Raw genomic sequence first — 72089 nt, forward strand, 5'->3', positions numbered from 1 at the left:
CAGTGAGGGCAAGGGGGCTGAGGCAGCACCTGGTGAGACTGGAGCACTGCTGACGGTCTGAAGAAAGCATTCAGAAGAGGTATTTGGGATGATTTTTGAGCTCACCCTTTAGTTGATGGAGTTTGCCAACCAAGGGTACAGTTCAGCAGCCTAGATGGTGCCAGCAGGAGGTCTGAGCCCCTTCGCTGAGTGAACATGTGAAATAACGAGGTTAGGTACTGCAGGGCTCTCTAGTTTATGCCTAGCCTCTCCAGAAAGAGTTTAATTGTTTCTTCAGTCACATTTGTCAATTTTGGTTATGTATCACAAGGTTTCCAATGCTCAACTTACCTTCTTTAACACTATTTCTTCTATTCCTCTTCCCACATCCCGATACTAGGAAGAATTTCTGTTTTATCTGCATTGTTGGGAAGTTAGCAGTTTTGCTATGTGGTGATAGACACCTCTGTTTATTTAGGCATGTGTTGATAAAAGATATGGGCATGACTGCAGTGCAATACAAGGCCAGCTACATGACAGGAGCTGTTTTCTAGAAAAGCCAGCCCCCATTTGTACCTATAGTTCATAGGGATCCTTCAAGGAGGTCTCAAGACAGAAGTTATTAGTAGATAAAAGGCTTCTCTACAGATCTCGCTGCGGTTAAGAAAGCATGGGTAAATGAGTATTCTATTGCAATACACACCCCAGTCGATATCTAGGAGAGAGACCTCCAGCAGGAAATGTCGGAACAACATGAAGAATGGTGCAACACCTGTTTTGCTCTACCAGAAGAACCACTGACAGCTGGCCAAACAGAGGAAAAAATCAAAAAGAAAAGCAAAAAACCAGCGTGGCCAAGAAGTTGAGTTAAAGAGAGGAGACAAGCCTATAGAACTATGAATCACAAGAAGGCAGCATAAGTAATGTACCACTAACATCCACTTTCTAGAGCAGGCAGGATGGTGTAGGGTTGTGCACGAAGCACTGACAGTAACTGTGAGAACTACTGTTAAACCTCTGTAATCTGTTCCTGGCTGTGTGGGGAATGCTGCTGCAAGCATTTAGACAGGCGGAAATTGGTCTATCCTGCGGTTTACACTAGAATGATTTTCGTTTTCACATGAATCTCAGCCACGAGGTGTAATCGGGAGTCCTCTTCCTGCATATGATAGGACAGCTGTGAACCCAAATTGCTTCCAAGTAAAACAGAGCAGGTCCTAGAAAAAGGGAACTCGAGTGTCATTCAACTGGAAAGTGGGGCACAGAGGGATTACAGGGGTTCCAAACACTGCTCTGGAAGCTGAGTTGGCTTCTGATGAGCCTTGAAGCAGTATCTGTGAGCCTTCCCTCAGAGCATCAGGTGGTATTCGCCAGTGAACTGTGACATTCACTTTAATGCAGAGACCAAATTTTAGTTTCCCAGCAATTGCTGCAGAGAGAATGGGGGGTTTTTTTGCCTCTTTCTTGCTGTTACTCTTATGCGATAACTTCACTTCAACTCTGATTTTTCCTTGGACAGATTTTCACAGAATCACAGAATCACAGAATAACCAGGTTGGAAGAGACCCACCGGATCATCGAGTCCAACCATTCCTATCAAACTCTAAACCATATCCCTCAGCACCTCATCCACCCGTGCCTTAAACACCTCCAGGGAAGGTGAATCAACCACCTCCCTGGGCAGCCTGTTCCAGTGCCCAATGACCCTTTCTGTAAAGAATTTTTCCCTAACGTCTAGCCTAAACCTCCCCTGGCGGAGCTTGAGGCCATTCCCTCTTGTCCTGTCCCCTGTCACTTGGGAGAAGAGGCCAGCACCCTCCTCTCTACAACCTCCTTTCAGGTAGTTGTAGAGAGCAATGAGGTCTCCCCTCAGCCTCCTCTTCTCAAGGCTAAACAACCCCAGCTCTCTCAGCCGCTCCTCATGAGACCTGTTCTCCAGCCCCTTCACCAGCTTTGTTGCTCTTCTCTGGACTCGCTCCAGAGCCTCAACATCCTTCTTATGGTGAGGGGCCCAGAACTGAACACAGGATTCGAGGATCGGTCTCACCAGTGCTGAGTACAGAGGGAGGATAACCTCCCTGGACCTGCTGGTCACACCATTTCTGATACAAGCCAAGATGCCATTGGCCTTCTTGGCCACCTGGGCACACTGCTGGCTCATATTCAGTCGGTTGTCAACTAACACCCCCAGGTCCCTCTCCTCCAGGCGAGGAGGCTACAGGCTGGTTGACCCAAAAGCCCTCAACAAGCAGAAGAAAAATGTTCATGCCAAGAGTTCTGTGACAGCCTGCAGCAGCTCAGCAGTGCACTGAGCAGCCAGAGCATCTGAGCTCCAGTTTGGGAGCCCATTGCTGCTCATCTCCACTGCCTAATTGGCAGGGAACTCTGTAATTGCTACAAGTCAATGATACCAAGAGTTCATCAGAGAAATGAAACAGAAGGGTAAATGAAATGACTGTGCATGGCAGGTAGACACCTCTAGCAAGAGAGCCAAAGGCTCTGCATCTCTCAGCAAGTGAACGATAAAGCAAGTTCCTTAGCGCATGCGCGTAACATTCAGCATGTAAATGTACTGAGCTCAATGGAAATACTGCTGAGTGGGGAGTTCAGCATGGATTTAACTCATGGCATGGAAAGGAAGCTTCACATATTAAGTTTAGGAAATGAGAAGAACTTGCCTTCCCATGTAAAAAATTCTGAGGCACATCCAGGCTGTGAGTGCAGGTAGTTCCCCACTGCTCAAGAGAGAGGAAAGCAGGTTTCCAGCTCTGCTGTATTCCCATTTGCAGGGACCAGAAGTTTTCTTCTAACTAACCTCCTCTAAACCTTGAGAAACACCTCTCAGTGAAGTGCACAAGGAACACCCAAGGTTTATTTCTTTTGATTCATGTAACCCATCTAAATGGCCTTCTGCTTAGGTCCTCACTTATTCCCTCTGCTGCATCATCTTGTCTCCCAGTTCTCTGCAGACTCACAGAAGAGCAGCCAAAACATGAAAGCAGAGTGATTTCAAAGCAGTAGTGCCAGCCTGCCCTATAAATAATGCGTAGAGAACATTTGTAGTGGTGAATTTTGCTTCTGAATCGTCAACAGTGTTGTCTTCCCCATTTCTGCCTTCTGCTGCAGCCTTCCTGTAACCTGCCTAGAATTAAAGTTATATAAACAGCTTTGTCTGTGGGTTCAGCAACCCACTGCATAGCTCCTACTACTCACTGACTTCATAGATGAGCAGATCTCCTTTTCCAAGGAACAGGCAGCTGTGGAGCTGGTGCTCAAAGACAGCAGTAGAGAAGAGACTTTGAATTGTAATTGTTCTGTGTGTGTGATTCTGTGTAAGAGTTCTGCAGTGCTCAGTGAGAAAGGACACTAAATACAGCTTTAGTAAGTAAACAGGACTGCATCCAAGAAAAGCTTGACCTTGACCATCTATTTTTCTGCTCTGGGGGGAGAAAAACCCAAAGGCTTCAAATACTGGCAAGTCAGAAGTAGAAATTCAAAGATCAAATCAGACGTTTTCCTATAAACCAAAATCTAATTATCTCTTATTGCTGACTTAGAGATAGCACACTATACCAGTACAGTGGGTTGTGAATAATTGGCTGAGATACATGTTTGTGCAGTACTTTTCCTTAAAACAAACACAAACGTGTGAGATTTGTAAAGTTAGGAGCTATTGGCCCATTAATTTATTTGCTTAGCTCACAGAGACAGGGAGTCTGCTGAAAGTGTCATTCCTGCTAGGAAAAAGTGATTACTTCAGGAGTTCAAATGTGAGGCTGAATATTGGACTTTCATGTCTGAAAGGTCCCCAGAGTGAAAGAAATAAACAGCTCATCATAAAGTCTGAATTGCGGCTCAGCACATTTATAATTGTATCAAGCATGCTAATGGCCCTGAAGCAGAGAATAAGCGCACGACAAAGCACCCATGTCTTCTGCAGAAAAACATAAACAGATACTAAAAGCAAAGGAGAGAGTAGGTTTAAAAATAACACCCTGTGAATCTCCACCAGCTGAGTGATATTTATATAAAGATGCTTGCCAGATCCAAAAGCACCTGGAGGAGTACTTACTGTCAATGTCCTCCTACCCACCAGCTTGTTCTTGCTGGCTCTCTGAGGATGACCATAGAGACAATCCGATGCACTTGGCTTCTCAAAAGTGCACAAAGGTCATTGTTGATGAAAGGGATCTGATTTTTTTGCTCTTCCCATCTTATGTTCTTCTGTGAGAGTCTGAGATTGATTGTTGGCAACTGATGCCTCAGGGGGACTGAGATGCCAAGATCTGAACTGAGCCTTGCAATTGTGCCCTAGGGGTCTGTAAGGCCCCATATTTTTGGATGCCAGTGTCATAGAAATAGTTAAATTCTCAGACAGCAACAGATAGAGCAATTCTTAAATGATGTGTGTTTTCTGCAATGGTAATGAACAGCAGGGAAGCACTGTAATAACTCAGCCTTTCTGACTAAATAAGCATCTTATTTCCCAATGGGGAAGATGTACTAGCACACGAGATACAGTCCCTCCTCCTCATCAACAGGGACAGCTCCCTCTCCTAGAACCGTGGAAGATGGTCCCTTCTCTTTCTCAGGTTGTTGCAAAGCAACAGCTCAAGGTAGAGATGCTCCAGATTGCTGAGCTCTTCCTTTTCATTCCTTCTGTTTATGTAGGAACAGTGTTGGCCAAGGAGCAGGCAGGAGGGAGTGTTCAGAGTAGCACTGGCTGGGTGCCGTACACTGGTGGCAGCCCCACAACTCTTCCAGTGGCGCTTTGCCTCCCCAGCTTCCCAGTGCTGGGAGCACTGGCAGCTCCCAGTGATCTCTGTATCCTTTCTTTTCCACCTCTCTGCCCCTCAATTTTTACATGTTCCAGGCTGGCACTGCAGTGCCAGTGGGTATCCTAGGTTAGCTGAAGCCTTTAAACCAGCATGGTTGTATATACAAATGATGTGGTTCATAAACCATGCCTGTTTAATGTCTTGAAGGACAGAACCTCATTAGCCCCATTGCTGCTGTTCCGTTCCCCAGCAACAGCACACATTCTTAGTAATTTCTAGCACTTTCACCACCTCCCAGTCATTAGTGAACTGAACACTGGGTTCTCCCCACCCATCCCATGAACAGATTGGCACTTAGGTCACTTGCATGTAATTGCTTGCAGCACATCCCTCCACTGACATTTCTATTCCCACTCAACCACATTGAATCATTAATAAGAATGTTGCTTTAATCATTGACTATTATTTATGCAAAACTTCAATAGAACATTGTCAACTTGAAAAATCGTGTTCCTAGATGAAAACATAAATTGTTGCTAAAGCTGAAAGCATTGACCAACTTTCTGTTTCAGGTTCTTGATGCACCTGCCAGTAAGCTGAGCAGACCCATGCCGCTTCCATTTGTGCTCTCCAGCTCAGCCCTTACCACACCGTTAGACTCCACTTAGGAAGAAGCATCAAAACCCATTAAAACCTAATTATTAGAATTGTGGAAAAAACCTATTTAAGATCAGCTTCCCTTTCTAATGACACAAACCTTCATTATCACATGTAGCTGTGTTTCCTCAGGCATTTTCTAGCAGTGACTTTCAGCCACAAAAGAATAAAGCTCCAAAGCACTGTGATTGAACGTGTGCCAAGCTTTACTGACAAGGAAGCACCAAGGCTTTGGAGAACTATGAAACAGAAAACTGTGGAGAAAGAGATACATTATGTAGAAGAACATACTCTAGAAAATACCCTAAGGAAAAAATCTAGCTAGTCTTCAAAACTGTGATGGAGACTTCCAGCCTCAGTGTTTACATTTCTGTTGAAAACTCATGAGAAAAACTGATCAAAAAGCTGAAATCAATGAAAGACAACAATTCACAGGCTTCACACAGTGATGAGCTTCTGCAAATCAGTTGGATGGATGAGAAAAGGAAAGACAGGTGAAAGGTTGGGCTGCTTATTTTCTGTTAGAAATTAGTTAGAACTGGAGTTTCAGACTCCCTAAGAGAGAAGCAAATTCTAACTATATTGTCAGAAAATCTCACAGGGAAATGTGGAACTGCATGAAGTTAACAGATGCACAGAAACAAAAGAATTGTCAGCAAATGTGAAATTTCAGCCTGGGTATCTGCACATATGTGGTAGGCAAAGAGGCAGCAGGTACCAGAAAGACTTGGAGGTCCAAATGTACTCAAGAAATTGGCAAAACAAATCATTGCAAAACAAAGTAAAAGCAGTCTGTGACTAGCAATGTAATTCATACATTCACAGCCTCAAGCTCTTCTCACACGGTTCAAATTCTTGAATGATCTTACATGTGCTTTAATTTGGGGCAGTCACATATACCTGTGCTTTTGCTAGAAGCTCCTAATGTTTTGGGCACCTGGCTCCACTGAGGAGTTTAATCCCTTACAATTATTTTAAAAGCAAGGTGAAGGTGTTGATTTACAGTGCAGTTTAATATATCCCAGAAGACTGCTCCCAGCATCCTAAAATTTCTCCAAGTTAGAGATCCAACCCTGCTTTTCTAAATATTTGTTCAAATAATTATCCCTGTGGAATGGGCTGGAGCTTTTCTGTTTCCTTCACGCTTTCCTAGCCAAAACGTTATCTCTTTCTTTACAGAGAGGGTCATTGGGCACTGGAACAGGCTGCCCAGGGAGGTGGTTGATGCACCTTCCCTGGAGGTGTTTAAGGCACGGGTGGACGAGGTGCTGAGGGATACGGTTTAGTGTTTGATAGGAACGGTTGGACTCGATGATCCGGTGGGTCTCTTCCAACTGGTTATTCTGTGATTCTGTGATTCTGTGATTCTTTTTGTGGCAGGGTCTGGAGGATACCTACAGCAGCGTATCCATACAAGTCCCTCTGACTCCAAGTGGGGATTCCTAAAACAGTCCTTCTAGCATTCTCAGCTCGCTACACAGGAGGGCTGAGCTAACCTTTATGTTTTTCTGCCCTGCGGGACACCTCACAAAACTGGACATGATGGAGCTCTTCTGTGATTTAGCTGGTCTGACTGTGCAGCAGCCCTGGGAGCATAAAACAAAGTGTCCAACAACAGTCTTTAAGTGGGAAAAAGCTGTTGGAAGTCACATTCAAATCTCCTTCTCTGTTCTTCTTAATGCTCCTATTGTAAAGTCCCATACAATTGGTCTTGAAATGCTGTTTGCAAAAATAGCATTTGGATAATTTCCACACTACATTTCCGTCTGGAGTGGATCTTTTCTTCACTAGTTCCAAGCACATAGATACATAATGGAAAAAACTGTCATGGCTTGAATAATGGCACCATTGAACAGAGAACAAAACTCACTGAGCGATGAATCCGAAGAGCATCAAGCCCTTGAGGTCCAATTTTGCAAAGATGTTAAGCGTGGATGTATGTTGTTTTAAGCAAGCTGGTATTGTAGCACCTTGCAAGATTTATTGTTTGTACTCCGTATTGATTCCTGGAATGTACAGAACTGAAAGATTTGCTACAGAATGTATATCTAGAGCATTCGATACGGAGAATTGTACTTTGGCTCACTGCTCCATCCAGTTCATCTATCCAATCCCTCTGCCTATGTTCATTAGTATCCTATGTTCAGCTCTCCTGTCTTGCTTTTCAAGCAAAACTTCTTAAAGCATCTCAAAATTTAATTGATTATAAGATCACACCTAGGTCCCTTGAGCTCCACAATCATTTCCTCAGGAAATATTAGAGAAGCCATCTGTGTTTACAAGCCCAGTGTCTCATTTTGCTTTATGAGGAACAACAAAAGACAATTCAACAAACTGCATCAAAGTCTACATCAAAATGATGTACACAAAGGCAACCTTCATCTGCCTCACCAGACTAAATTCATCAGTAGCTGAACTCTGAGAAAGGCAATGGAGTTTTTGACTACCAGCTGTGGGGGTATTTGTCGTAGCATAGGACTCTTCACGCTATATCTACTCTAGCAGCCAAAGACAACACATTAAAAATCTCCTATCTTTGGAGTTATCAGCTTTTCAGATTTAATACAATTTCTGCACTATTTCCTGCTGTAATTTCCAGCTAGTGTGACTTAAAGTTTGAAAACTGGCAAAAGGCTAAGAGAACTAAAATGGATGTATTAATTCAATCTTGTGCTTTTTATAAAAATCTCATGGTTTCTGCTGCAGTGCTTCTTATTCTGTACTCCTGAATCTGGCAGTGCAAATAGCCTGGCACATTCTGTAACTGACAGTGAGGTTGTAATATGATGCTTCCCACGTAATTTAATCACAGTCCTGCTATTGAGATAATGTAGCAGCAAACTACATTTTAAGTCTGCTCTTCCTTGCGAAGAAACAATATATGAGCATTACACTGGAATCATCCCAAATTCTACAATAAGTCTGTCTCAAGATGAAGGGGCAGCTTTGAGCAATGACTGTCAAATATTATAGGCTGGGGTTTTATTAAAGCCTGCCTGGAAGCCAGCTCAGGCCAGGGGAATGCCCTTCCTAAGGGGCCAAACCCAAGTGTCTCTGTGGGCAAGTGCTCCAGAATGAGCCTTTCCATGCCCAGAGGAAGAAATGGAGGCTTTGACCATGCCAGCAAGCTTATTTTCTGAGGCAGAAAGTCAGGTCCTCAATGTGGTGACAGCAGGGCTCTCCTCAGCCCTGTGATTCTTCCCACTGGTGGCTGTTTTGTCTGCCCCTCTCACAGGTGGCATCCTAAGGGCACACAAAAAGGCACTGTAAGTTCTGCATTTCCAAATACAGCATCATGGAAGGCTGGTTTTCTTCAGCGGGCATCCCTTTCCATCCTGTGCTTTAGGAAACTTCTGGGGAGTGCCATATCTTGGGCATGTTTATGTGCATCAAAAAAAAAAATGTGCAGAATACAGCTGGTATCAAATACAACATGGAGATTTTTGCTTTCTGGCTTTTTCTTAACTGATTTGTGTATACCTTGACGTGCTTCTGCTCACGACAGTGACTGCAGCTCACCTCCCTTCCATGCTCAGCACTCAGCCAAGCAATGCTGGCCAGCCTGCACATCTTCTCCCTGGCAAGGATGAGAAGCATCCATGCCACAAGAACACTGTGTCAGTGGGGCTATTCTCCACAGAACCAGGCACTCACTCAGGCAGAAGGCGCTGGATAATTTCTCCAGGTTGGCAGTGACTGGAAGGAGTACATGGGCATCCAAACAGCAAACTGTTTGCCAGTCCAGCCAGAAAACCTCACGTTTGCTAATTCCAGACTGTGAAGTCAATGATGAAGTCCTTGGCCTGACATACACGAGGTACCTTGTAGCCTTCTATGAATAAACTGCAGGTCCAAACAGCTACTAATCTTAAGGAGGCAATACAGAAAACTTGCTCACACGCCACGTACAAAGAAAATTTTAAATGGAAATGATAAAAATCAGGCCTCATGTCAAATGGAAAGTAGCTAAATGCATTTTTCCTAGATTATTGCATTTGTCTTCCCAACCTTTAGCTACTAGTTTGATTCTTTTTTCATGACTGTTGCATGTTTGCACTTGTTCCTAGAGAGCTGGCCAAGGTCCAGTGTTCAATAAATTGGACACTGAGAACCCTCATTTACTTCCAGGTCCAGATCCTATCAACAAAGTTTAAATGAGACTAACTCAAACACCATCACAATAAAATTATTTGCTGTGATATAACTGCATGTATGGGAAACAGCTAATTATTTGCAATGAAGAAGGTTTTAAATTTTGCAGCTTTTTCTTGGGGTTTCTTTTGCACAACAATGAAGGATTCTGGAGTCCCTACAGTGCAATATTGGACACGGGGCACTTTTCAGTTGCAGGCAATATAAAGCAGCCTGTTTAGATGCAGAAGGTCATATTGTAATGGATCTTGCAAGTCACATATTAAATCTAGTTTGTAGACAGAAATTTATAACGTTCTCCTTAGTCCTTCTTCGTGAATGTTTATAGAATAACCTTGGTGTTTTCTTGCTGTTGCCTATCTCCATCTTGGTATTAAAATTTACTCATGTGGGTGGCTGGGGAAAGGAAATATAAGAAGCAAAGTTCAGGAAGAGGCATTAGAAATGTAGATCAGAACTTGAAGGAAATTTCTTCATTGGTTTCCAAGTACAAAAATCAGTGATTTTATAAGATTACTTAAATGTGTAACACTCACTTCTTTAATTCCTGTATAAATTATCCAAATGTCAGCTACACAAGCAATAGTTACACCAAATTATTTGTATCTTTGACACTAGAAGTCATAGAGAGCTACGATGTCTACAGATTTCACCTTGAAACTATTGTAACTGGAGGATTTGGCTATTTTCATATATAAATTACATATTTGCTTTTAAAATATTCACAGGTGAAATACAGCGGGCTCTGTTCTTATGAAAAGAATTTTCCTTCACTGATTGCTTTGGAGGACAGAGATGGCAAAGGAATCATGGCCTGCACCCTAAAGAACCTGAGTGGTAAAACTGTATCACAACTCAAAAAACTCCTGGTTTCCAAATTTTTTTTCAGGCTTATACTATACCTGACTGCTGCTGCTGACCTTTATATGATTTACAGTCTGCTATATGTTCTACTCCCATACACACCTGAGTAGTGAGTTACAGGCATGTTTTCTTAAGCAATTAAAAAGATAAGGATTAAGTATCAAAGAAGTTAGACTTGTTATAATACCATTATTGTGCCTCTGCAAAAAACAAGTATAGATCCATAATTTTACCTCACCTTTTTAATTTATTTATATGGAATGAAATCTGATATTAAGAGAATTTGTCTTCTTGAGAAGTGGCATTCTATCCCCATCTGTAATGTATATGCCAGTAAATGTAAACTGGTGTGTCAACAGTTAGAAAAAACAAATATATTCAATAATCAGTGCCGCAAACACCATCTATCTTTACTAAAGTAGCTTTTAAGATGATTAAATACTTTTTGCTCCACTCCCAAAAGGCTTGGTTTCTGTTTATTTTTTCACGTGGCCATTACTTAAACTATAGATAACATTTAATCTTGAAGCCAAATCGTAGTCTGCTTGAGAAACACGATTTAAATTTCTTTAGCCCTCTCTCCCGTGTTCTGTATTTCAGGGGACAGGACACAGGGGCTTTGCTCCTCCCAGGAAAACTTTTTACAGTACAGTAAGGGAACTGTAGGCAATCCAAAAGGCAGTTATTTTAGACACGTACAGTCTGAACAACACATTGTGTTAGTGCAAAACAGGCCTGAGTCATCTCTTGTGCTTTCCAGTGAGTTCATGGAGAATGCCATGTGGGCACATAAGGGTAGAATTTGGACCCCACTGTTGAGAAAATAGCTCTGATAATGATTTCAGCATGAACAGAAATGTACGGAGTTCAAAGAACGTGTTTAAGTCAGCCTGAACAAAAGGTCCATCACTTACTGGAGACTTTTCTGCAAAGAGCTATTGCACAGAAAACAGTGATGGATGTACTGAAACGAAGCATTAATGATGAACTAATGAACATCATCAATGTTAATTCTTTTTTTATCTGCTAAGAACAAGGCTACGCTTGCACACAGACAGTCCAAGCTGATACCTGGGCAGCTGCTCTGTGTCACAACTGCTTCTTTTGGTTTTGATTTTCCTTTCCACCATCTTCAAGCCCAGTGTCCAACTGGCATTACATGTTTCAGGGATTCAGTTGTCTCCCATTTGCCACCCAGCTCAGGGATGGAGCAGGTGAGACAGGCTCCTTGTGTCTCCCATTCCCCCCCTCTGGAGTTCAGGGAAGGAAGATAATAACTTCAATTTCTTTTCTAGCCATATACATAGAAAACATAACATCAGCCCATAAGCTCATCCACACTGGGTTAGACCAAAGGCCTTTCTAGTGTGGGATCCTTCTCCAACAGTCAATATATTACCATGAGCTTATGGTGGGGGGAAAAGATTCTTTCCTTCCTTTGCCTGTGTGGAGCTGCAGAGACGCCGAATACGTATTCTGAACAGAGCCCCAAGGCCTATTCAAGGCAGAACTAGGATCAGAAAATTGTAGTGTCTTTTTAGAAGTTTAGCAGACAGACCCATCCTGTTTCATCCATTGCTGTCAGAAATTATTTATTCAAAATGTTTACTGGAGCAAAAATGAGGCTAAATATTTTATACATATATGTATTATACATACATATATATATTTGCAATTTATATTAGTTTTCCACTTCTCTTCAACTTTTTCCACCAAGAACACACTTCAAGTGAGTGCTGCCTTTCTCCTTGGCTAGCAAAACCACCTGCAAATTAGTTTCCCCTTGATTTTTAAATCCACAAGTGCCAGTTTGCAAACGATGCTTACAGCTCTTCCGCTTTTTCTTTGGGAACAAGCACAGCACAAAGCCTCCCCGAGACTTCCCATGTTCTGCACAGTTCCAGCTGAGGAGCATGGTTTGTTTACAACCAGCTCTTCCATCTGCATTTCATTGCACAACTCTCAAAAGCAGGTTCTGGAAAGCTTGCAAAATTCACATGCCCTGCTTGATGAGAGTGGGGAAAATAATCCCTTCTTTTGCGTCAGTGCACACAACATCTCTGTGCTCCTCGTTTCAAATATTGTCCCTGTTCCCTCCGTGCTGGCTTTGCCTGCAGCACTGCTTCCATTCAAAATGATTGCAGGCTCCGCTTACCATGCCCAGCACATAAATCCTTAGGAGGCTGCAGCTCTTGTTTCTCAGTCAGGAACGCTAATCTGCCAGGCTGCAGAAGGCAGGTGTCTCTTTTCGCCTCCACACTTGGAGTTTTCCTTTCACTCACTGAGTCCTAGCCAGGAGAAGTCTAAGCAGAGCACGGCTTAAGGCAAGGGGGTCTTCTTTTCTCTCTTCCAAATGAGGCAAAGGCAAACTTTCTGCTTTATGTCAGTTCCAAATTAAAAACATCCTTTGTGCTTCTCTGCCTTGGGAAAAGCACAACAGCCTCAGAGCCTTTCTTCTTTTAAATTACCTTTGAACTAAAATGGAATTCCTGTTAGCTTCCATCAGCACAGCAAGCGCTTTCTCTCAGCAGGGTGAGATCTGTCTTCTGGCAGCCAACAAAGAGCCGGCATCAGCCCCCTCCACAAGTCCCACCTCTGCCGGAGGAGATCTTGTATCTGGGTACCAGCCTTGGAGCAGGTGAAGGAAGGGGTGCAGAAACCACATGGCTGCTCTGAAGGGAACTACCCACACATTTTGTAATGATTGCTTGAAAAATGGGAATGTATATGGGATGCTCAGATTACCCAGGAGTTACCTACAGATTAGCTCTGGGTACAAATGATGTAATTGATTGCTAAATAGATTTCCATCCAGAGAGGGTATTCCAATGGGGCTTTCAGAATATTCCACACAAAAATATGGGCAAAGAACACCAGCCCAGATTTAGCTAGCAAAAATACTACTTAGCTTTGATGTTATTTAATAGGAATTTCCATTACAAGCAAGATAAATTGTATCCCAGTGTCTTCAGAGAGTTGTCCTGAGGCTCAGCTCAAAATTACTGACTTAGAATACACACAGAATTAAACCCAAGGAAGGCATTAGCTCAGGTATGAGAAACTCTGGAGATGTGGAGATGTAGAGATAACTACCCTGATTTATCCATCACCTTGTCTACCCAGAGACAATGCTATACTAGTATGGTTATACTAGAAGACACAGCTTGGTTTCAAAGGATGAGAACATCCTTGGCTCTGCAGCAAAACAGTGCTGTAAGTGTTGTGTGGAAAAACAGAATTCCTACTTTAAGTCCTCCTGGAATTAAATCCTCGTGTAAAATATAATTCTTTTCTGCTAAGTGGAGACTCAAGGGGGTTCTGAATTTGAATTAATTTCATGAGCATTAAAACTATCTACCTTAATTTTTCTTCATGCCTTCACGACAATTATAAGGAGCTTTATCACAACCACCAAGCACAGAGAATGGGGTCCTTGAAAAAGCTCATAAAAGTCATTACAGTACTTTTAATTTCAAATAAGAGTGAGTTCAATTTTATACTTCACCAAATAAGAATATATTGATAAATGCAAGACTTATTTATTTTCATATGCACAGTAGCACTTTTTCTCTGTGGATTTTCCACGTAATTAAAGACCAAATATTTCTTAATGCATAAGCACTATCATTTTTCTAATCAATAACAAAGCACACCAAGTACTATAACATCTTGCCTTTTTATTGTATTGTGTTATAGACAAAAAGGAATACATACAGAATAATCACTGCTATCACAAAGTTGCAGTGTCACTCTGATCCCTTTGGGAGTCAGAGAACATCCACTTGTCATTCATTGCACCTTTTATCATAATAAGATGCATATATCAAAACTCAACTGTGAGCAACCATTTCTGTAAATAAGAACACAACCAAAAAACCCACTGTTTCCTAAGAGGAATTTGCAAGATTCTTTAAAGTACCAGCAGAATAATCATGCACAATAGCAATACAGAAACATAGACATGCTGACCCTGGAAAAGGTGACCTGTGCTGGAAAATTCACAGGCTCAGTGCTGGAGCTCCATCTCCTGCAAGAAGCCAACTCAAAATCTGTGTGTTACTTTGGTTCAAATCTCAGTGAGAGTAAGGTAACCAAAGGTTGGTATTTTGCAAAGGAGTTGTGTTAAACCTATTGTTTTATCTGTAAAAGAAACTACAGTCTACAATAGGAACCTCTATTTCTTCCCATCAGTTGCTTGCCAGTGCTACAGTAGAGCGTAATGCTACCAGAAACCTTGTGTTTCTGTGTCACGTTGCTTGTCTTTTATACAAACTAGGTCCTGTTGACCTAAAAGAGTTTTTCTAGAATACTACAAAGGACAAAGCAAATTTCCTACTTAAAATGCAGGTGCAAGGAAGCTTTTCCTTGCTGAGAACCACATGCCTTTCAAACAACTTTGGCAGAGTGTATGGTAACGCACTCCTTTGTGTTACTGGGTATGATTGCACACGAAAGAATAAGTTGGCAGAGGGTCACAGTTCCCTGTTTCCTTGTGCCTAGTGTAGTAGATAAAATGAGAAGGAAGTAGTTTGGAAACATATAGATAGCTACCAACCACCATAAGCTATGAGCAGCCTGACAGCAAAAGATCAACCACTTCTGGGAAGACAGACATAATAATAAGAACTTGTAAAATGACTTTGAAAGCCATTGCTGTTGATACTGGCCCCATATTGTTGTTTGTATAAAAGTTTCTAGCATGTTCAGAGATGCTCTAGCTGTTACATAGATGTCTATTAATTATATTCCGGGAATGATATTTGAAGACCTATAAAAAAAATCCATTATTATCTGCATATTCTACTGAGTTGATTTTCTTCTCTCCTTCCAACACAAAGGAAAAGAAGGAAAACAACGAGAAAGGATTTGCTATTCTTTTTCCAAGAGTAACAACATGCAATCTTGTCTACTATAATATTACTACTACACTGCCCAAATTGTTCTCTCTTGTCTCTCACTGACTGCATCAGGAATAATAGTATCAGCACTGTAACCCACTGCTATGGAGTGTGAAGTCCATGCAAGAGCTATGGCCCATTTTAGAAGAACTTAAATATTTCCCAAAATACAGTTTGTAGGAGACTCCTGGGCATGCAGGCATTTTGTAGGCGCTCTGCCAAAACTCGCTGTAGAGGCCGGTTTGAGTGGTTCAATCCAGTATGTGATTTGCTTAATGAAAGACACTTCTCCAGAAGATTTTGGCAGACGCAATCAGTTGAATTGCCAGGCAGTATTCATGTGATTACAAATGTTACTGATCACATTAGATGCTTAATAAATCTCTCCAAAAAGATCACAGCTACTGTGTGGCTCCGGAGACATTAAAATTGTGATACAGATTGCTGTGTTTGCCATGCACTGGACTATTGATAAAATTAGGAACAAATACCTTCCTCGGGCTGCCAAGCAGTGACAACTACCAATTTCTATATAAAGACATGACTGCTTGTTTGTAAATGTTTAGCTATGCACCACTGCAAAGTAGCTTCTTTTTTGTGTTAGGGATACATTCTAATATAAACACTTTAAAGTATTTGACTCCACTGATTTTCACAGATCTATGGCAATTCACATGTGCTGAGGGGCGGGCTTGAGAATCCAAGGGGAAGTTTTGGCTCGAAATACCCAAAAAGCGAGATGCTATCATTGCATAAAACCCAATGAGCAAGACTTTGGTGCTGTTTTTTCTGTTGACATTTCAGCAGATGCAGCATTGCATACAGTAATGATAAAACACGTCAAAGCAAAAATTATCTAACTGAGCTGTACCTGTTGGGATAAAAATGTTTTTCCTTGTGGTGTGACACAACTTGCACTCTGTATCTTCCTGTAATTTATTGAACGGCGTTTAAAAAGCGAATCAATGTCCATTGGCCAAATCTCACTGCTTATTTCAGTGTACTGCATGAAAGCAATCACACAGGCCTCTCTTTTCCACTCTCAGGAGGAGGGTGTCTGTCTGCAAAAAGAAAACCAACACGAAATCAAAGAACTGAATATATCACTTCAGAAGAGTATATAATTGATTAGACCTAATCCCTCTGCACAGCTGTAACCAAGGTGCTTTGCTGAGTGAAAAATCATAGTTATTAGTGCTGGTTTTCATCCAGAAAAAGTGACGAAATAAGTATATTCAGGATCAAGATGCACAAAGAGTATTTTTATAGTTTAAATGTTTCCATTTTCGCAGCTAACTGCTAGGGAGCAGGCTGTCAAAATTATTAAAGTGCCCTTTATAAATGCTGAGAAAAATTCCACTTTGAACAGCACTGCTTTTAATTCTTTTGCAGTGATTGATGGCATCCTGTTGATAATGTCTTCAGCACTGTATAATTTAATTGCAGCAGATAGCACGTGCTGAGGAGCCAGTTGTGCTCTCAGTTGCACTGCTGGGTCTTTGGAATAACTCTGAATGCAATCCAGCTGTCAGTCTAACCTTGTTGTCTGGAACTGATAATCTTTCAGGGCAGCTCTAGATTTGAGTTTGTGGCTCCTATTTTAACCTGAGTTAATTTATAGACAGTGGCCTTAAAAAACATTTTCTGCGTATCTAATTTAAAATTACCTGCTCTTGGTTTTTGAGAGTCTTAGTGGAAAAGCATTTCTAGGCTTTTTTCCCTCTGCATCCAGGAAAAAAAAAAACAAAAAACCAAACCCAAAAACTTCAGATCCTCAAAGATATTTAAGTATCATTTATTTACTCCCACCTGGAGTATTGTGTCCAGTTCTGGAATCCTCAACATAAGAAGCAAATGGAACTGTGGGAAGGGGTCCAGAGGAGGGCTATGAATATGATCAGAGGGCTGGAGCACCAATGCTATGAAGACAGGCTGAGAGAGTAGGGGTTGTTCAGCCTGGAGAAGAGAAGGCTGCAAGGACACCTTGTAACAGCCTTCCAGTACCTGAAGGGGACTACAAGAAAGCTATGGGGGGACTTTTTACAAGGGCATATAATGACAAGACCAGGGGGAATGGCTTTGGAGGGGGTAAGGTATAGATTAGGCATTAGGAAGAAATTCTTCACGATGATGGTGATGAAACACCAGAATAGGTTGCCCAGGGAAGCTGTGGCTGCCCCATCCCTGGAGGTGTTCGAGGCCGGGTTGGATGGGCCTTTAGCAGCCTGATCTAGTAAAAGGTGTCCCTGCCCATGGCAGGGGTGTTGGAACCAGATGATCTTTAAGGTTCCTTCCAACCTTAAATATTCCATGATTCTATGATTCTAACTGGATGATCTTTAAGGTTCCTTCCAACGAAAGCCATTCTATGATTTAATAGTGATCAAATAACTTAAATCTTTTGTAGGTCCCGATCTCACTCTTTGAGAAACAAAGGCTGAATTTCTCAAATGGCACCATCATTTCAGAAGTTGAGTCTCTTGCAAGACTTAAAATCATTGGTGCAACCAACTCATATTCGCAAGTCCAACTCTGACTGAAAATAAACTTCCTCCTGAGCATATCTTGTGGTTTTCACCCTGTGATCTGTGGTCCTGTAAGTAGTTTGTGGAGTGACTTTAAAGAGTTTCTTGAGGGTGACAAAAAAGTTACCAGGCTTAAATGCACCATGAATGTGTTTCCCATCTGCACTGGAAAAAAACATTAACAGATGAAAACCACTTGTTAACAAATTATCTAAAAGTTCTATGAAACAAGGAGATCTTCAGCCTGCTTATGTTCCTCTGTCATGATGCCTCCTGACAAATTAAAAACAGCAAAGGGCAAATAAGCAAAGATGCACAGTTTTCAAAGGAGTAGCTGAGTGCTTCCACCTGGGGATCTGCTCCACCAAGCTCTGCCTTGCTTGGCTAGCAGAACCTCTGTCTCCAAGCAATACCCACTCTCTACTACTTATTTCTTCTTCTCAAACTGCAAGCTTTTGCAGAGAAAGGCTGGTTCAGAACTACTTTTCTCTCCCTCCACAGCCCTCCATCCTTTACTACTCACACTTTTGACATCCACCGTTGCATTAAAGAGGACTTGTTCACTTCCCTTGTCTGCTTTCACTTATCAGCTTAGTGCAATGGCAGGCATTATGAAACGCTGCTCCTCACTTGTACAATGCAATCCTAGATGAGTGAATGCTCTCATTGTTGGGAGCCCAGCAGAAATCATAGAATCATCTTAACATCAAACAGGCTTATTGGATTTCACTGTACTGCCAACAAGCTGTCACGGTTACCACAAACCCTGCCTAGGCATCACTCATAACTATTTACAGGCTGGAAGACCAGCTCTGGGAGCACTCAATTCTAAACTGAAAGACTATGAAACAGGAGCACCGATTACAAAAATTTACTGTGGCCCTGTTGGCATTGGTTTAAGAGGCCCTTGATAGGTACAGTCTTGCATGGTGTTTGCCAATGTAACACGTAACATGGGCACGTAACATGTAGCATGTAACAACAACTTTCAAGACTCAGGAGTTGTTGAATGAAGTTATTTATGTGTAAAGCCTGAGAAATTATAGTTGGTCAGCATAAGCTAAGCACCAGCAGCTGAGTAAGTATATGGAGGCTGTACCTTTCAGAGAACAGAATTTCAGTTTACTATCTCTGCATCATCCAATAATTTGTATTTAACTAAAGCACCTCTTCCAGAAAGGCTTTTGGAGTCTCCATCCACAGGCTAGAAAAGCTGGACAGTAAAGCACTCCTCCATTTCTAGTAGTACAAACCCCTGACATTTCTCAGAGTGCGTAATATTTCAGATAACTGTCTAGGTTTGTTTTGGGGCACTGTTCCTATGCTCTGTAATACTGAGAGCTCTCTAAATAGGTGCCTTGGCATCTGAGGCTTCTCCAGGTCCTCACAGAAACAGAAGCTTATCTTGTGTTGCTCAGGAACCTGCATCTCCCCTTATGCTCTGCCTCACCTCTTACAACACAGCCTTTCTCTCTGATGGGTTGCATTCTCACTCCACCCTCCAAACAGAATAGGCAACACAGATATGCCTGAATATCTCTGTAAACGGGATTAAGGTGTAGTGCTGCCTCTATTGTATTCAAAACTATCTTCCCAGTGCAGTTTAGATAGGAATTCAGTTCCTCCTTTAACTTCCCATGTAAAGCCGGGTGACAGCATAAAGACCAACACAGCTGTGACTGCACATGGTCTTGTCACGTCACGTGTAGGTATAAAGCATTTCAGCTGAACTTAATCCAATCAGGTGAAACCCTGCTGTGCACTAGAACAGCCCAGCACAGCTGCTGGAGGTACAGCCCCTCTGTTCACACTCTACCACTTAACAGTTATTTAGGAAACCTACTATATGAAGTAAGGCTGAGAGACCTAGGTTTGTTCAGCCTTGAAAGGAGACAGCTTAGGGGAGACCTTATTACCATAACCAGTATATAAAGATTGTCTACCAAGAGAGTGGAGACTCCCTTTTTACAAGGAGTCTCATGGAAAAAACAAGAGGTAACAGGTATAAATTGCTCCAGGGGAGATTCTGATTGGATTCCAGAAGAAAATTTTTCACTGTGAGAACAGTTAAACATTGGAATAATCTCCCCAGGGAAGTGGTAGATTCCTCTGCACTGGATACTTTTAAGGCTCAGTTTGACAGGGTGCTGGCTTATCTCATTTAAACTATTTATCACCTAAAAATGTTGGACTGGATGATTCTTGAGGTCCCTTCCAACATGGCATTCTATGATTCTATGATATTTAGTATTATGCTAGTGCATGGGAAACTTTTGCAATGTAACCTGTAGTGTACTCAGAGTTCTGCTCTAATCAGTTTGCTATCCACATTTCAAGAAAGCTCAAGTCACTCCACTGTTATTGTCCAGGGTCACAAGAAACCAAAGGCAAAGCAACATAATTGCCCTTCTGTTTTTATAGTTGGGGGACACATAATTGATTTATAGCTCTTTGGTTGACTCTGCTGTGAATGACGATGTGACTTCAGAGGAACAAGGAGAGCTTCTCACCTACCAACAGAGATGGCAGGTGTCAAAGGCACTAGAGGAGCTGGGAGATGTGGCTGCACACTGTTTTCATTCACCACAAGTTGCTTTACTGTGATGTTGCCAGTGCTAATGGAGCTGTTAGGAAAGGAGAGGTAGGAGAAGACATACATGGTGTGTCTTTATTAGAGGTGAGAGACCTCCTGCCTCTTGCAAATTCAGACAGCATGGGAACCACTGCGGTAAGTCCTACCCCAGCCAAAGTTTCTGCACATTTATGAAAACACACATATGTATGCATTTCTAAAATCAGGGCATTTAACACACCTTTATTGTTTGTTCATTGCGACCTCTGCAGCACAAGAGCAGCACGTGAAGCCGCAAACTGCCCTTTGTGCTGTGATAGCTACCTAAGCAAATGTCCTTCCCTCATTTTCACAGAGTATCAATCCATGAGCAAGGAATATATGTGTTTCCCTTTCCTCACTGCCAGCCCTGCCTGCCACCTTCTTGTTCTACCATTCACTTTCTGCTCCTCCCCAGCAGCGAGTCCACTGCTCGGATGCAACGCTGTGAGGTAAAAAGTAAATAATCTTTCTTGTTCTTCTCTCCTTCATACGTCTTCTTTCCTTCTCTATCTGACGCAGGGACTGTCTAGGGTAATTCTTCAGCCTGTAATGCCAGAAATCAGACTTGATGATCTTTAATGAAACCCTCCAGCCTGTAAATATAATCTGCACTTGGTACAATCCTATTTGTTGAAATGAAAGTGAGTCAGCAGAGATGTCGTGTCTGCTGTACGCAGACAAGCAGACCTGGCCACTTGGAGATAAAGGCTAAGTAAAAGCATTTCTATAGAAACACATACCCGTGTGTCTAGATTATACGCCGTCTTCTTTAAATCCTGCAACGCCCTCTGCATGAACTCAAATGCATGGCAGTCAACACAGGGACGACCTGGAAAAAAGGTACAGAAGAAGGCATCACTGTCATAGTATGAAATTAGAAGTGCAGCAGCAGAGGGGGAATACACAGAGACCTTAATGCCACGAGAAAACACATTTTACCAGGCACCTGCATCTGCGTGTGTACAAAGTTAGGGCTGCCTGGGAGCAGGGCTGTATCTATCTTTGTGCAAATGTGTAAAGACCAGAAAAAACACAAGAGCATTTTGCTGTATGTGCTTTTCCAAACATAACTCACGCTTGAGTCTGCCCAGCGCTTTGTGTCTTCAGCCACCAGGCTCTCCCTTTTAAATGGAAAACCTTTAAACTTCTCAGATATGGGTTGATTCTCAGCTGATACACTGAAAATAGCAGTTTGCAGTGGTTCAGAAATCAGACAGGCAGGTCTGTTTTTACAGGAGCTCTTACAGAGTGGCTTGGCAAAGGATAGTGCCAGATCTGTATTTGCTTCCTTTCACCTGCTGCTGTATTTTTTCTCTGCCAAGAATTCAAAGCATCCCACTGGCTCTGCAGCTGGTGCCACTGTGTGTGCACAGAGGGGCAGGGCAGGGAAAAGGCAGAGAAGAAGAGGAGGACTTAAAAACAACTGAAATGGCTCACTTCTGGCCCTGGGCATTTCTGCTTTCCCAAGATTCACCCTCCACTAATCTCAGAGTTAATGATGTGTGGGTTTTCAGAAGAAGAAATTGCAGGATGCAGGAGATGCAGGGAGAATTGGGAGAGAGTCATTTTACATTGATCACAGAACCCCCACGCTGAGGGCAGTGCTGAAATCCTTGTCCACGAGCAGCCACTTGTGCTGCTCTGACAAAGCAAAGAGAGTGCAAACCTGCTGCTGAGGTAGCTGGGGAGCTGCCTGGAGCCAAGGACATGCTGTGCAACACTTGCAGCACCCCATGCCTGGCACCTTGCTGCCAACACACACTTTCCTCATGCAAGGGAGCATCCAGAGTGCTTCTTGGTCCCCAGCAAGCCTCTTAGGGACTTTGACCTGTTCAGGAGGTATTTTGCTGCCAGCCGTGGTCCTCCAGCTCCCCTCCGCACAACTCACATCTCAGGGAGACCCAGGGATGATGTCAGAGATTTGATTCCAGTGATATGAGGAGATGCAGTCTGCTTCTGTAAGAACAGCATCACTCACAAAGACCCTTTCTCCAGGCCTGATAGGAGTAGCAACCAGATGGTTTTGAGCACATTTTAAAGACATCAACCCCTCCTGTTTTCACTATTTTGGTAATTTACTTGTTTTCACTTCAGATCATGGAACAGCACCCTTAGAAAGAAAATGCATCCTCAGTCTGCTGTCAGAAAATCCATCGTTTACTTGGTGCGATGGCTTACTCACTCCTTTTGCTGTGGTCTCCTCTGCCCTGCCTCCACCTCAGTGAAATGCTGTGTACCCTGATGCACTTGTCCACTTGTCACTGAAGTGTTCTCAAAATAAGAACTTGCAGGAGGGAAAACAAACTACGGGTCATAAATGAATGTCTCCTGCTCTGGCAATGTAGAGAAAGTATCTTTGAGAAGAGTCATTAATTCCATAGTCAGTTACTGCCTGCCACCCAGAAAGTCTCCCCAGGCCCTGACGAAGGCCATGGCTTTGTGGGATCATTCCCTGATGTTTATGGCAGCCAAGTGCTTCTACGTGGACAGGGAGGTACTGGTGGAACAGTGTAAACCTGCCAAGTGGTTATTTCACTTTTACCACCCCTGGGAAAGCAGCTGCCCTGGCATCAAATCAGCTTCTGCAATGAAAGGATGGTGGCACTGTGGACACCTGTCTGGGCCACCTACGTGTCCTGGATCAGCATATGCGAAGCTTCTAACACAGCACTGCTCTTCAAAGCCACAGTGCAGATGTGGCCAGTCTCACCATATAATGGGATATTCACTGTCTAATACAGCTTCCCAGGCTGTCCTCCTTGGTGGAGGGTCCTCCTCCAGGCACAGTAGTCTCTGGGTCAGGTTAGCACCCCTGCGTGCTGGGAGTTAGCAGCTCTGCAGTGCTGGCAGTGGGAATGCTCATGTGATCCCTCCAACCAGCTATATCCCAGGATGGGAGCAGCATTTTGACTTACAGGGGTGCACAGAACTCACTGAAGCAGCACTGCTGGCAGGTGAGAAGACAGCTGTCCCTGGAGGTGGTGATGAGCAGCCAGGGAGGTGGCTGTCTATAAACTCTTCCACCCATGCAGCCCTGCAGAGCACACAACTGTTCAGCACTTTGGGGACTGAACTGGGGCAGTGCTGATCTCTCCATCAAGCATCTTGCACTAGTTCTCCAAATAAAATAGGAGCAATACTCCACCACCTGGAAAACCTATAGCTACAGGTGGACATTACCAGCAGAGCTGCCCATGCCCTGGCCCTAAATGGGGCTGTTATACTAGCCAGACTCTCATAATATCCAATAGCAGATACTTAGGAAAGATATAATAATAAGGCTCTAGCAATGTACTACTAGCCTACCAAAAGGCTGAAGGATATCCTGAGTCTGGCTGGTGTTCCTACATCTGATAAGACCTCCACGAATTTTTCTCACATTAATCTGCCCCTTTGCTTCCTGTATCCATGTAAACTTTTGGCATCTACAGCATCCTGAGGCAATGAGTTCCACAGGTTAGCTATCCAGTGAGTGAACAAAATAACATTCCTGTCTGTTCTGAAGTTAATGTCTGAAGCTTTCATTTCCTGTCTTTAATTTTTGCAGTGGAAGAGATGGCTATTAAATATTCACTATCTTTGTCCCACTTACGACTTTGCTGCTTTCCATCACTCCCTGCCTTGGCATCTCCTTTCCAGATTGAAGAGCTGGGCTGGTAACCTGGTCTATCTAGCTGGACCTAATGTCTCTTTACTCTCACCGTATTTTGAGTAGAATACCCATGGGCATTTCCCCAACATAATGATGTCTAAAGATGTTTTCTCAAAGGTTTTAAATGAATCTAAATATGTTCTATTGCCAATAGGAGCAATCCCACCCTTCTTTAGCTACATTCTCCACACATTCCCTTGCTCACAGCAGAAGTGACTATGCCATTGCTCAGTCAGCTGAATTGCTGGGTTTTTTCTCCGGATCAGATCCTGAACTCCCAAGTTCTATGTCCAGAACAAAAAAAAAAGGCAAGCACAAGAGGCCAGGTTATGGGGAGAAGGGTAGAGGCAGCAGCATAGGCTCACATCGGCTTAAAGCAATCATGAAACCAGACCTTAAGTCACATCATAGCAAAGCACAGCAGAGTGCTATTAATTCCTTGCTGACAGCTGGGAACAGACTATCATTCATAGGGAGACTTAACAGGTTTGTGGATTAACATAATGAGAATTATCAAGAGCCAGCTATAATTCTTTAAATGGGTCCTGTCAGCATGAAGACTGCATGAGTCTTTGTGTGTTTGGGGAGAAATGGGGGAGGAGAGATTAAAATATGCTTCTTGGCTTCTTCTTGGTGAAAAACTGGAACTGAAAGCACTGTGGAAGTCTAATTTACTTTCCCTTGCATGCACACAGTGCTTACTCTTTGTATTTCATGCACCTTGGCTAATGAAAACAGACTGACCAGCTTCTGCTCTTCAAATTCCGCATCTCATCTTTCACAGTGGGTGTTCTGTGCTGCAAATACAGTGGGAGATTGGGGAAATTATTTACCTTATTTAGTGGCTTGCACTGAACTTTAAAGAAAATAATCCACAAACATTAGTAACACAATTTCTTACTTGAACAGTCTTTTGCATATGCAAAGTGTTGTGTATAAAATATAAACACATGAGTAATCACTGCTAATTAGCATTATTCATAAAAAGGTGGGCCTGGCTCTCTGGCTGGCAGAACGTATGCCAGGTGGAGAGCAGGCAATGATACCCCAAGCCAGATTGCAGTGTCACACGGGGCAGAATCTCTCTGCAACTCTAAGATCTCTGACCTCCTCTCATGCTTCTCTCCTGTGACTCCTGCACCTCCCACGCTTGCACGAGAGCATCGCAGCCCCTCTCCTGCTCGTGGTGCTGCAGCAGGGACACATTCCTCCTACCAAGTGGAAAACAGAGACTGTAGTGGTTTTTTGGGCTGTGGGAGATTGTTCCTGCTAAAGGCATGTTCTCAGTCCCATATCAATGGAGCTGGGAACAGAGAAAAGCATCAAGCACCACACTGGTCTGCCCTGTGGAAGGACACTTATGGTCCATCTACATCATATATCCCCATCAAAAGAATATGTTGGAGCCACATTTTCTCCCTGGGTCATCCCAGATAGCACCACTACCATTTTACGTGAGCTGACAAGATGTTGCTGGTTAAGTGCCAGCAACAGAGGAGGTGAGAAGTAGCACTGCCCCCCAAAATGGGCCAGTGCCCAGGAGGATCAAGTCCTTGTTGGAAAATAGTCTGTGGAGCTGACATCAAGCAGGAAAAAGTCCAGCGATGTCTGTACCACATCACATCAGAGGTCTGCTGGGCCAAGTGTTCCCTTCACAGAAAGGGTCATTGGGCACTGGAACAGGCTGCCCAGGGAGGTGGTTGAGTCACCTTCCCTGGAGGTGTTTAAGGCACGGGTGGACGAGGTGCTGAGGGGCATGGTTTAGTGTTTGATAGGAATGGTTGGACTCCATGATCTCCATGGAGTCTCTTCCAACCTGGTTATTCTATGATTCTATGATTCTATGATCTCCTATGAGCTACATCTCTTGTAGTACATTAAACGTGTCTAGGAGAATTCCCAAGATTTGGGAGCAGCTGGCAGGGGACAGGTCATCTCTAGAGCAGTACACTCTTTCTTCCAGATAGGCAAATGGCCTTCTGTCATGGATAAAAGTGTGCCAGGGACCATCCTAGCAGGTTACTAGTACAGTCATGTGGGAATACAGTCTGCTAGGGATTGTCCATGGGCATTGGTTATAGATGTGACCTTCATGGCTAACAACGGATACTCATGAAAAAGCACAACAAGAGGGTGAGTATGGAGGGATATGTCCCCAGAGACCCTCCCAGGCCTCAGGAATACAATGAGGCAGCTCCTGGGCCAGAACTGCTGCCACTTCTTTTCTTCTTTCTTTTGATTCTGTATCTAACATCCCTCTCTAAGATTTTTTCCTTGAATTTACTTAAGCAGCTCTGCAATCTCATGCAAACTTCTAGCATTCACGGTGTCCTAAGGGAGGAGTTCCACAGGTTAACTATCAGCAGGAGCCCTGATGGGCACAGAAAAGTAGCTGGAGCAGTTATCAGCTATGAAGCACTCTCTCAACAAGAGGCTGAATAGGAGCATCCCAAGTTTCTTGTTGCTTTATAACTCAGCCTCTGCAGCAGCACAGAACAGTTTACAATTCACAATCAGCTGAGAGTCTTCCTCCTGGCCTGGCCTCACACATAAATACTATTATGCATTCATAGTAATGCTACCAGCCTTCATTAGTGAGAACAGGGCAGCACGTCGCTACAGAAACGCTCTGACCTGCCCTTCATTCCTCACTCTCACATGCAAGAGCAAGACAAAGAATGTTTTTTCAAGGGCTCTTCAGAGGACCCAGTAGTCTGGCCACAGCATATCAAAACCATGAGATAAATCCTTGAGTTTGGTGTTAGAAACCTTGGCCAAGAGTTTTGTTCCACATATGAAATGGGAGTTTCCACTACGCAAGCAGAGCAAGGAATCACCATGTACCTTTTCTCAAAAATGTATTGACTTGCCTCTGGTAACACAGGCAGACAAAGGACAGGTAGAATTTATTTCTCAAACGTTGTTTTCTTCTACAGGACACGAAATGGACTACTTCCCACAAAACTTATTAAAGCTAATTAGCGCATGCCTAGAAAACAGACACACAAAATACAGATGGGGGCTGGTTTAGAACAGACTATAACCTAGCACTAATACAAAAGAGAATGAAAAAGGAAGGGAATTCACCACTTAAGTCCTGTAAAGTCCAATACACATAAGTGTGTTTGAAAATTAGTACTGGAATTACAGGAGAATAAAATTACAGTGACTAAATCAGATCTTGTGTTAAATATTTTGGTAGCTACCTAAAAATATAGCTGTGATACAAAGTAAGCATGACTAAGAACTAGAGATTAGTTTGTATACAATTACATTCCTTTTTTTTTCTTTCCCAGAGGATATTTTAAGCTTCTGATGATTGGTTATTTCCCACTTGCTGTCACTAAAACAGCCTGAGAACATTGACTCTGTCCCCTAATTTCCGTAAACTATTGCCTCACTTTGGAGCTGAGGAAGTTTAACTACAGACTTGCTGAAAATAACAGAGGAAGCTAATATAAAGCTGCAATCCAAATTCAAGGGCTCCCAACTCCACGGTGTGCTCAAGCCATCCATCATATTTATTTATTTTCTAGGTTTTCAGAATAGCAGCAGGATTTCAGAATAATGTATGTATGTTTTACAAATATGTTGTTAGGGTAAACTTCTCCTGCATCAATCTATAAGAGTTACGAGAAAGTTGAATTGGGCTCATTGCTCCAACCAGACATTAAAATAAGCAAAACGTAACACCTTAGCAGAAATAAACACAGATTTTCTTTTAACAATATCCAAACTAGCAAGGATGTCATATGTATTGAGGCGAATCTGGAAATGAAAATCTCAAGAAGCAGATCTTAAAGACCTACAACCAAAGAACTTCAAAACAAGCTCCAATGGAAATTGTAGTAGGCAGTTAGCATTTTTTCCTAAATAACTACTAGTCCTTTGCTTGCTTGCTGTTTTTATAAGCTCTGTTTTCATGTGCTTTGCTGACACGTTATAAATTCATCATTACTTTCTCACTAATAAGGCAACACAACATTCCCCCTGGAGCTTAAGATCTGTGTGGCTGCTGTGGGTTAAGTGGAGGAAACAAAGCAGGACGCGGTGCAGCAGGAGGGCATGAGAGCTCATGGCATGAGTGCTCATGGCAGGTACGTACTTTCTGCAGGAATGACACTCCCAGAGTCCTGGCTGGCCCCCACAAGCCTCATGCTCAGCAGGCCAACCACTGAGATGAAGGGGATCGCCACGCGCATCACACTTCGGACAGACGGCAACGCCATTGCTCTCATCAATAATTCAGGCTTTCTTCCCTGCCTGAAACAAGGAGAAATAATGAAAATCAGTAGTTTGGTCCCAGTACGCTCCCCACAAAGGAGCGGACAAGATGCGATAAGCACAGACCCGCATGTCCACACAAACTCACGTGCACGCATCACTGTAGCAACACACCACGGGCTTGTGATGCACCCCAAGGACCAGTTTGCCAAGTACCTGATCTTCCTCTTCCACTGTGTGCCAGACCCTTGGAGCAGCTGTAGCGAGCAGACGAGGCTCCAGCAGCCACTCTGAGCATGCGTTCCCCTGCATCCCCCCTTCCCTGATTAGGGTCATTGCCATGGAGATTTGCTATAGCAACACTGAAAATTTGGAGCTGCCAAGTGAAGAAGATTTAAAGGGACCACAATGCGGATGGTCGCTGCTGTAATCCTCCTTTGCCATGTCCCCTCTCCTTGGCAAACACTGGCTGTGCTGCCCACATGAGAGGGTCTTAGGCATTTTTTGTATTTCTTGATTTTATTCCCAAGGGGATTGTGCTGAAATATGCAACTCTCATCCCTTGACTTAGCTGTAACTCACTTAAAGTGAGATTCTGCCCTGGGAAGTTTCAAATAGGACGAAAACTCAGAAGTTTGATTGGAAAAAATAAAGATCTGGGGCCTTCTGATGGCACCCTGGGCTTTCAAGAAAACTCTGTTATAGGTTTTGTTTAACTACACTGAAAAAGGAGCCTTGCGAGCAAGAGCAGTGTTGGCGTGCGAACCAACCAGGAATAGAAAAACCTGCACAGCATCACCCTGGGTAACCTTGATAAGAGCCCAGCCAAAACCTAAGCACTGCAAAATTTTAAGAATGCTCACTTCAAGCTCAGCTCTTGATCTGGGATTTTGCTAAGATACTGTGTCCTCACAAAACTCAAGCATGAGCTCTCCCAGACAGAGGATCTCCGTAAGTTCCTACCTGAAATCAAGCATTCAGAAAGTGGATAGCTTTTGGGAAAGGGCTCTCAATATCTGTTTGCCCCAGTGTGTGGTTAAAGATTCATCTTGCAGCGTATTTGCTCAATCCTCAGAATTACCTCTTATATCCCTCATTTTAATGCTTATGCTTTTGGACCAGGTTAGTTTAAAAGTTGTCTTAAAGGACTCCAGGCTCTTGACCATGTTCTGGAAAGGTCTTATTGCCTTATGCGTGCAAGAGAGGACTTTGCAGGGGAGCAGCCCCGGGTAGTGGAAGCAGTTCCTACAGGAATGGCACATTGAGCAAACTTCTAGTCCAAAGTGAAACAGAAAATCAACTCCCCTTGTGTGGAAGGTCCAAAACAAAGTCTCAGTGAGGTCTTCATAAAGTGAGTCAGGACACACGTGCATCAAAATGACTCCACTGACTTTACGAGAAGCCGAGATTCCTAATCCTAGTTCTGAAGCTGGATTCCTGAAGTGAGGTTGTGTGAGATGGCCCAGTTTGACGTTGTTTGTCTCTTTACAGACCTCAGAAGCCTGTTAAAGGAGCAGCTCTCTAAGAGTCAGGATATAATGGAACAACACCATAAGGTTTAGCTAATGCTGGTCACATAGTCTAGCCTCAATCTTCAGTTTTAAATAACACCAAATGGAAATTCTGGCACAAAATCCAGACCTTACGCTTCCATTCATCCTGGCATATGTGTTCCCTGTGTATACCCTCATTATAGTCCCACGGCCATACCATACATTTCATACATGAGCTTTAAGAAAACAGCAGAAAGGAATTGTCTACAGAAATGATAACCTTTGATAATGTGGAAAGCACTGTTTGTTTGAATATTTTTTCAAGGTATTAATATAGTCTTTTCTAAAATTTTAACTGTTTTATAAAATGTTTTTCATAATTGCTTGGTCTTCTGTATAGGTAGGAAAAACAACCAGTAAAATCCACAATGAGGTAAGGAAAACAAGTAACCAGAGGTGTTGCCCATCTTAAATAGCTGCAGAAATTGTAAGAGGGGATCAAAGCAGAGAAGCTGGGAAAATTTGGAATAAAGAGAAGCTGAACATTCTAAAATATATTATTCCCAGGATGCCAAGACTCCAAGGATGCCTACATGTGGTTTGGTGACATCTTGTTATTAGGGTCTATATATTGCAGCAAAGTTTTGGATAGTTGTATATGCATCCAATAAAGCTTTTCTGTGAGAGGATGGACCATCTTTGTCTTGGTTTCTGACTGCTCAGCCACCCACTATCCAGACTTAACACTGTGATAACACCACAGAAGGAGTCCTTGCTGAATTGGACTGATGCCAGCCAGATAGTACCACACTATTGAACCTGTTCCCACTCATGATAGTGGGAGAGGTCTGCAGTAGGGCACACTTTATCCACCATCTAATGGAGTGGAAAGTGTTATTTCTGTGTTACGGCATACCACTCAGCTTAAGATAATGTTTTGGGGTTTTTTTAATTGCTTGATGCCAACATAAACCAATCACATGTTGTACTTGCAGAGTCAGGCCAGTTTTTGTGTCAAATGCCATTGTCTTTAAGAAGCACAAAAAAAGTCCCCAGCTCTTCTTGCTAACAGAACCGTGTGATCCAAGATGCAGTTCTCAATTCACAGGGAACAGGAGCCAGTCTGCATGGAAAAAATCCAGCAATCTGTGTTGTTCTATCAGCTCCAGCAAAGCTGAAGGAGGAAAAAGTATGAAAGCACTTGCATGACTTTCTTTGCCATTACATTCATTATTGCCCAGCACTATGAATAAGGGATACCAGTACTAGATTTACTTTGGAGGAAGAGAAAATTCCAAGAGGTTTATGGGAGTCCATTTACTGCCTGAAGAATGTCATAGTATATCCTAGAGGGCTGTCAGAAATATTTATACTTAATTTCTTTTTTTCTACAGAGAATCTATACCTAATTATCATTTTCTAACAAAAGAATTTCCTCTGAACTATTCAGAAACATCAAGACGTTTATCAGCAAAATGATTAGTGAGGACAAACATCTGGTAGCTCCCTCAGAAGATCTTTTATTGATGCCTAAGATTTACAGGTATTGAAAATTACATTTTTGCAGTAGAAGAGAAAGAAAATGCATATACCTAGTTAAAATCACTAACAGTAAAGGCTTGAGTTAAATATATGTGCATAAAAGGAAGGTGCAGGTGGAGGTTCTAATTTTAGAACTCTGTTATTATGGTCATGGGTGAGCATAGCAAATAGGAGTGGTTCATCCCAGTCTAATGTGAAGTGCTAAATCATTCCTTGCCAACATGGACTGAAGACTTCTCTTGAACTCAAACAGAAGAAAAAAGCACAGAGACAGAAGAATCTATCTGGTTACTATTACTTGAAAAACAGAGTGGCAAAAGAATACAGGCACAGCCCTAGAAAGGTCAAGAAGCAAAACCAGATGCAAATAGTGAGAAACATGAAGAATAGCAAGAAAGCATTCTTTAAACACATGAGTACTAAGAAAGACAAAAAAAAAAAAGAAAGAAGATTTTTTTCTCTGTTCAGCAGGGGGGAAAAGATAGTCAAGTTGATGCCTAAAGAGTGATACAGGTCTTAGTATCAATTTTATCTGCCAATCAACATGAAGTGAACTAGTGAGCAGCAATCTAACACAACCCCAGTGTTTCAGGTAGGAATATTTAGCAGAAATTTGTTTTGGTTACATATGCTTGTAGGTTTCTGATAGATCACTTTTCAAGGTTTCAGTCTTCCTAGAGCTCTCTTTTTACTCAGGGCTATCACTCAGATCTACCTCAGGGTATTTAAAGAAGGAACTAAAACAACCACCAACGAGCAATTATTGTTTAGAGCTCAGAGATGTGAATTATGCCAGCCATGAAAAAGGGTAAATGCAGTGTCTATTTTTTCAAAAGAGGAAAAGAAACTGGAAAATCACAGAGAAATCAGTTTCCAATCAACCCCTGAGAATTTTTTCAAGCACTGACAGTTTGTAAGCATTCAGAAAACAAGGAGTTGCAGATAAGAAGCATTTGTCAAGAATCAAGTTAAATCACATTAGCTTCCTTCTATGACATGGTAACAGGCCTTGCAGGTAAGGAAAACCAAATTTAATCAACTTCAGGAAGATTTCTGATGCTATGTCACACAGCATCGTCAGAAGGAAACTGAGGAAACTGCTCTGAAGCCAGCAAAATGGGCTGGGTCACTGCTGAAAGTTAGCAATGGGTCACTGTCACCATGGAAAGATATATCATATTGCTCCTGCAGAGATCCACTTAGGTCAAGGGTTATTCAGCATTTCATTATTCAGCTGGAGAATGAACTAGCCAAGTGGTTATTTAAGATGTAACATCAGCCTGGGAGATTATAAGCAATGCTGGGGAGAGGACTAGAATTCTAAATCATACACGCAAGTTGAAAAAAAGGGTCTAAAATCAGAATAAAAATTGATAAGGGTGAGAAAAAGGTTTTATACTTTATCAGGAATAATCAACAGCTCATATTTAGAATGGAAAACAGCAAGTTAAGTGGCACTTCTGCACTGGAGCTATGGAGTCATGAGCTGAAATCAGTCTACAATATTCTGTCACTGCCAAAAAAATACAATTATACTCAGATATAAAAAAAAAAAAATTGCAAGTGCTTAGACTGCGTTCAGCAGAAGGTCTTACCTGTTGTATTGCATCTGGTTTGGTCCCTGCAATACTAAGAACAGCAGCAGAAATAGCCAGAGATTTAAATTGCTTCAAGGAGTCAGCATCAAAGTTCCTGAAAAAGAATTTAATAATAGGGATGGTCCTAGGATGAGAGTTGGTACAGGGGGGTATTTAAGCCTGTAGATATAAATTAGGCATCAGTTGGGAGTGGCATTAGGATAGTCAGCCCTGCATAAAGACAAAGGATGGGTGATTTCTTACGGATTCCCTTCACTTTCTGTTTCTTGTGATTCTATGATTACAAGAACCCTTTTTCTTCCGAGGCAGTCAGTTCCCAGCTCTCTGTGTTGCAATTCCTGCATAAACACAGAATGTGTTACCCTTGTGCAGCATCTGAAATTCAGACTATTTCTCCATCTTTAGCTATCGTGGCAAAGGTAATTTTTTTTTTCTGGTATAAGCAAGGATGATGGCTAGAGAACATTCACATTTTGAGATGGGTCACTGATAAAGAAATAATTATATCACTGTCTTGCAGATGAATTGAGAGGTGAGAGGCTGGTGCACTGTAGATGTTTCAGCCCATAAACAGAAGAAATTGCATTGTCTTTTTTTCTCATGACCATCTAAGGGCCTGAGAAGGACTGAAAACTAAACTTACCTTGTCCTTCAATCCATGAGATAATGATTCACCTTTGTTTGATGGCTCACTATCTTCTTTAAACACTAAGTCAGAGGTTTGGTGAGGAAAAAATTGTCTCCTCCATGAAATGACCAATTCATTTTTGGCACCATTGTTGGACAAGCTCCTCGTCTTAGAACTTCCTGCAAAACCCTCCAAGAATCCAAACACAAGCTGAACTTTGGTCAGACTACGAAGATTCAAGACACTGCAGCTGCCCAAAGTCCACGTGACACTGCAAAACAGGGATGTGGCTGCAAACAGGTGTTGTGATAGAAACTTAGAATCACAGAATAACCAGGTTGGAAGAGACCCACCGGATCATCGAGTCCAACCATTCCTATCAAACACTAAACCATGCCCCTTAGCACCTCGTCCACCCGTGCCTTAAACACCTCCAGGGAAGGTGAATCAACCACCTCCCTGGGCAGCCTGTTCCAGTGCCCAATGACCCTTTCTGTGAAGAATTTTTTCCTAATGTCCAACCTAAATCTCCCCTGGTGGAGCTTGAGGCCATTCCCTCTTGTCCTGTCCCCTGCCACTTGGAAGAAGAGGCCAGCACCCTCCTCTCCACAACCTCCTTTCAGGTAGTTGTAGAGAGCAATGAGGTCTCCCCTCAGCCTCCTCTTCTCCAGGCTAAACAACCCCAGCTCTCTCAGCCGCTCCTCGTGAGGCCTGTTCTCCAGCCCTCTCACCAGCTTTGTTGCTCTTCTCTGGACTCGCTCCAGAGCCTCAACATCCTTCTTGTGGTGAGGGGCCCAGAACTGAACACAGGATTTGAGGAGCGGTCTCACCAGTGCTGAGTACAGAGGGAGGATAACCTCCCTGGACCTGCTGGTCACGCCGTTTCTGATACAAGCCAAGATGCCATTGGCCTTCTTGGCCACCTGGGCCACTGCTGGCTCATGTTCGGTCGCTGTCAACCAACACCCCCAGGTCCCTCTCCTCCAGGCAGCTTTCTAGACAGACTTCTCCTAGTCTGTAGCACTGCATAGGGTTGTTGTGCCCCAAGTGCAGGACCCAGCACTTGGCCTTGTTAAACCTCATGCCGTTGGACTCAGCCCAGCGGTCCAGCCTGTCCAGATCCCTTTGCAGAGCCTCCCTACCCTCCAGCAGATCGACACTTCCACCCAGATTAGTGTCGTCCGCAAACTTAGCACAAAGCACAAGATCTTAGCACAAAGATCCTTTAATGCAGGCACTAATCAACTCGAAGAGGTCTCTTTCATCACAGCAGAAGATGTGGAAAAGCATCCAGGCTTGACCAGTTCTCAACAAAAAATTAACTGAAGCCAACTGTGACAAACATCTTTAAACACCTTCTAAAGGCTAGAACGCTTTCTGCTGTGCAGGAGGGGCTGCTGTCAAGCTGTTCTGAAATGAAGGTCAGTTCAGGCTTTTGCTTCCAAGAAAAAGTAAGAACCACTGTTAAAATACCAGTTCTGCTGGTTTCTCTTTGAGCTTTACATTGGACTGCTGGAAACCCCACAACTGATCACCGTGCCAGACACAAGGCACATTTACAGCACAGCAAGGGTTGAGTATGTTTGCGTGCTCTCAGTCAGAATGCACCGACAGAGAAGCTGAGCTATTTGCCTTGCTACTGCCAGTCTTCTCCCTGTCTAGAAGATGTAAGCATGTCATTTTTTAACTTGCTAGAGAATTGCGCATAAAACCCTCTTCCAGACTCATGTTTTCTGAGAGCGGGTTATGTTCAGGAAGAACCTGTCAGTTATTAAGTGCTGGTATTTGGGCATGTTCTTCTCTGACTATCAAAGCTAGAAAAGCTGTTGACTTCTAAGACATGGTTAAACCTTCCATGGGTAAAATAAAATTTGATTTTACATAGCACATAAAACAAACCATTCTTTAAATGTACAATAGGCTAGCTGTCAAAAGGCATTTAAATATTGTTCAGTTCCCACTTCAAAGTAAGATTGAATTGTGTATTAGATATATTCAATGCTGTTGGCAGAAAGCAGGTACTTTTCACAAGCTGGATGCTTTGTTACAGTGTAGATACAGTCCAGGATGGATGCAAGAGCTGCTTTGGCAAGAAACCTTATGTATCAAATTCATTGCATGGATGAAGTTCTGCCCTTTAACGAGGGAAACAGCCCACAATGCCCAGAGCTTTGAAGTCAACTCACAGCACTGAAGATGGCCCCCAGTGGGAGCCTTCACTATAAGCACTCACAAATTCTGATAACCTTGATTTTGGCCCCAAAGTTTGTGTCTCTCCCCAGCCACCATATGAAACTGAAAAGTTTCTGAGTGAAACTAGAGTAATCTTTTTAGGTTGTATTTGAGAGGCGAACAGATATAACCTCCCTAAACCTGCTATCACTGGGAACTTTAAAAGTTAGGATTTATGCAAAGGAAAATGCTAAGTTTCACCAGGGTCAGAGCAGAAGTCACACAAAATGACAGATAGTATGAATATTGTCAATGCAGTCAATATCGTTTGCCTAAATGAACATTGATTTGCTAAAAAGTTAGTCCAGATTTGACATTAAAATGTACTTTGTGCTAGCAAATATTTCAACTAAAGACAATTCTGTTATACAGAAAAGCTCCTACGCTTTCTATTTTGTAGAAAAGCCTCTTGGGTAAATAATATCCTTATGTACACTAAAATGTCATGCAATAAATGAGCTTTGCACTTAAAGCTAAATAAAAGCTGTGCTTTGTCTCTATTTTCTCTGTCAAATGACACAAGACCCTAACTGCTGTAATGCAACAACTGACACTTCACAGAGAAAAAAAATTGTGCTGTATATACCCATTCCCAGCGATGCAATTTCTTATTTTCTGTGCAAGTGACACCTGCTGGCCTTTGCCTAGCCAAATATTTTATGGAGTTCTGGAATAAAACTAAACAGTAGGGTAGAAATAAAATTCTAACCTTAAAAATAAAAAGACAATATCATCAGTGCTTAGAAAACACCTAACAATTATTTGGCTGAGGCTGCCACTCTGTTTTCCTGACCATGAACTTTAAGTATCACATGACACTATTAATGCACACACTCAGAATATTCAGATCCCCCCCACAAAAACCCAAGAATTTGAACACTGGCTTCCCTTGACACCTGTGTCCTGTTTATGCTATGGAGTGGTCTAATTGCAGCACCAGTCAGCAGTCTTCACAGTTGATTTGGACTCTTAAAGAAGAGTGAGGCTCTATAAAGAATAATAAGAGAGTTGCCAGTCTTGTTCCGTTTTCAGACTCTACTGACAAAGAGAAAAAGCTATTGGCTTTGTCACTTAAATGACCAGGAAAGTACAGTATCACTGACTTCGATTTAAACAGCAAAAGGTGCTCAAGGCTGATGAAGAACTGCTGACACGTTAGCAGGTTTTCAGCAAGCACATGGCTCAGAACAGAAATCAAATCACAGCCCTGACTATCAGGAAAGAAAAGTGTAGGCAGGACAATGTAAGAAACAGAATATATGCAGATATTTGCATTTCCTTTCTCATGGCATCCATGCCTGGAACTGTTTTTCTAATGTTTTAGGCCACCTTTTAAAATTCAAGAACTTAGAGATCTTGAAAATACTATCTCTCCCACTCCCCATCTCTACAAAGTTACAGTTGGAACAGCCAACTGGAGTTAGAAGGTTAAGGAATATCTACACGGCGATTAAACTGCAATCCTATCATAAAAACAAAGCCTATCTTTGAAACTAGAGCAACAGGCCAGCGTATTTTACATTGTAATTTTTATTTAATCAGTTCACGACACCCGGAGGTGTGATGGCCACCTCACCAGCACTATTGACATGACAACTTCTTTGCCCCAAACAGCTCTCAGTGCAGTCACAAAGCAAGAGACAATCACATAATGTAGTACAGGGAATAAAATTGAGTAAGGTGTACAGTGAGAAGGATGCATGCATGTTCTGATGGCCCTATTAAATACATATAAAACATCAGTTCAAATTTAATTGTGAACTTTGGATTTTGAGGAGAAAAAATGCACTTCTTATAGAGGTACAGTGGCAGTAATGTCTGATGGGAAGAGAAAACCCATTTGTATTAATGCCTTCCATTTTTCATGTTGAAAATGTCAAACTTGCAGAGATCAGAGGGAATACTGTAAGTGTACATAAAGAGGGACAAGAGGCATAATAACGGCACAGCCATCAGACGTAAAACCATAAACCTGGAAGAGATTTCCTACCTCAGTAGCATGAGCACAACATACAGTCGCTTTCAGATATTTTTCACACGCACAAGTGTTTGCTGTTCACGAGTGAAACGCTGCAAGATTTTTTATGGCCCAGGAGAGATGATTTGCATATATAATGGTCAGTATAAAGGGCAGCTAGGACAGGGGCTTGAGCAAAAATCCAAGGCAGAATCAAAGGAAAAGTCATAGGGCAAGGAGTAAAAGCTAGACAGGACTGGGCTTCTACGCTGTGTAGAAGATCCTAATATCTCAGTAATTATATAGCTCCTTCCTGGCAGTAGGCATACATTTTGCAGAACCATTTCTTTCCCTTCCAAAAGAAGCCTTCGAAAAGAAGCGTTTGGAATGGTCTCTGCAATGTCCTGGGCTGCACAAGCAGGGCCACTGGCCTACTTAATGGTGCCCTGTTCTTGGGTGATGGGGAAACCCAGAATTTCAAGACTTTCTAAGACTATTTGCTTCTAAGGGATAATAAGGAGTGTCTTTCCATAGCACAGGGAGGTTTGCTTTCTCAAACTTTTGGGAAGGGGCTCCTCTCTGTACATAAAACAACTGCACCAGATCATACTAAAGGTCCTTTTGAAGCCAGCATCTCATCCTTCGCACTGACTGATAAGAACTGTATAGGGAAAAACATAAAACGATGTCAACTGCAATGTCTTCCTACAACACTCTTAACCTGCAACAACTTGTGGTTCAGGGACCTCCGGAACTGAAGTTCGTGTTTTTATATTTAACAGTTTGCAAGAGGATTTTCAGGCATGAGTCTGAACAGCTGCTTTTTAAACCTATGTACATTTTTGGATTTACAATGTCCAGCAATAAGGGTTTCCTCAACTGAAATGCACAGTAGATAAGAACATCATCCTTCTGCTTGCTCTGACCCTGCCTCCAGCTGGTTTGATTCAGTGCAACCCACTTCTTTTTTGGGAAGGGACAGCAGTCATTCTTTTGTCACTCACGGTTTTATAAACATCCTTCTTCAGTCATCTCTTGCCTGGAGTGAAGACCATTAATCACTTGAGATTATCCCAGCTGCTTTTGTCAGCCGTTTATATGGTTCTGATGTATTCTTTTGCTCTATAAAAATGGTTTTGACTCTTGTCACTGTGTCATATTAAAGCTGTGTTTACATATTCAAATCCTTCAAAAGTATCTGTTGACTTGCCTATAACAGATATTCCAGTTGCTGGGTGTGACTCCCAGACCTCCCTGCCAATCCTTTTTAAGAACTGGTGGCAGTATTAGCTGTCTTCTGCTTTCCTGCTCTTTTGGTGGTTTTGAACAAGAGATAATACAGAACAACTAAAGAAAAAATAGGAAAGGTGGGCTTTAAAGAGCACACAGCAATTTCCACTAGGAAATCCCTGGCTTTACCGGATCTTCTGCAAACTGAAAGGAATATTTAATTTTTCAGATTCTGAGGAAGAGGATGAGAAAGTTACTCCCCTTTCTTCATCTGTTCCCCTCCTGACTGCTTCCTCTTAAGGCATTTGTCCTGCATTTCACTACCCCAGGTATGGCAATGTGAATCAGAAGGCAGAGGTGTAGCAAAACAACTAGAGGAAAATACAGAATTTACATGGTCAGATTTTATTTGTTCAAGCTGGTGTCTGTGAAGACACAGAGGGAAAAATTCATCAAGATCTGCAGGTGTTTCCAGTTGTGCCAGAACATCTTATTACTTACACATGGCAAAAACAGTGGCTGACCATGGTTGGGTTCCTGTCCACGCCTATAACAAGCTGGTGAAACTACAGTATCCTGGTGGACATTCCACAAATTACACAGATTCCACAAATTTAGGAGGAGAGTTTTCATCACCTGAACTGTTCTGTGACTTCCTCCAAGTTCTGCAATGGAAATGTTGGCTTCCCTGGTAAAAAGAGGCCATTCCCCACAATTCCCACGGAGAGGGAAAGAGATACCAGTGCTGCTCATCACCATGTTCACTCACTCCATGGTAAACTGGAGTGCCACACATTGCTTCTGCAGTGCTGCCAGTTGGACCTTTTTAGCTGTGGACAGGTTTGACGAACCACTGAGGCTCCTTCATGTTCCCCTAATCCCCCAGTCGTTTGTTACCGCATCTGGAGCTGCACTGGCAGAGTCATGTCCGTTCTCACCCACTTCCTGCAAAGTCCCACTGATTTAATTAGAGAAGTAAGGCTGCAGGCAGGCATCTTCTTCCAAATTCATCTGAGGAGGTTTTGGTCTTCAAATGTCCACCTCCCATCCACTCCCCAAGCCAAGTTAGCACCCACAGTCTCACTGTTTGAGTGGTTTGTGACGGCTGTAAATCACACCAAACAAGCTTAGAGCATCCACTCAAGCTGCTCAGCCTAATTCAGACTTGTGAATGGACACAGTATCTTTGAATAAAGTGACAGAGGTGAGGATAAAAATTATCTCACCTTTCAGGTACACAAGTCTGTTTTCATGCCCAAAATAAAAAGAGCAGCTTTCAAAGGCAACAACAGGGAAAGACCAAAACATTCAGAGTTCAACCCATCACAGAACGGACGAAATATGAGTGACCTAACCACTGTGTTTCACCTGAAGTCAAATAAGGAACGTTCTCATGAAGAAACTTCTTGACACTACACAGAGCTTTCCTTCTGTGATGCTGAGTAGTTGCTGGTGGCAGCATTTGGTACAGCTGGAACTAGGAAGGCTGCCTAGTCATGCCCTTAGTCTCCTTTTTCTACTCTATCCATTTGACCCGCCAAGATAAAGATATTTAGAGACAGAGTGGGTTGGGGAAGAAACTAAAGGCTTTAAATAAAGAAGACAATACTCTTGTGCCAGATACCAGAAAACTCAGTACTAAGACATAAACTGTTTTCATCCAAGTGTAGCAGACAGATACCTCCTCAGGACACACACCTCATTACAACGGACAGAACTACAACACGCCTGAACGTGGTGACAGTGCAGACAAGAAACAGAAAGGACTTCCATCATCTTTAATATACAGGAAATGCCTACAGAGACCACAATTCCCTGTCTCAATATAACTGGGTAAATTGCCACAGAGATATGTTAACTTTAGAGACAAAAAACAGCTGCAAGTGTCTCTACACCGCTGCTGGCCATATTTGTCTTGTGGGTTACACTTGGCCAACTCTGATTTAAAAATCAAAGCAGGTAGATTTTCCCCCTGCTCCAAGACCAAGTAACAGATTTACAGAATTGAGTCCTTATAGGCAACCCAGTGGATGTTTAAAGAAAAAATACAGACAAGGACATATGACACAACCCCCCTGTTTCCTCAGTACATTGGGGCATACATGCTTGCAACATGAACTCCATAAGGCTGTATTTCATACAGCTGCATTTGAATAACCGATGAACAGACGATACTCCTTAGCGGGCCTCCAGGATTCAGTTCAGCAGATTTGCAGCTACACAGTCACACAGATTTCTTTTTTCCACCTGAAGAAGCAGAGTTTCTGTCTATAAGAGGAGGGAACAAAAGTAACATTGAAAAACAAGCGTCAGCAATGTAAAACTAATTAGGTCCCAAAGAAAAGCCAATTTTACCTTTGTTCTAAGATTTGGCATTAGTTGTATGAGATGAGGCTTGACTAGCAACCACAGTTGCCTGCTGCTCTGCAAAATAATTTAGCTTTTGCATGATTAATTGGCATACCAGCACAGAAATACTTTCTGTGACATGAAGAAATTCAGTCCAGCACACTTTCATGTTTTTCACATTAGTACATTCAATATGCGTCAAAGTGTTCTTATTTTTGTGATCTTTCTTATGATCTTACTTCAGCTGCACAAACTGAAGCATCAGCTTTCAAGTTCATGAGAGGCTAACCCCCCCAACCTATCAGAAATTCTCTTTTTATTAAAAGCAGACTCAAATAATTAAATTTAGAATATTAAAGCTTAGACTCACCGTTCCAGTCATACAGAGAAAGTAAGGCATAATTTACCTCTATTTTAACTCCTCTTTCTTCACTGGTATTATTGTCAATATTCTCTTGGGGCCCAAAATAGTCAATAAGTGTTGAGCTGGCATACAGCCACCACTGTTCAAACATATGGTAGGATTGGTGGCTTCTTTAAGGAAATGGGTCCCAAACCAGTGAGAGCAGAGATCCCCCACTTGAACTGGGGTTTATCACCATCATGGGTTCATTGCTGCCAGCAGATATTTCCTAGAGCAATAAGGATGGATTAAAAATTTCCCAGAACTAGAGCCAAGTATGATCAGAAAGGCCTGCATGATCCCAGCCTAGTGTGCAAGAATCCCAAGAACCAGGGAAGGAACAGCAGAGCTGCGAAAGGGAAAGATAGGAATCCTTCCTCTCTAGCACACACACACTTTAGTTTTCCTGACTGCTTAGAGCATGAATTCAGCAGATGCATGAGCACAGAGATTCTTGACGTCAACATCATATCTTCATCTCAGTTTTCTCTCAAGAGCTGAAACTGTATCTGAGAATCAGTCTGATCCAAGAGAGGACTACTACCTTGTTGTCATGGGACACACTGAGAAGTCTACTCACCAGATTTAGAGTAACCATCTACACAATCAAAGGGCGTTACAAAGACTACCAGCTCTAAATGTCAGTGAAATTCATCCTTAATCTGCCTATCCTGTGATTTTTATATGAGATGGAACTGCCGCATGATTTAAGGCTGTTTCTTAAAGCCTGTGTTATTCATTGACCCACATCAGCTAAGGGCACGAAGATATGGGCCAAGGCATCCTGCTTACCACCTGCCTTGTTAGTACAGAAAAAGCCGTCTATTGGTCAGGGTCTTTCCTCAGATGATAAATCACAGCCCATGGTACTATATCAAATCAGGTAATGCTTTTGATCGTTTCAGCCACCCTGCAAGACTGAAAAGATGTGATCAGATCTTGCTAATCACCTCACAGACACCTCAACTAAACACCACCTTCTAACTATCTCCTTGATCTCATTTGCAATGGTTTGAATAAGGAGAGTTGACAGCATGCCAATAGCTTTGGAGCTAAGCCCCAAGGCTGCTTACCATCTTAGATAACTTTAATAATATTTTCAAACCTTTTTTTTTTACTTTCGTGGGCACATCTAACGTACTGTGCTTTGAACATTCCAAATAACCACTGACAGTTTAGAAAGGAATAAAGAACAAAATGAATGGCACTAAATCAGCTTTGCTGACTGTTTTGTGAGCACAATCACAAAACCATTTGCGCAGAGATTTGTTATTATCCCCTGGTGGGCTAAAGCATGGGTTGGTTTTTTTTTCAAAAAAAAGAACAAAAAACCACACAAAAACCAGGGCAAGGTTCTGATTCTGAATTTAGAAAAAAGCTGATAAGTTACATCTAAAAATGTAGTTCCTGAGCTTTTTAAAGTTGGAATGCAATTTCCACTATTAGCCTCTGAAAAATGGGTTGGAATTTTGCAGATATATATCTATAGTGCAGATTTACAGTGAACTGTATAGTCTATGGACTGGATTTGTTTTACAGGATTTGTTTTACGGCCTGCTCCCTGCTGGTCTCTGTCTTGAGCAGCTTTTAGATGCTGTAGTGAGCTGGCTGTGACCTGGCTGAATGGTTTTGATGGTAGCAGCTCCCTTTTAGTTCATGATCAGAGCTGCACCTGCCACATACATCACTCAGTGTGCGTGGTGAATCCCAGGCATCCTCAGAAAAGATTGCCCAGAGCTATCTACTGCTGTTAGAACAACTAATCCAACCTGCAGCCTGCTGTATGGGGCCAGCAGCAGCAGAAGGGTGGAAAGGAGTATGCAGTGAGGCAAATGGATCAGGCTGAAGCCAACCTCTCAGAGGTGGTCTATAATCCTTCTCTTACTGCATGAGTAAAATGCAGCCAGCCTGTCCATCAGTGAATCATCATCACAGCAGCAGCATAGGTTACAAGCATGTCTAGCCTCATAAAAGGAAGGGGATATAGCCTATGGCCCCCATAAAAGGTTATGTGACCTATTCTAGAGTCAGCTTGCTTTGTGAAAACACCGTGCAGATCAACACGGGGCCAGATTAAGTGTGAATACTCTGAGGTGTACAATGAAACAGGTTTCCCTTGTACAGAGCCGCAGGGGTGAGATTTGCAGAAGGAATTAAACGGGAAGCTCTCTAAGCTTTTGGGAATCCCTCCCCCTCCATCGCAGTTAAGAGCTGCTTAGTCATCATTTAAAAATCTTGCCTGCAAACAGAAGAGTGTTTCAAGGAAATTAGTGTCTCCAATGGGAATATTAACAAAGGGAATTGTATTTTCGGGGACAGAAACATTTGCTGAAATAAGCAGCAAAATAGACTAAAACAGTCAAATCTAAAATATATGTGTGGCTGAAAGCAATTTTCTTAAAAATCCCTGTTTGCATCAAACTAGGCCACAGCTGAATAATAAAAAGAATTCAAACACTGTAGAAAGCAGTTCCAAGAGGTCTTCAACTATTAAATATTTCCATGTCTTTTGAAGATGTAGGCAGATTTCCTAGCTTAATGATTGGAGTACAACTGTCCTAGTCCAGAGGCACTGAAGGACCTCAGTATGGATTATATCATTTAGATTTAAATTGATACATTTGTTTTTGTGAGCACCTTCTATATGAGGACAGGCTGAGACTGTCGGGCTTGTTCAGCCTGGAGAAGAGAAGGCTCCAAGGAGATCATATAGTGACCTTCCAGTATCTGAAAGGAGCCTACAAGAAAGCTGGAGAGGGACTATTCATAAAGGTTTGTGATGATAGGATGAAGGGGAATGGGTATAAACTGGAGAGAGGCAGATTTAGGTTTGATATAAGGAAGAATTTCTTCACCATGAGAGTGATGAGGCACTGGCACAGGTTGCCCAGGGAAGCTGTGGCTGCCCCATCCCTGGAGGTGTTCAAGGCCAGGTTGGATGGAGCCTTGGGCAGCCTGGTCTAGTGGGATGTCCCTGCCCATGGCAGGGGGGCTGGAACTGGATGATCTTTAAGGTCCCTTCCAACCCTAACTATTCTATGATTCTAATATATATATTCTGTTATGCATCATGGATCCACATATTCAGGCTTGCTGTCAAATCTACAACTGTGGTCGGTTTGACTGCAACTGGTCCACAAGTTGGACAACAAGTCAATAATAGGACACTCCTCTCAACTGAACCTTTTCTGTTCCCTCATTTCCCCTCTTTGGCTGCCTTTTATTTTTATATTTTAAAAAGTATTACAATACAGTTGCTATCTTTTGGGCTTTCATTGCTATTCCTGCTTCAGATATCTGTATTTTATAAAGCTGCTCTCTTGGTCTGCAAGCTGAAGTTGTCATAAAGGTCTCTGCCATAGCCAAACAACCAGAGAAGATTTTAGCAGGTAAGAAATTCTTGAATCAAGATTTAGAAATTCTGGCAAAAAAAGTTCAAAGGTTTGTAAAATAAGAAAAAGGTGTACAACATTTTACAGCACAATCTGAACATCTTGTTTGGGCTGTATTCAGCGCTTAGCAGATGTATTCATTAACAAGATTTCTTCATGAAGGAGCCCAAAATACATTTGACCTGTAACTATTGAACAGATTTTGTTTAACTGTAAATGTGCTACATACCAATCTGGTTCTGCTGGAGGGTTGATTTGTTTTTTATAGTTTGTCACACTTCAAGGCATCTCCATTCCTGCACCTGCATTTTCACCGAAACATTATGGATCCTGCCCAGAGTTACCTGAAACCATTCTTCAAAGATGCGAGTTTGTAGGATTTGAACTGTGAATGACCTTTACTATTGACTAAAGTAGAAAAAAGTTTCAGTGCCTTCTGTTGAAAAATCTGCGCAAGTGTGCAGATACAGCACTTCAGGTAAAGGGCACACAAGAGGTAGGGGAAAAGCTGTCCTCCTGAGACACCACGATCTGACAGCAGCTGGGATACAGCTAGTCACAGATTGCAGGTTGAGGAGCAAGGGACAGATTCAACTTCCCTCACAGAAGGAAAATAACAACCTTAGCAAATTCTCCACGCTGACTGCAAGCCAGACAAGTTCCATTCCCTATGCTGTTCTGCTTTGTAGCATTTTTCATCATTATGAAATCAGTGCAATGTGAAAAATTATCTATGAGATGACATTTTCTCCCTTAGCCTCTCCCCAGGGGTAAAAGCATGTGCAGGGGAGTATTTTATTTTAGTAAGCTTTCTGTTTGAGCTAGCTCTCTCTTGTTGGGTAATAATTTTAAATTATGCTCTCACCTTACCTACCCTAACATGAAAAAAAAAAGGTGTGCTTCAGCATTTGGAAAGAAAATAGCATTGCTGATGGTTCCAATCTGGGCAAGAGAAAGAGAGCAGGTTGAGGACTGTCTGTTCACTCTTTCCTAAGCTTCTGAGAGTCCCGTATACCCCAAGTCAGAAGAATTCCACAGATTATTGCCTAGAAGGGTGAAACGTAGTTACCCAGCACCACCTCAAAGGACAGGACAGTACTGGACTTGCAGACAGGACTGTCTTGTGCAAATTCCAACTACCTTATCTACTTCTACCCACAGCATTTTCTTTATATGAAAAAAAAAAAATCATTCAATAAATTGAATGTTTCCTTACCCGTGTGTCTAGATTATATGCTGTCTTCTTTAAATCCTGCAGAGCCCTCTGCATGAACTCGAATGCATGGCAATCGACACAGGGACGGCCTAGGAGGGCATTTAGTAAAGAAATGTGACTATATGGCATGAAGTATTAAGTAGAAGGAATAAACAGTGATTTTAAGCTACAGGGAGGAGTCCACAGAGTGAGTACCAAGGTATGAAGTCTTGAACAATCCAGGTTATTGTGATTGGTCCATCATGATAGTCCACCAAGTGTCTCAATGACTAAAGAATTACTGTGATATTTTGCATCAATTTTTTTCTCCTCCTTCTGTATCTCTTCTCTTCCCCCTTTCCACTATTTCTCTTCTCTAGTCACAGTTCATAGTGTGGAAACACCAAACCCATAACTTGAGTCCTTCATTCTGCTCCACCAACCCTGGGCACATTTTCAACCTCATCTTCAGATTTCTCAGAAAATATCTCTGAAACCACGAACCTGCTCCCTAAAAAAACCTTGTCTGCTAATCTCACAAACTTGAGCTCTAAAGAGAAAGCTAATTGAATAAAATTGACTACATTATCAGAAAGCTCACTTGGACTCTAACTTTGAACATGATAAAGCTTTGTCCAAAGCTAGTGAGGCAAGCAGCAGACAAACACAATATCCTGTCATTAGTGAACATTGCTGATAAGCAGAACTTCTGCATTCTGGACTAACCACAGTGTTTATGATAGTATTCCCCCATCTAGATATCCAGACTGAAGTTCACAAAGCTTGCCTTGATCATCATGTAACACAAAGCTGTGCCCTAGCAGATAGCAGTACTGAAACAACAAATACAGACATGATGAAACATCTTTGTATCATCAGGCTTTACATGTGCTCTTATTTGATTCTCCATGCCTGTGCCACCCTGACAACTCCATAGGAAATACTGCACAAGTGAGGAATTCTAAGGGCAGGTTTAGTTTGCTCTTTGAGTTCCAGTAAGGAAGAAAGGATGGAACGTAGAATGAGGTTGAAAAATCCTGCAGTGTCTGTCAGCCTATTTTGCAAACACTTGATATTTGACTGATTATTACACACCTCTGATAAGATGGAGTATGAGCTTCCAGTTTATGATCTGCATGCTAATCATCACGTATCCTGCCTGCGGGAGAATTCTTTAACTGGCTCAGAGGTAAAAAATAAACATTGAGCAGTATGAAAAATCCCCTCTTTCATTGTGGTACCACCTTAAAGTTATTACATATGCACCGCACAGAAGAAGAGCACAGAATTTTCCACATCAACTTGATGCATGGACCAGCCACTAAGTTTATGATGTATTATAAATTAAACACAACACAGATCAGCAAAGGAGAATTAGGTGGTTGAAAGCTGCAGGGATAACCATTAATGAAGTGTGCTTTCTTGGTGTCTTCATTGTGAATTCTTTTAATAAAAACTACTGACTTTAATATGGTAGACATTACCAAGAATGAAAGATGTAATGAACAGTCAATGTCAGGTGGAAAATGTGAGTCTCAGGAATGTCTCTGAAAAGCATACAGGGTGATTTCTGTACAGAAAGGGCTAACATAATGAAAGGACTGCACAAAAGAAAAGGTGCAGAACAGTGGCAGACTACAGGTACAAGCAAGATAGCACTAGGTAGGAGATAAGGGTAAGAGAGCAGAGAGCCTTGGATGCAGGAGAAAAACAGCACTGGTAGGCTAGCAAGTCGTGATTTTGAAACATCATAAGCAAGACATGTCCAAAATAGTTTGAATTATTTGTGGGGTGGTACATACTTTCAGCTGGTATGGCTGTTCCCGCTTCTTGATCAGATCTAATAGGTTCTGAGAGAAGCAGTGCAACCACCAAAACTAATGGAACTGCAAGGACCACTCTTCTCAGAAGGCAGGGTGCCAGCATCTTGGGAATGGGTGCCTCTCTGTTTATCAAGAGACACAAACAAGGCAGTGAGGAACATTACAGATACAACAGCATTGTTACAAAGAACTTAAATGTTCCAGATGGCTAAAGCATTGGCAGCCTTCCTTTGAAAAGAAAAAAATATCAGAAGATCTAGAGCATAGACAAAAGTTCTCTGTACATTTTCTACAGTACTCATGAAGCCCAGGTGGGAGAGAGTGTCCCTAGACATGAAGGAAAAGATAAGAAGTCCCGAAACAGTTTTTTATTTCATTTGCAAGCCAGGATGCCAGCAACTTTGCCTACTCTGTGGCTTCAATCCTTTTTCTAACTACACAGTTCCAGACCAGCATGTGAATCTGTACAGCTGATTCACTCTTAGATTTCAAGATCAAAACTGCAGGGATTACAGAGCTGGCTGAAACAGACCTGAATCTCAAATTGAGATTTTTACCCACTTGCTTGCTTTTCTGATGCACCGTGTTTTCACAAGTATAATAACTAAAGCTAACCATTATCATTAACTGCACACCACACTGATCCTAACAACTTGCTCCTTTATGAAAGTAGCTGAAGGAAAAATCTTCTGACAAACCTCCACAAATCCATAGGTAGAATTTATAACAGTAAATGCATCAAAACTCTTTGACCTTCTGTTTCCCCTCCTAATCTGTGCTTCAGACCTTTATTTGCAGCCACCAATTTTTCCCTGAACATCACAGCCAGGCCACACCATGCCCAGAAGGTAGGTACAGTCTGCTCCAGCAACACATCCCCTCCACACAGAGGTAACATTTTTTAGGAATACACAAGTTTAAAGTTAATTATTTTCTTGATCAAACAGGTAAAGTGTTCAGATCAAGAGGGGACATGGGAAACTTGGAGTGGCTCAAGTTGCAACTATATATTACGGATTTCAATCCAAACATCAAGGATCCTGGCAAACTGCTAGGGTGATCTGTAGTTCAGCTGAGTTTACCTTCCCTTCCTGTACGTTCAAGTGGAAGAAAGAAAGAATCAAATAAGGTTAAGTTGCAGCAACACAATGACATCCACATGAAAATTCTCTTTAGCTAAACCCAGGAAAGCAGGAAAACATTCTGCCTCTTCTTGATTTTTAAATCAGTGCATACCAAGCAAAAGATGTTGCATAAGAACATCAAATCTGCATGTGCTGAATGCAAGAGTACAGGGCTCCCCAAAAGAGCCTGTATTTCACATTTGGAATGGCAAACAAGGAGGCAGGAAAGGAAAGATTTTTCCCCGTCTTGCCACAAACACAGAATGGAACAAGCTTGCTTTTCAATAGATGTAAGCCATCGTTTCAGACACAGCTAACCTGAAGCTGTAAATTCTGCACAAACACTTGCACGTGCAAAAAAAGCAATTAATCCAGGAAAGAACCAGCATTATACATACTCCCTTCCTGTGCACCTAAATGTAAATGTAAGATGTGGGGATGGTTCAGAAGCAAGAAATATGTGCACATAGAATCACAGATATATTTTATATATTGATACAAAAAAATACAGATCTACAATCAAAGCAAGTACAAGGCACCAGCCTCTGCAACAGGATGCAGCAGATTATCTTCAAATAACAGTAAATTAGGATAATACGAGCCTCCTTTGAAAGTAGCGAATGCAGAAGCCTCCTGGTCAGTAGGAGCAGAGGTTATCCGCTCAGGTGACTATGAGTGCTAGAAATGTTCAAGGGAACAAAGCTGTTAAACTTTTCCTGGGTACCTTACACATCACCCACCCCAGTGTCAGATCAGCTTCATTTGTGAGCCCTGTTGCAGAATAATTACTCCCCAACTGCAGCAATCACCTTATTCCGTATCTAACCACTGCCTCTTAGTTATTCCGTGGGAATCTGCCGTCCGCGAGGAATAACCAGGCTTCAAGGGTGGTCTCTCTCTGCAGTACAACTGGGAACGGAGACCAATCTGTGCATTGACTCTGTGAAGGAGAAAAGTCACCCCCTCTGACAAAGGAAAAAAAAGTCAGTACCTGATCTCTCTCGTCTTTGTGATGGTCTCTTTGAAATGGCCGCTGCAAACTGCTAACAGAACAAGTGCAGCATTTCTGAGCATGTGCGCCGTCTCTTTTTAACCTTCTCTGAAAGAGGTTATTACTATGGGGAGATTTCTGCCATGGCAACAATGCAGAGCACTGCAGCACACAGCTCGGATTTAAAGAAGCACAGCCTGTGCCTCCCAGGCCTGGGGAAGGATGTTTCTGCTTTGACACGTGAGTTCCAGCAGCAACTCACCTGCTCTGGGTAAGGTTTTTAAAGCCAGGGCCATTTGATCCACCTCTCTTGAAGTCTGCTGAATGGATTTCCCCACAGGCTGCTCAGCTGGAGGTGCTGCCTGACTCAAGCAACTTGCTGCCCTGCTGCCTGAAAATAACCATGACAAATTACACCTCCTTTATGGGAAACCAGGGAAATACATAGGGTTGCTCTCAGGGACTGCAGGACACTTCACAGATGAGACTTCAGCCAGGAACTATTCAGAGCACAATCTGCCACTTGAATGGTTCTGGGTTACAGTGGTCGTAGCTACTCATCCCTGCTTTCCTGGGCATTTCTGTGATTCCAGGCTCAGCGCTGCCAGGAACAGCTGCAGGAGTGCAGGCTCGTAAACTCTGAGTGGGAACTCGAGTCTGAATTCAGAGAAAACTTCACCCCACTTTTCCAAGCTGCACCTCTATTCCCCTTTCAGTGCCCACAAGCTATAATCCAGCACAATACTGAATGCAATTCAATAACAGGGCACAAACCACAAAGCTAAGTTCATCATCTGCCCCTCAAAGCACATTTCCCATCACAAATTAGACACTAGTAGTTCTTGTTCCAGACAGAATGAGCATAGCTGAGAGCAGGCACCGTGCTGAAAAGCATGCACAGAACAAAGGGAAGATGCCCTGTGTTTGCTTTAGCCAGTTCAATAGGGACTCAAATGCTTTCATGGTGAAAGTTGGAGGCACTCAGTGTCCAGGAAGGTCAGACACACAACCTCTTTCTTTTTATCATGAGCAGAAACTCCTTCTCAGACTAAATTTGTGGCTAACATTTCCTTTTCAACATGCTCTATAACATGTCTCTCCTGTACAGCCCTAGGGAAATGATTTACTCCCATTAATTCAATATTTAAAGTAAGATGCTAAAACTAGAGGTTGTTCAGTGTGTACCTATGATGCTATATGAAGTTACAGCATCCACAAGCAAAGTCAAGACTGGATTAATTGTAGTACTGCCATCTCTATACATCACAAATACAGAAAGAAAGGAAAAATAATTTTTGTTCCAAATGTTCATTTGGGCAAAGAAGGTTTAGCATTGTTCTTGCAGAGATTACCACACAGGATTTCGTCTGATAAAATATCTCCCTATACACAAATTACAAATGTAGAACTTTATTCATGATCACTCTCTGCCATCTGATCTCACACCTTGGCCCCGTATATATATACTCACGTGTATATTTATATATATGTCTTTTCTTGATCTGTGCTCTTGATCATTCCCAGTAAATCTTTACCCTGCTTTCCCAAATCCTGTCCTTTCTCTATCACAACAGTTAACAGCCAGCCCCAGTAGTTTGGGGACTATCACCAATTCATTCTTCTAGACCCACACAATGGGCTTCTGATGCCACTAAATACAATTTTAAAAATCTGATTCTGCCATTCTCAGCTGCCAAATTCCTTGCTCTACACATCTCATATCACGTACTGTAACTTGCCTTCATTAGCCTTGTTCTAAATCTACTTGACGTATAAGGAACAAATTCCTTTTTAGTGTTTTAACCACATTTCCTCTTCATTCACCCTCTCCACTCTGTACTGTGTTAAGCACCATCTTTTCTCTTCACTCAAGCTCATATTTTCTCAGCTAGAAAATATCTGTTCACCAAGAAGGAAATTCTCCTCAGAGGTAAAGACCTCCATTTTAGATTTTTTTTTTATTTGAAAACTGTTTTGAAAAAAGATAATTTTGATTGTTTTCAAATTCTGGCTTTCTGCTTCAAGATTATTTCCTCTTTAAACCTAAGCTTAACAGACTAAAAACAGATTTCATGCTCAGTACAGCAGCTCTTATGCTAAGGGTATTGGGGAACATCCTTGCCAGAACATTACAACCCTAATAAAATCTTTCCTTCTCTTATTTTCCTTACGCACAAACCATGGGTGGTACAGATGCTAGCTCGAGGGCACCCCAGATCTGGAAGTACAGCCCAGAACTGGGGCTCTTCCACACCAGCACAACAGACCTTGGTGGCAATTTCACTGGTGTGGCCGAAGCTGCAGTGGTGGCCATGCAGCATCTTAGACTCAGTGTGAAAAGCGGCAGTTAAGTTAAAGCTGGAATGTCTCAACTCCCAGCTGCCCTGGAGGATCACTCATGAGGTAAGCAGAGGGAATTTATGGTTTCTTTTTATAATGAAGTCAAAAACAATGGATTTTTTTTCCCTGAGATCCCGACCAGCTGAAAAGCATCAAACCACTGTTTCTGAGATTTCAGTTTTTCATCCTGATAGCACATGTTTTCATGCTACAAATATTTCTGCAGGATTGGGAGAAAAGCTCAAGCCTTTACCTCTAAGCCTCTTCACTGCTTGGTCTCTCCTTGGCTCTTAAATCTAATATTCTGCAACAGCAGAAAACTTTCTTCCCTCACTAGAGATAACAGATTCAGTCACTTCTCCTGCAGACACTTTTATGCTTTCTCACAGCCTGCTCTCTAAATCATGGTAAAAATCTCCCCACAAGGTACCATCTTGTCTCCATCAAATCCTCTTTTAAGTTTTACCTCTGCCACGAATCCTACAAAGCGCTGCTGCCTGGAGCTGGATGTGACTGCAGACAGTATGCAAATGTGTTTGTTATACCAATATCTCACTGCCTCACACCTCTCGCCAACTCCCCACCTTGTCATGCTGCCGTAAGCCCAGGCTGCACACGCTGGAGGGCAGGGGCTGTGTTTGCACTTGTTCGTGCAGTATCACCAGGCTGGAGTGTTGATTGAGTCTTTGGGGCAGATTTGATGAATAGTAATGTCAGGCTACCAAGAGCTGATCACATTGTCCCACACTCTGATATATGAGCTATTCATAGTACAAGCCTCTTATTCTTTTCTTTCCAATTTAAAGCTTTTGGGAAGTGTCAGAGTGACCAGATTAAGAAATGAACCCTTACTTTGTTCCCTGAACAGGTCTTGCGTGTCTTGGTAGCAGCAAATAATAGAAATTTTTCCTCCTTCAATTTTCCTCACCAGTAATTTTAGGAATAATTTCCTTGTCAGTAACTCTGATTCCTACAGTCCCTATCTGTCAGAGCTTAGCTCATCTGAAATCATTCTAGGCTCCAAAATTCTTGAGCTTTGGTGCAAACGGAGGCTGGGCTTGTGTCCAAGTCTGAATTTTCCACACAGCACTCGGGGAGACCTGCACTGTCAGAACTCCTTACTACTTTTTGGGTGAGATGCTAAACTGAGGTCAAATCTTTCAGCATCTTTCTGGGAGCTGAAAAGCATTTAAAAAATCCCATGGCAATATTCAGGAAGAGTTATTGTTAGCTGAGCTATCCTTGGCTTGTACTGTCCCTATCCACCCTCCGCACACACATCTTTGGGGAAATAAGCTGTGTAGCTGTGTTCCAAGCTGTTCTTGTGCTATTTCTAGGTACATAACACTTGCAACTTAAAGTAGTTTGCTAAATCCACAGGGATGTCTTCAGTACTTCGCAACAACTATACAAATATGCATGGATGGGCTTTGAACTGGAAGGGAACAAACTGTTATCCTTCCAGGCTTCCCATTCTAGAACCAGACTGCAGAGTCCAGAGGCCTCTTCTGACATGAGTGGCCTAGAAAAATAAAGAGAATTCTTAGCCGAGCAGTGCACTGTTCACCGATTTCCTTGTAAAGGCTGCCTTGAAATTCAACAGCAACTGAGGAAATGAAAGGAAATGACACTGCTGAAATTGGAAGACTATCAATGATCCCTTTTTCCCAAAAAGGTGTTTATTATCCAAAGTCTGCATAAGGACTCTACAGCTTCAGAATCCAGAAGACTTGCACTGGTGAGACCGCTCCTCGAATCCTGTGTTCAGTTCTGGGCCCCTCACCACAAGAAGGATGTTGAGGCTCTGGAGAGAGTCCAGAGAAGAGCAACAAAGCTGGTGAGGGGGCTGGAGAACAGGTCTTATGAGGAGCGGCTGAGAGAGCTGGGGTTGTTTAGCCTGGAGAAGAGGAGGCTGAGGGGAGACCTCATTGCTCTCTACAACAGCCTGAAAGGAGGTTGTAGAGAGGAGGGTGCTGGCCTCTTCTCCCAAGTGACAGGGACAGGAGAAGGGGGAATGGCCTCAAGCTCCGCCAGGGGAAATTTAGGTTGGACATTAGGAAAAAAAATTTCACAGAAAGGGTCATTGGGCACTGGAACAGGCTGCCCAGGGAGGTGGTTGATTCACCTTCCCTGGAGGTGTTTAAGGCACAGGTGGACGAGGTGCTAAGGGACATGGTTTAGTGTTTGATAGGAATGGTTTGACTCCATGATCCGGTGGGTCTCTTCCAACCTGGTTATTCTATGATTCTATGATTACCTGCCCTAGGAATCAAGTCCTTCAAAGATAGTCACTTGAGATTGATCCAGGTTAACTTGTATGGATATCATTGGTAATTGATAATTTTGACATTAAAATGCTATGATTTAATGGCTTAAAGATGGGTGTGCCTTCATGCATTTATGTTTGAAAACAGCATCCTTAACCTGAGTTCAATATTACAAAATATTTGCAAGATGACAGATACGGCTTCTCCTTTTTGTAATATTTGTCTCCTTTCTACAATCACATTGCTACAAATTGCAAGCTGGTTAGTGCAGTACTATCTGTGGCTGCACAGTTTCCAGCTAGGAGCTTACTCATCTCTGCTTTCAAAATGTCAATAAATTCCTCATTTATGATCCAGGGATGTTTTTAGATAGTGGACAGTGACAAATAAGCAAATAATACTCCTTAAGTATCATTATAGTGCTCGCAATCTTGGCTGAGAAGTTGGAAGAAAGACTAGAACTACCACTGCTAAAAGCATGGCTAGGTACAGCATAAGTGACTGAACTAAGAATCACTGATAAGAGCTAGGACCAACTCACATCCTCAGGAGGTCTAGAACTTCATGTAGGCAGGGATCAAGTTCTAGCACATGCTCATTAACAGATTAATGTCCCCAAGTCGTAATCCTGGCTGTCGTTCTATAAGGGAGACACAGTGACCACCAGGGCAGGATGGGTTATTTGTTCCTTGGAGAACTTTTTCTAACTGTTGGCAAAAAAAGCATAGATCTAAAACCCTCAAACAGATAAGGTTCTTCTTCTGAAGGAAAAAAAATAAAAGAAGAATCCTGTGTTACTCTTCTTATTTACTAATTCACAGTTAGCAGTAGCAACTACTGACAACCTGCATTAGCACCCTCAGTGCTGTCCAAATGCCCTGCAGGAGACATCACACACTGAAGGTGCTTGCTTTCCTGTGCTTGGACATCCAATATCGGTTTCTAAGCAATGCATTCTTTCATTTCTAGCACCCTGGGAAACATATTTGCTTTCTTCCATGTGTCCTCCTGATTATGTTATTGGCTCTCACTGCACACTGTTGTAAATCATATTAATGTGTGCAGAAAGACAGCATCTAGGCTCTACCTAGTGCAAGATGCCCATCCAGGCAGAAAAAAATGCATAGCAGCTCTGCTTTAAGACCGTTCATTCGCTGTTCATTTCCAACACCTGCTAGCATATGCAAGGCAGTTAAGCATCTCATGCCCCAGCAATATCAAACTCATCTTAAGAAACACAACGGCAGTTCTGCAGCTCTGAGACTAAGCAGAAACGCACTTGAAGAGAGCTGAGAATAAATAAATCCTGTCGAAGGCATTTCTCTGCACTAGGAACTTCAGAAGAAATGTGGTGAATCCAGAGTCTGACCAGAATTAGAAAATGCTGCAAAATCTTTCTTTCAATAAATCTTTCAATAACCAACTACCTCCCAGGAGGCTGAAATGCTGAAATGTTCCACTGAAATGCTCCTTTTTCTTCTGAACTCTTTCTAATCTTCACATCTGCCCACTTAGAAAGCAACAAAAATCCCTCCAGTGGGGAAAGAAAAAGTGTATTCTAAGGGGATGAGGATGTAGAAGGGAAACAAATATGCCATGATCATAGGTGTATTAGAAAACTCTAAAACAGACAGATCTATGTTATTTCAAGGTCAGGCTGGATCAGGCTATGAGCAATCTGATCCTGGGAAAGGTATCCCTGCCCATGGCAGTGGGGCTAGAGTAGATGACCATTAAAGGTCCCTCCCAAGCCAGATCATCCTATGATTCTATGTTTAATAGATAGCAGAAAATCTTAGAAAACTGAAAACCCAGGACAACTAATAGTTCCTTTTGTGGACAAAAATTAAAAAGCTGTTCATCCATAAAAAGAAAATTCTTTGTACTCCCATCTCTCTCAGTTTAAGAGTAAAGATTCATCTTCATTTCTTGATAAGAGGAGGTAACGATAAATTTAATTTTGTCAAGTAGGCTGAAGGACATGTGAGGAGCAGCTCCACATACAGGTCAGATTGAAGAGAGATTTCCATTTGTGGAGAAAAGAGCAAGAATGGTCATGCAGGACACAGACAAATGTGGGGAGCTTAAGTTAACAGCAAAAGTGATATGAGATAAGAAATTAGGTTGGGTAGGGGAGAGAAATATGGGCAGCCCATAATGCTGCATCATGTGTTTGAATCTGATAATGCACAAACTACTTCTCATCTCCACATCTCAAAAAAGGAAAGAAAAGAGCAAGGCAGAGCTCTCAGTTGCATAAATATTTTTCTCTTGCCAAGGAATCTTCTCTGGGCAAATATCCTGCATTTTTATCCCAGAGAGCAGCAACCTCTCAAAATGCACGTATCTGTAATGTAGCTTCCCACCATATACCCGTTTACATCTGTTCCCCCTCATCCTATCACCACAAGCCTTAGGGTATAAACTGGAGAGGGGCAGATTTAGACTAGACATTACCAAGAATTTCTTTACCATGAGAGTGGTGAGACACTGAACATGTTGCCAAGGGAAGCTGTGGCTGCCCCATCCCTGGAGGTGTTCAAGGCCAGGTTGGATGGAGCCTGGAGAAGCCTGGGCTGGTGGGATGTCCCTGCCCATGGCATGGGGGTTGGAACTGGATGACCTTTAAGGTCCCTTCCAACCCTAACTATTCTATGATTCTATATGCTGGAAATTGCAGCAGGAGGGAGAAAAAAGACATTATGTGTGGGTTAAAAGATCCAGTTTTTCAAAGCATAAATTCCTGCAATGTCTATGCTAATAGTGCACTTGTGATATGCCAATTTTGCCAAGGGGAGCAGCCACCTCTCTGGAGTTACTGTCTAATCTAATATGACTCTGAACCACTATGAGGCAATGGGTTCATGTCTAGGCAATGTAGTTGTCATATGAGGAGATTTTTTAATAAGCAATTTGAAGGAAATATTTTTCAAGATTTTAAAAAAATCCAAACATTCTAGTGGATTTAGGTCAACTTTACACTAAGTTGAGGCAAAGAAAGATTTTTCAAGTAACATTAGATGAGGTACCCTTTTGACAGAAGTACCAGGCTCTCTACAGTGTTTGAAAAACATGCGCTATACACAGCAGATAAACGTGGCTACAGGGTACTGGGTTGTTAAAGCTGGATTACAGCTTTTATAATGATCCTCACTTAACCCCAACAATTTCTAATCTTTTCATACACTGTCTTGGCACAAAAGTTAATTTAGGGAAATCACTTTAAACAGAATTAATGAACTGGTGTGAGAATAAAATAAGCCTACCATTCCTCACTGGTTCCAGTCGGTTTTTTGAGCCTGAAACACTCCTGCTTGGCTTAGCTAGTTTTTTATTTAAACTTGAATGGTTTTGAGTTAAAAGCAAAGAACATCTGTTCTGCAATTTAAAAGCTACAAGTATTTAACAATTTTCCCTTGATGTGCACAATTTGATTCACTGCCCTGTTGTACTGCTGTTACTGGAGGGGCTTTGTGCATGATTTGGAAGACAGATCAGCAATGCAGGACACCCAAGATGGCAAGTAGGCAGACAGCATGCTGTTGGGCTGGTGCACGGCCAGGAGCCACAGCTTCTTTAGAGAGGCCTTTGTGAGAGGCAGTAGCTGTCAACTCCTAGTTCAAATTGAGTTCTGAGCCCAGCAAGAGCTGCTGCCTTCCAGAGAGGCAAAACACCCCCACTAGCCAACCAGCCGCAGGACCTCGATTCCTCAAGAGGCAGGATCACTTGGTCCCAGCCAAGTTTCTGAAGGAATACATACCCTCTTTATGAACAGAGAAAAATGCAGCATTTCCAGACGAGCAGTATAGCCCTCTTCATCTTGAACCTCAGGAGAGCCTCAGCATATTGTTACCACTTAGACCTGCAAAGCTGCTTTGCTACTCCAGACTTGTTGAAAATACGCCACCCAAAAGCATATATATATTCTGAAATTTAAAAACTCTGAAATTTGCTGTTTCACTATCAATTCTTTCATTAGTTGAACTGTTCCTACAGTTTTATTTATTGCAGAAAGTGTCAGATGCGTTTGTTTTTAAAGGCTGCAATTAAGCACAGTCAGGAGTCATTAGATTATTCAAAAAGCCTGCTGCTCCCCATTAGCCAACAGAACTATGAAAACAAGAGGTTTTTTACGGACTAGGCCTAGCTCTAAATGTAAAAGTATCTTGGAGGGCAAAGGCACACAGTATACTTAGAGATCCCATCTTCATCCTATACAAAGAGCCATTAATGTGTGCTTACCACTCAAAATGTCAAGTATATACTGTGCATCATCAAAAGAATTGTAACCAGCAGGTTGAGAGAGGTGGTTCTGCCCCTCTCATCTACTCTGGTGAGACCCCACCTGGAGTACCATGTCCAGCTCTGGAGCCCTCAGCACCAGCACAGGAAGGACATGGACTCGTGGAGCAGGTCCAGAGGAGGCCATGAAGACGATAAGAGAGATGGAACACCTCTCCTGTGAAGAAAGGCTGAGAGAGTTGGGGTTGTTCAGCCTGGAGAAGAGAAGGCTTTGGGGAAACCTTTTCTGCAGCCTTTAAGTACTTAAAGGGGGCTTATAAGAAAAATGGGGACAAACTTTTTACCATGGCCTATAGTGACAGGAAAAGGGGTAACTATTTTAAACTAAAAGAGGGCAGATTCAGACTAGGTATGAGGAAGGAATTTTTTACATTGAGCTTGGTGGAACAGGTTTCCCAGAAAGGTGGTAGACGTCCCATCCCTGGAAAAATTCAAGGTCAGGTTGGACAGGGCTCTGATCAACATGATCTAGTGGAAGACAACCCTGCTCATTGCAGGGGGGTTTGGACTAGATGACCTTTAAAGGTCCCTTCCAACCCAAACTATTCTACGGTTCTATTAATGCTGTACTTGGCAATTAGTTACTTCCAAGCTGGAGCTGAAAATACTCTCTTTCCAAACACCAAAACTATCAGATAATTAAACTATCAACTTCTGCGTAAAAATAGGCTTTAAAGATTGATTATGCCATGAATCACCTTTTATCTTGAGATCAGACCTTTAAGTCTGATGCAGGTTGCACTGTTTTTGCTAGGACTTTTCATCTAGGTGGGAAGGAGACTGGATTTTGTAGTGTGGGATTTTTCTGTTTCAGTGAACTCTGATTTTCTATCTAACCAGTGTTAAATTGCAAACATCATTGTTAAAAAGAAAGGACAGTAAAAGATAGGAGAAATGGTAACTCTCCAGAATAAAGAAAATACAGTCTCACAACCCCACATTCATCTAAGACAGACAAAGGTTAAAAAATACTTCTGTTGCACCAGCAATAAAAAAAAACATAAGAAAATGTTGGGGCACTGTTCATGTCTCACAATATTATATGGCATTTCCATCTGACGTGCAGACTTGTCAGTTTTGAGCATACCTGTGAACTACAGATGCTTTTAAAATACGGGATAGAGGAAATAGATTCCCCATTCAAAATAGAACCTATGCTGAATGACTATTCCAGGTCTAAAAAGGTCTAAGCTTTACTAGTCATACAGACAATTTTCCAGCTGCACTAACACTGAGGGAGGGAACATAACAAGATGAACTCTGTCATTTATCTTTCAAGCCAGTTTTGAAATCTCTGAATAGAAATATTTCCTCTGTTTTTAGAGACCAGCTATTCAACAAGAGGTGGGAAATGGAGGGAGCAACAGACAAGCAGCTTTGAAATCTGCTCATACTGGCATGGCTCAATTGTAATAACTCATTCCTTGTCTGACACTATGCAAAATATAAGGCAATTCACAGAGGATGTTCCTATATCTGTATTTGTAAGTATATAGAAGAAAATTATTTATAGCCCCTTTTTTCCTGTCTCTCCAATGCTAAACATTAAACCAAGCGCAACCGGCAAGGGGCATCCTTCATTCTGAATAACAGTTTTGCGGTGGCTGGGGCTCCCGGTGTGTGCCAATCTTTTTGTTGTTTATCATCTCCTTCAGAGTCAACACTACTACTGTGGAAAGGTGACTGAACTGAGGATGGATTACAGATGAAGGCAAGTGTCAGGCACTGACAGGCCAGGAGCAGCCACTCACAGTACAGAGCAACAGGAATACTGCACAACAAACCACCCACCTGGTGCTGTGATGCTGAGGAGCTTCTTGATACAACCACCACATCAAAATCCTCCAGCCTCCCTCCAAGGCATCTCTACAGACCCAGACTAAAGCCTGGAAATCCTCCTCCATATGTGTTTTCACATGGCCTCATTGCTTATGTGTATTTTAGTACTTTACATTCATGTGCTGGGCTAACATCACTTATAACTTCCATATAAGCATTGTTGTTCATCTTATACTCTTGCAGAGGAGAATGTGATGTTTGGGGAGCTTTTTTAGTTAAGTGTATGATGCTTCTGTGTGAGAGACAGCAGGCCAAAACCTTGCCCTTCCATTTGGAGGGATGAATAATAATTTCAGATGATCCTTAATATCTGGAACAGTCATCTTCAGTCTGTGAGTTCCTCCTCAAAAGTGCATCTACACTGGCAGTTATGACTGAGATGAAGAACCACATCTTCTCAGTCACTTGAGCAACCTTCCCTGTATCTGTATCTTGCTTGTTAGCATCCGTTTCCACATGGTTCTCCTTAATCCTACTGTCAGCCCTGCTATGAATTGACTTTCTCCATTATGTCTCAGCTCTTGCTATGGACAGCAAAGACAGGAGGTATAGCACTCTGTGGGATTGCAGCACTCCACTACCCATATATGCAAGGCGGAGCAGCCTGATGAACTAGGGATACCGTGTAACTTCAGGAAAGCTTTCAGACTCAGACTGGATGGCTGCTGAGGCTTGTACTTAGGTGATCTCTTTATAGGCATCTACTGAGTTGGGGCTTGAAAGTGACCCTAAAGTTTTCTGTAATCATCAGACATATCCTTTCTGTCTATCTATTCTCCAGCTGGCAAATGGGGTTAACTGAAGCTCTCAACTCGCATAAGTTGAGAGGCTTTTTACCCTTGTGGTAAAAAGCTTCACAGTGACTCAGGAACAGCGCTGTTAACTCCAGCCAATATCCCAGAGCGGTGTCATTTACATTTTCCAGGCCACAAAGCAGGTGGAAAACCATGACTGAAACACTGAGTCTGAGCATGAGAAGCCAGAGTAGACATCAGGAATCAGTTTGATATGCACGTGAGTGTTTTGAATTGTTAAGGACACGGACTGCAGTGTTCTGTAGCAGTCGTGTTTCCTGAGGACTTGTGGCATCATGCCAAGTGCACAGCACCTCTGCAGATAAGGGAGCAGGTTGTGCTTCACGTTGCTTTCCTCTTCCTCCAGATCTCTTTGCCAGCTTTAATGGGAACTGGGTGTCTCTGGGCATCTTTCCAGAAAGCTTTGAACACTCAGCCAGCAATACTCAACTGGTACATTCATGTCCTTTTCACCTTGGTATTTGCCCCACCTTTGCTGCTCCTTCAGATGCCTGCTGGCCTTTTGCCTGGTTACCAAAGCAGGATGTGCTTAAGTAAGAACAATAATAAGTCAAAGTCTAACCGATCAATAGTATTTGCCAGATGCTATTGGCTGGGGCTTCTTAATCATTACTCTTAAGAAAAGAGTTAAGCTCTATAGGTAGGTGTCCCTTCTGAACTTACAGCACTGAGCTGAAATTTAACCCTTCTTCACATTTCCAAAAGTCAACCAGTCTGTCAAAGAAACAGTAAAATAAAATCATCATTGATCTACTCCTGTTTCTATTTAAAGGTGATAAACAGCTGATTTCATATAAGATCTCATCAGCGTTCCTTAGTCATCATGATTGTTCTGGACATCCTGGCATTCCGACAAACGGAGCAAGTAAGGTTATTTAGGAGTTTAGAGCTAGGATGGATGGAAAGGGAACGTAGACACATATGCTGCCACCTTTTGGTTATAGAAATGAGAACAGGTATCATCTGGAAAAATCTCTCTAGTGGAAATCCAGACATCTATGCTTGTTTTCTGTAGTAAAACAACCTGAAAGTCCATACAGTGTGAGATGCATCCCTTCATGTTCTAAACTGCTGTTTCTATAAGCTTAGCTCATGTATTTCACATTTGTTCAGTCTTGTTTGGGCTAATTAATAATTATAAATCAATAATTAATAATTTCTCTCATTTAAAACATACGGTTGAGTTCACTCACCTAAAACTAATACTTTGCATCACTACACTAATTTGAGGAACATAGCTGCAGAAATAGAAAGTACAAGATCTCATGAATAAGTAGCCTGTAAAAGTAAGTTACTGCACGTCATAACTGCCATTTGGCTATTTATATAGACACACATACAGCAGCCTGACCTGAAAATTACTAGGTTTGCTTTCTGTATGATCAATATGTTACAACTTTTAACCTTAAATGTTCGAACGAGATTTTCTGTGCTGGCTGACTGCTGCGGACATGGAGGGTATTTTGTTTGCTTGCTTATTAAAACATTGGTTCAGCTTCCTATGAGAGCAAAAGGTGGAAAAATGCCCATCTTAATAAAAAAAATGCAAGATTATTCTTTTAAAAAGTTTGTGCACCTTCTAGTTTGATGCAGAGCATTGAAATTTAACAGAGGAGTTATCTGTATTAGAAAAATAATGCTTCTCACTGCTCCTATGAGTCACTGCACAAATTTGGCCCAAGAGACAAGCCTTTGAGAACCTCAGTTCAAATATGTTTTATAAAGTCTTATGGGAGCTTGTGAGCTCAAGTCCATGAATGTCCACTCTCAGCTTCCACATGCCCAAGGCTCTTTACATTTACTGGACGTACAGACTCACTGAGCATACCCCATCCCAGGGCACAAAAACGCATCAAACTCTTCGTCTTCTATTTCTCAATGCTGGCACTGAGTTCCCAGCCTCCTCTGCAGGCAAACGGGTAATGCAAAGGGAGGTCCTGTCTGCCTGTACCGCAGAAGGGACAGGAATTCTCCAAGCACCAACGAAGCATTGTTGGTAGGTCCGTATTGCCCTATATCAGTGACACATTGGTTCTTGAAACCTAAAGCCCTTGACAGTCTGCAAGATCTAGCTCTGGGAGTATTGATAGGGTGCTGAGGGTCCCTCAAGTCCCTGGAACACCAGGACAATATATCCTAAGGTGTCTGACCGTACAGATCACCGTACAGGACACTGCTCATGCAACCTGTGCAGACCGCACTTTGGTGCACCTCCCACCTGGAGGCACTCAACCATGATCAAAACCACGCAGCAGACCAGAAGCAGACCTTTATGCCACATCATGCTGTTGTTACGGTTCACACACGGGTGCTTATGCAAAACTGTCTCAGGAAAGACTTGCAGACCTTTAATATATTAACGGTGGCACAACCCTACACTGTCTGCTGCACCACACTCCAAAAGCTGGGAGTTAGAGAGCACCCTTGTGCTTTAAAGAGTTCTAAGCTCTTAAGCCATTTGGAATAGTATCCAAATGACCACAGACATGAGAAAAACACCAGAAAGGATCTTGTTTATGCATGGATCGCTTACTGGCAGTTCCAGCAGAGGTACTCAACAACTTCACAAACACTGTCATATAAAGGTCAAGAAGCTGAAGGAGACCTACAAGAAGGCTGTTAGTAGGAATTTTGAGGCACAGCAACTTCCACTCAGGTGTTATCACTTCTTCAGGGGGTTTAGCACCATCGCCCATCATGAAAAGGAAGAAAGTGATATTATCTTGCTCTTTTTAAGGAGGGAGGCGGTGCACTGATTTATGGTGCAGTGCTTCATCTCTCAGGGCTGAGGGCATCCTGTTGTCTTTCATAGGTCAGGATCAGGCCATCAGCAATCTCAGTCAGCGGTGGGTAACAGCAAGACCCTTCCAGGGGTAAATTAGGCCTCCTTTCCCTACTAGTAAATCCCCCTAAGCCTCTTCGCAACCAGAATTCCTTCTCTCCATCACAGAACTCATCTTCCATACACCCCATCAACTGTTTTTTAGCCGTCTTGCAAACGTAGGGTTTTATTTGCTTACCCTACACACTCAGCAGCAGCTCAGACACACAGTTGCCCAAAGCAGTCACTGAAGCTTAGAGAGGCAGGGAAACACTTGGACTATCAAGCCTGCTACAAATACTCACATGGATGGGCTTTTTTTTTTTTTCCCCCTCTCCTTTCTATCCCTCTGCAACTTTTCTGTCACTTTTAGGGAAGCTTATTTAGTTTGTTGGTATAGAGCAGTATATAGCTACTCAGTGCACAGAAGCAGCATGGAGATGAGTCAGGATTCTGTAACGAATCTGATCTTGTCTAGAGGATCCTTTTTTGTTGCAGAAAGTGAACGCAATGACTGCAGGAAGGAAAAAAAATTTAAAAAGTAATTGCTGTCTAAGATGTTTGTATGCTGCTCAGAAGGACTGAATTCTGTTTTTGCCTTTTGCACATACTACTTAAATTAGCCACTTAAAACCCCATGTTTCATGGCCATGGACTGGGTGCAGCATTTTGCTGAAAGCCTAATTTCTAACCTTGTACTTTTATGGCTAAAATGTACTTGCAATGTAATGTAATCAGCTGTAATGCTTTTCCTTACTTTATGAGGATGTTATCAAAACACATTCAATTCCATTTGTGAAACTTTCAGCTCCTACACTGTATACCACTGAAAAGTTCATAACAAAATTGCCAACTGTATTCAGAGCAGTATTTTAACAGATAGTAGTAAGGCATGGAGTCCCAAATCAAGCATTAAAGAGAGAACAAAATATTGAATATTTGCTCATTAAGCGACTGTCATCTTTTCTGTGCACTGAATTGGCTTATGTCATTAATGACTACCTTGCAATCAAAGTTCAGCAAACAACATGGATTCTGTAATTTTCTAATGTCAGAATGTTTGACTTTGCATCCTAAAAAGTTTCTATGTGTTTCTTGTGTGGAATTCACAGACACATTATGTAAAACAAAGCATTAAGAACCATGAAAAGAATCCCTGTAGAATCCCTGTGCATTAAGTTTGACATTTCTGATACTTTAACCCTGATTACTGTGGACTAGTTGAAACATACACATTTACCAGAATGGGCTTTATCATAACTTTAGAACTGTAAAAACATCCATAGATTTTTGAACTAGTTGAACTAAGCTACTGCCAAATAGCAATGAGCCACTGCAAATCTGTATATAAACAGCCTTAGAATAATAATATGAGAGACATTTAAAGAGATAGGGAAAGTGTAAATGAATAAAGAGTATTTTGCTGTTTTCACTGATTATTCTCTTTGGAACATTACACTGATGAAATTATGCCTGCAGCTAACATGTCTGAGCATCTGTGTCCCATGCTCTAGTACATAAAGTTGACACCATTTGTCCTAGGTTGTGGCACTGCAGTGAGTCAGTCTTTAAGCTCCTTCTCTGTATTCATCAGGATATGTGTCGTTCGGGTGGTCAGAAACAAATCCTGTCTCTTAGATTCAAAGTAGGAAGTAAAACACAATCCCAATATATCAACCAAGAGTTAGGATCACACTTGTAAATCAGCTACAGAACACTAAAGATTTTCGTGTTTATGGTTTTACACAGAACACCTTTCTATACCCACCTTCATCTGCCCTTGTACCTCACACAGCTGCCAGAAATATATCCCAGAATATATTCCAAAGACCTTTAACTGAATTTACTCAAAGATGCAACAATTCTTTCATCTCTGCACACGTGACTGCATTGCCTTCCTCTGAGATGCCTCCCTGAATTCCTGCAAGCTCTCCTGAAAAGCTGGTTCTGGAATCAATTTTATAAAGGTTTGTATGTGACTCAACAGGACTTTTACCATCCATCTGTGAATATTTTAATAGTGAAAAAAACAAATAGTAAATGACAGTAAAGAAAATAAAAAAGTATATCCGCTATAGTTTTCATGTTCATCACCACTCCATGCTTGGCCGGGATCAGCTTTCCCTTTGCTTGCTCATTCCCTCTTCTGCATTTTCCTGCCATGCCGTCAAATGTGCAAAGAACTGGTTTAGTCCTGCCCCACCAGCATCAGCATTTCACCATGCTATTCCTCCAGTTACTTTGGAAAGGTTTTGTGTAGCCTCCGATATTTCTATTTCCATTTCAAGGCTTGCTTTTTAAGTCCTAGGATTAAACTGAGATCTTTATGAGGCATCTGGCAGCTTTGCATCTGGCAGTTTGAAAGGAAGCTGGGTACCGAGTTCAGTGGTGGAGTTACTTTCCTTGTTCTATGTCACTTGATATGTAATTAAGATACAATTGCACCGCTGGGCTTTCCACATGTCTGTGTACAATCTAGTCCATCTAGTCACAGTAAATTACACTCATCATTATCCTATGAAACAGCGTAGTAGCAGGAAGTCAATTACACCTGATGGTCAAATTGCTCTGTGTTCAGTGTCTTCCTATTACGCCTGATCTTCTTGGCATTAAACTCAATGATGGTCTTCCATTGATTTTTTTTTTAAAAAAAAAGTAGTTTTCAAAGAGATTTAAGAAATAATGTGAAAATGACTATCATTAACTTTTTCCAAAACATTTACAGAAATAAATTTTTTTGTAATTATTGTTTTTTTCATTTCCTTCTTGTTTTTTCTCCTCTCGATTTTACTCTTCTCACTCCCCTGCTCCATCCTTTTGAAAACCGAAGTCCATAACATCACCTTTGAAAAGGGCTTTGAGCACAAATTCTTCTATGTAAGTGTAACTGCAATCCATTTCAAAACATCTTCCTTCAAGCTAATCTACATCCCTCAACAGTAAGAAACAGATTAACATATTAATCTGGATTTAAACATTTTCCTCATTAATACAACTGAAAACTGGGAAGAATACAACATTATTTTTAACTGCAGCTTACTCCTCCTTGGTTTAGCCATGTCAAATTTCAGAAGAGGAAAAATATAAAGCAAAAATCATCAATAAGACGCTGGAGAACTGAGTTAAAGACCTGTCTCATAGAGTTTTCTTGCATGCCTTAAGCATAAAATTTAATCTACCTTATTCCTTAGGTCCCTCTTTGTTAAACAGGGTAGCATGTATGAATCTCAAAGAACGCTCCACATCAGGGACTGAGTCAGAAAAATCTAATGGCAATTAGAACCATATGACAGATACAAATAGTACACGTAAACCAAATTTATGCCTTCTGAAGCCCTCTGTAAATGTGTCCATTAGGACACCACCTCAGTTAACAGAATAAAATTAAAATCTTGCAAAAACTATAATAATATTTTCTTAAAACCAAGAAAATTCTTGGCACATCCATGGAAAAGTATAATTGTTCAAAAGTTAAGTTACCAGGTCTATGATGGACACGCAGTATCAGTTTGTACTGAGAATATCAATGTGTCAATAAATTATAAACAATCACATACTAAATATTGTAAGTTTGCTTGCAAAAACTGCAACCTTGCGAGTCACTTCTACGGTTCTGGAAGAAATCCAGCCATGCTGAGAAAATCTGTACTGAAAAAAAAAGTTTCTAAGAAGAGGTAATATGTTTTATTCGATTACATCAGATCAAATATAAGGACTGCAAGCCTGAAAGTTTATTTTCCCAGTTATATCTGACAAAATAGAACAATGTCTACCTACAAGCCTAATCATTCCTATAGATTACAAAAGTATTAATTCAAAAGAAAAGCATATATAAGAAATGTTTTACTATAGTTGACATACATATTAACAAACAGGTTATGTGAAATTACATAATAAAAAGTCCATTTGGAACCCTTCCTTCACCAACAAAACCTAAGATAACTTATAACTGAAAAAGTTTAGACTTATAATCATTTTCACTGTTCTCTACAAAGCTCTAAAACTGTTTAAAGGTAGTAATTTCCCCAGTGCTTATAGGGATTTTTCTCAGAGCAACAAAAAGAACAAAACCAAAAAAATTTAATAAAAACATTAAAAATGGATGGAGAATATTTGCTGGCATGAAAATACTTGACAAGCTTTTAGTCCATTTTATCTCTAAATTATTACAGTTCAAGTTCACAGTATCCTTTAAACTGTAAGAGACGTTTTGATTTCAGCCAGACTCTTCAGTTATGCATATGCTGTCGTGCTCTATGAAGGTCTCTGTATTTTTTTCCACTATAATCTGTGCTTTTCAAAAAGTCTGCAGTTTTCAAAGCAGTATCTGAACTAACACTAGAGGTCTTCATTGCCAGGCACTAACTGACATTTACTGTTTATTCAGCCAAGCTGGAAAGTGTGCATGCATTCAAAATCTATTGTGGGTGCATTTGTACAACTTTAATGACTGCATCAAATGGTTTGGGGTTTTTTTGTGTATGAATTGTCTGTCTTTATACACACTTCTATTAGAACTTCTTTGGAAAATGTATTACTCAAAGAATGCCCACGAGCCCACACGTTTTACTGAAACACTATCCTGGAACCATCATTCTGCAGCTGTGAAGTAGCTCCTCTGATAAAACAAACATAATTTTGCTGGCTACCCAGAGTCCCTTTCCATAAACTTACCGATTGCCTCTACAGCCTGAACTACAGCCATTCCAGCTTCTGACACATTCCCATACCAGCAGACCTGTGTCTGTACAGCCAAGCCTCAAGCGTCAGTGTGGTCTGGTACTCAGCTCCTGACTTCATTGTCCTCAGAAATTCAAAAGTACATGCTGTCCCACTGGAATTCTGCCCAACAAGCTGCACAAATACAGAAGCAAATATCAACAAATGAAGAAAACAATTGAAACATAAGAGAAAACTGCCATAAGAAATCTCTCTTTAATTATAAGAGTAAGAAATACATCAGCAGTAACTCTGGAAAGCTCATTGGGTCAGGAGCTACCATTATAAGCAAGAAATGTTGTCTGTGGGACTTATCAACTTCTAAATTCAATATCTCGTGTCACTACCAATGTTGATACTGACCAGCACTCAGAGCAAGCAGAGATGGACTGTGCAATTCAGGTTCTCCATTGAGTGATAAACATGGAAAGGGTTTCAGACCTAGATAACTACATCTCCTAAATCACACCTAGAACATCCAGCTGTATCACACATGGCGTCCCTCAAACAGGGCAATGAGGTACATACAGTACAATATGACTTTATGGTAGGTCTTAGATACCATAATTCCTATCTGGATATTTTAACACGTCCTTTCTCTGTCTCCTGGGCTTTTAAATTTTCTCCAAGTGCTCAATGTGGGATTGGGGAAAAAAAACCACACAAATTTTCATTTCTCGTCTAGTTCCATTTATACAGTGACATAAAATGGTCTATTTTGAGAAAGTACAAGCTGGGCCACCAGTCTGTCAGATGGTTTGAAAATTGGCTGGACGGCCAGGCTCAAACAGCAAAGATGAATGGTTGATGTGTTGCTAGTGAAGAACACAATGTTCAGCATTTGATGAGAGGCCCAGATGATGATACAGAACGTACCCTGAAGAAATTTATAGACACCAAATTAAGGACCGGCAGAACTTAATCCAGAGAGTTCTCAACAAATTTGAGAATTAGATCAACAGATACCTCAAGCTCAGTAGAGCAGAATAACCACAGGCACCAGGACAGGCAGGAAACTGGCTAAGAATCAGGCCACAAAAGGACCAAGAGGTCAGGGTGATGTCAGGCTGAGCACGAACCCATATAAGCCAACAGGGCACTCTCAGTGCAAATAAAGCAAACTGCACCTTGGACTCCATCAAGAGAGGTGTGGCAGGGAATGTCTTATCCCACAGCTATTAAAATAGAGAAATTAGGAGTAAAAAAATCACTGAGGATGACAAATTCTACTTTAACTAAATGTTTATCCAGTTTGTATAGAAAGAAAAAGAGCATCTTTTCATAAAAAAAAAGGGCATAATCTAGCTGGAAAATTAGAAGGTATCAATCCTCGCTAGAGAAGTGAGTTTCTGGGACAGTTCTCTGCCTTCAGTAGCAGGGTAAAATAATCAAGCTTGTTGCAAAATGGATTGTAATAGTTTATAAAAAGACTAAGGTACTAATGTTGCACATGACAGCAAGTAGTGATGTAGCAGGTCTCATCCAGTTATACATTCCTGAATTCTGCATGCATGAAGAGCGATAAAAAATGAAGGAATAGTTTCTGAAACATAATAAAGAGAGAAAAGGGGAGAGAAACATATGGATATTGGCAAATGAAGCCCTTGGAGGTAATAGAGGGAAGCAATCTTTCTTGGAAACTTGGTGACTTTCTCATCAGAGATCACAACGCTGTTTCAATGTGGACAGATACTCCCCACTTTGGAGCACAATTTCACTGTGATGACTACTACAAGTAGTAACGCTTCTAGCAAAACAGCAGTACCATGTTTTATACAGCACATGCCAGGGGATGTCAAGTAACAGACAATCCTGAACGACTCCCTGAATGTATCTGCAGAGCAAAGCCTTTCTACCATTGGCTTACATCATCATGAGCAGAGAAGATTTGAGCCACCTCACGTACAAAAATATATGACTTTGAAAGAACAAATTTGTGTGTAGCACTTTGTGGTTTAGGTCTTAATGGTTTTTTTAAATCCCTAATGGTTTTTAATTTTGCACACTGTTATGCCTGATTAAAGATATTTGTCCCGCTCATAATGACTGCATCCTTGTTTATTGAAAAGTAATTGAGAAGGTAATTGAGCTCTGCATTCATGGTTTTGTTTTAAATAAATATTTAAATGCCTTCTTTTGTTAAAATAATATGTTAAAAAAAAAACTTATTAAAATGAAGAGTGAAAGAAATGCAGTGCAAGAGGGTGCAAAGGCTGAAGTCAGGGCAACCCTAAGGATGATACATCACCACCACATTGATCAGCTACTGCCACGTGACACATGGGGATCAGGGAAAGTAGATGACAACTTTCCAGACAGGTGGTTTTGTTTCCTCAGGGTTGGGACCTGGCACAGAGGTATGACACTCTGCAGAGACTTCAAGGATATTGTTTCACCACTGCTGAAAACCTTCAATTTTTAGGTCCCATAAGCTACTACTAGATAACAGCTCATCAAATGAAACTGCTCTAGAGCAAGACTGAAAGGAAATGATTGTTTTGAGTTCTGCCTCCCACTCTTCACAGGCCTTTATCATCTTAGGTCTGAAGTCACTACACTATTTTGAAGCTTACCTGTCACAAAGTGCCACATCTACATGTTTTTCAAACACCTCCAGGGACAGTGACTCCACCCCTTCCCCGGGCAACCTGGTCCAATGCTTGACCACTCTTCTGGTAAAGAAATT

General features: G+C 41.9%; 2 protein-coding genes across 3 annotated transcripts; both read right to left on the minus strand.

Annotated features, from left to right (window-relative positions):
• Positions 1 to 15195: 15195 nt before the first annotated feature.
• NICOL1 (NELL2 interacting cell ontogeny regulator 1) lies at positions 15196 to 29301 on the minus strand. 2 transcript variants are annotated; one of them, XM_069856467.1, is made up of 4 exons: positions 29207 to 29301; positions 28225 to 28382; positions 21208 to 21296; positions 15196 to 16389 (listed from the first exon to the last, which is right to left on the minus strand). In XM_069856467.1, exons 2-4 carry the CDS (start codon positions 28355 to 28357, stop codon positions 16324 to 16326), a joined length of 288 nt encoding a protein of 95 aa, XP_069712568.1. In that variant the 5' UTR covers positions 28358 to 28382; positions 29207 to 29301; the 3' UTR covers positions 15196 to 16323. The 2 variants fall into 2 exon arrangements, with proteins under 2 accessions (XP_069712568.1, XP_069712569.1); XM_069856468.1 differs by lacking the exon at positions 29207 to 29301 and adding an exon at positions 28560 to 28690.
• Positions 29302 to 38880: 9579 nt separating this feature from the next.
• Positions 38881 to 50435, minus strand: LOC138720326 (NELL2-interacting cell ontogeny regulator 1-like). Its single transcript, XM_069856469.1, has 4 exons — positions 50301 to 50435; positions 48165 to 48307; positions 46384 to 46472; positions 38881 to 41291 (listed from the first exon to the last, which is right to left on the minus strand). The coding sequence occupies exons 1-4, from the start codon at positions 50381 to 50383 to the stop codon at positions 41220 to 41222; spliced, it is 387 nt and encodes a 128-aa protein (XP_069712570.1). The 5' UTR covers positions 50384 to 50435; the 3' UTR covers positions 38881 to 41219.
• Positions 50436 to 72089: the final 21654 nt, after the last annotated feature.

The sequence above is a fragment of the Phaenicophaeus curvirostris genome, chromosome 4 (assembly GCF_032191515.1).
Source record: "Phaenicophaeus curvirostris isolate KB17595 chromosome 4, BPBGC_Pcur_1.0, whole genome shotgun sequence".
NCBI classification, from domain to species: Eukaryota; Metazoa; Chordata; class Aves; order Cuculiformes; family Cuculidae; genus Phaenicophaeus; species Phaenicophaeus curvirostris.

What these genes read in the sequence shown, in the direction of transcription:
- NICOL1 (XM_069856467.1), bottom strand. Translation starts at nt 28,357, where the DNA reads ATGAGAGCAATGGCGTTGCCGTCTGTCCGAAGTGTGATGCGCGTGGCG. An exon ending in GAGTGTCATTCCTGCAGAAA is followed by an intron (nt 21,297 to 28,224) that starts GTACGTACCTGC and finishes CCTTTTTTCCAG; the next exon opens with GTCGTCCCTGTGTTGACTGC. An exon ending in CGTATAATCTAGACACACGG is followed by an intron (nt 16,390 to 21,207) that starts GTATGTGTTTCT and finishes TTCTTTTTGCAG; the next exon opens with ACAGACACCCTCCTCCTGAG.
- LOC138720326 (XM_069856469.1), bottom strand. Translation starts at nt 50,383, where the DNA reads ATGCTCAGAAATGCTGCACTTGTTCTGTTAGCAGTTTGCAGCGGCCAT. An exon ending in ACAAAGACGAGAGAGATCAG is followed by an intron (nt 48,308 to 50,300) that starts GTACTGACTTTT and finishes CTTGATAAACAG; the next exon opens with AGAGGCACCCATTCCCAAGA. An exon ending in AACAGCCATACCAGCTGAAA is followed by an intron (nt 46,473 to 48,164) that starts GTATGTACCACC and finishes ATGCCCTCCTAG; the next exon opens with GCCGTCCCTGTGTCGATTGC.